At 50.2% G+C, this 58,499-nt stretch overlaps 6 protein-coding genes and 1 pseudogene across 9 annotated transcripts; 2 read left to right on the top strand and 5 right to left on the bottom strand.

Annotated features, from left to right (window-relative positions):
• Positions 1-824: 824 nt before the first annotated feature.
• LOC120653671 lies at positions 825-1,308 on the bottom strand (annotated as a pseudogene).
• A 1,618-nt stretch (positions 1,309-2,926) lies between these two features.
• On the bottom strand, positions 2,927-11,860 carry LOC120656666 (probable enoyl-CoA hydratase 2, mitochondrial). Of its 4 annotated transcripts, none has more exons than XM_039934832.1 (9): positions 11,641-11,860; positions 11,334-11,518; positions 10,370-10,378; positions 10,073-10,138; positions 9,441-9,531; positions 9,286-9,337; positions 3,773-3,876; positions 3,621-3,697; positions 2,927-3,231 (listed from the first exon to the last, which is right to left on the bottom strand). In XM_039934832.1, exons 1-9 carry the CDS (start codon positions 11,810-11,812, stop codon positions 3,052-3,054), a joined length of 936 nt encoding a protein of 311 aa, XP_039790766.1. In that variant the 5' UTR covers positions 11,813-11,860; the 3' UTR covers positions 2,927-3,051. The 4 variants fall into 4 exon arrangements, with proteins under 4 accessions (XP_039790766.1, XP_039790767.1, XP_039790768.1 ...); XM_039934833.1 differs by having other exon boundaries at positions 2,943-3,231; positions 11,349-11,518; XM_039934834.1 differs by lacking the exons at positions 10,073-10,138; positions 10,370-10,378 and having other exon boundaries at positions 2,943-3,231.
• A 506-nt stretch (positions 11,861-12,366) lies between these two features.
• LOC120656664 (phospholipase A1-Ibeta2, chloroplastic-like) lies at positions 12,367-14,524 on the bottom strand. The gene has a single exon (XM_039934830.1). It carries the CDS (start codon positions 14,222-14,224, stop codon positions 12,599-12,601), a length of 1,626 nt encoding a protein of 541 aa, XP_039790764.1. The 5' UTR covers positions 14,225-14,524; the 3' UTR covers positions 12,367-12,598.
• Positions 14,525-18,600: 4,076 nt separating this feature from the next.
• On the bottom strand, positions 18,601-22,072 carry LOC120656665 (GTP-binding protein YPTM2). The gene is made up of 8 exons (XM_039934831.1): positions 21,804-22,072; positions 20,826-20,898; positions 20,458-20,505; positions 20,301-20,348; positions 19,591-19,662; positions 19,346-19,501; positions 19,131-19,234; positions 18,601-19,040 (listed from the first exon to the last, which is right to left on the bottom strand). The coding sequence occupies exons 1-8, from the start codon at positions 21,815-21,817 to the stop codon at positions 18,944-18,946; spliced, it is 612 nt and encodes a 203-aa protein (XP_039790765.1). The 5' UTR covers positions 21,818-22,072; the 3' UTR covers positions 18,601-18,943.
• A 9,361-nt stretch (positions 22,073-31,433) lies between these two features.
• LOC120656662 (hydroxycinnamoyltransferase 2-like) lies at positions 31,434-34,235 on the top strand. The gene is made up of 2 exons (XM_039934828.1): positions 31,434-32,011; positions 33,176-34,235. The coding sequence occupies exons 1-2, from the start codon at positions 31,562-31,564 to the stop codon at positions 33,818-33,820; spliced, it is 1,095 nt and encodes a 364-aa protein (XP_039790762.1). The 5' UTR covers positions 31,434-31,561; the 3' UTR covers positions 33,821-34,235.
• A 1,361-nt stretch (positions 34,236-35,596) lies between these two features.
• On the top strand, positions 35,597-36,579 carry LOC120656663 (mavicyanin-like). The gene is made up of 2 exons (XM_039934829.1): positions 35,597-35,826; positions 35,991-36,579. The coding sequence occupies exons 1-2, from the start codon at positions 35,664-35,666 to the stop codon at positions 36,398-36,400; spliced, it is 573 nt and encodes a 190-aa protein (XP_039790763.1). The 5' UTR covers positions 35,597-35,663; the 3' UTR covers positions 36,401-36,579.
• A 14,522-nt stretch (positions 36,580-51,101) lies between these two features.
• LOC120653670 (translation initiation factor IF-2-like) lies at positions 51,102-52,421 on the bottom strand. Its single transcript, XM_039931361.1, has 2 exons — positions 52,373-52,421; positions 51,102-52,282 (listed from the first exon to the last, which is right to left on the bottom strand). The coding sequence occupies exons 1-2, from the start codon at positions 52,419-52,421 to the stop codon at positions 51,336-51,338; spliced, it is 996 nt and encodes a 331-aa protein (XP_039787295.1). The 3' UTR covers positions 51,102-51,335.
• Between the last annotated feature and the right edge of the window lie 6,078 nt (positions 52,422-58,499).

Raw genomic sequence — 58,499 nt, 5'->3', positions numbered from 1 at the left:
GAGGGGCCCCCGGCCGGCACAAGGGGGCACGGCGGCGTCGAGCTGAGCGCTCGGCGTGCAGCGCGTGGGGGAAAAAGGAGGGAGAAGGAAGAAAGGGAAGGTGGGAGAAAAAATGAAAAGAGAAAAGGAAAAAAAAGAAAGAGGAAAAGGGAAAAAGAAAAAATGGAGAGAGAGAGAGAAAGAGAGAGATGTCGGCGGGATTTGCGGCGGCGGTCGACGCACGCGCACGGCAGCTTCAGTCGGAAGCGACTCGCACGCGGAAAGAGGAAAAGGGGAACACAAGGATGGGGATTGAATTCGGGTGTCGGAACTGCGGATCATCGGAAAAAGATTTTGGGGAATCAGGAGCTCGGACAGGAAAGAATTTGGAATGATTTGAGCTCAGCGACGAAAAAGATTTTGAAAAATAATATTTTTAGCGGGTAATTTATTTAGACATATTTTTGGGATGTTACAGGTGGATGGTAAGTAAATAAAATACCGTCCACCCTGAAGTCCCTCGCTGCCGTTGGATCGAACTCGTGTAGCTATGATTTAAATATTCACCGCTTCAAAGTGGATGATTCGCAGTCGCAGATGCTATTGGCGGTAGTCGATCCCCCCGACGAGAGCAACGATTCAGCCGTGGAGCGCCGGCAGCCCGGCACGGCGGACTGCAGCGGCACCGCCGAGCACGAGCGCTCCCAAGCGTTCGCCACGTTCAGGAGCACCTCCACCGTGAGCCAGCTGCCGCGACCCGTTCCCTGCCGCGCGTCCGCGTCCTACCTCAATCTTCCCACGACCACCAGACGCGTGGCCAGTGCCCTGTTCCGTGGCTGTAGGCTTCACGAGTCGCAACATAGATCTCGCGTGTTCTTACTTGCACGTTGCACGGTCCACGGAGCAACACAGATGGGCACGTGCTTGATCGTTGTCGATATCTGCGCATAGATGGACACCATGGTCGCGGGCACACAGCAAACTAAACACCGTTCCGAGCGTAGGTGTAGCAGCCAAGATCTCCTGACCCCATCTAGAGCAGGTTGGCCAATGGCCATCAGCCGGAACTCCTCGATGGTGATGGCGCCGCTGCCGTCGCCGTCGACGTGCAGACACTCCGCACTTGACGATGGCCGTGCAGTCCTCGGCGCTGGCGGCGCCCGCGACGCTGAGCTCTCTGGAGAGCTCGTCCGCACCGACTAGCGCGCACGGCCTCCCCCGGCGGCCAGCGGCCTCGAGCGCGGGCGGCGCCGACTGCAGCATCGCGCCGAGCGCGCCCAGCCCGAGCTCCCCAGCGTTCATCCAGTCCAGGAGCAGCTCGACGGTGAGCCGGCCGGCAGCGCATCGCCCTTATCGGACGGAAAGGGTGGTCATGAGCGCGGGCACAGCGGACTGCAGCGACGGCGCACCTGGCGAGACACCGACCCTTGTCATTGGTGGGGTGACGATAAATGAAATACCGTCCACCCGAGATCCCCACGGCCGTTGGATTGGACTCGTGCAGTCAGGATTTGCATGTGGACTACTCCAATGGCACAAACATTATTGACTGTAGTCAACTCCCCGACGAGCAGGTGCCCGACGTTCGGTCAAATGGGTTGGGCAGTTGGGCTCCTCCGGCTACTTCGAGCCGTGGAGCGCCGGCATGGCGAATGGCGAACTGCAGCAGCGCGCCGGGCACGAGCTCCCAGGCGATCATCACGTCCTGGAGCACCTGCACCTCCACCGTGAGCCGGCAGCTGCGACCAATTCCGTCCCCTGCCGTGCGGCCCGTGCCATACCTCCAGGCTTCAGCTTCCAACCACCACCAGACGACGACAGACGTGGCCACTGCTCTGTTCCATGGCTGTAGGCTTCACGAGTTGCAAGCGTCGTGTGTTCTTCTTGCACGTTTCATGGTCCATGGAGCCATGGAGGAACCTGGATGAAAACAGACGCTTGGTTATTGTCGATCTCAGTACACCACGGGCACACAGCAAACTCAACACCGTGTTCCACGCGTAGGTGTAGCAGCCATGAGCCTCGATCTAGATCAGGTCGGCCATGAGCCTGAACTCCTCAACGGTGATGGCGCCGTCGCCGTCCAGGCATGGCCGCGTAGTTGGCGCAGGCGAGCTCATCCCCGCCGACGAGCGAGCCCCCATCAGCCTCGAGCACGGGTAGCAGGCTGCAGCATCGCGCCGTGAGCTCCCCGGCGTTCATCCAGTTCAGGAACTGCTCGACGCTGAGCCAGCCCGTCGGCGCGTCGCCCTCACCAGACGGGAAGGATGGTCACGAGCGCGGGCACGGCGGATTGCAGCGGCCGCGAGCCTGACGAGGTACCGACCCTGCTTATCGCCGGGTCGGGAACTCGTGAAACGAAAAAAACGTCCGGGGGTGGACGGTAAATAAAATACCGTCCACCCTGGAGTCCCTCGCAGCCGTTTGATCGGAATTGTGCGGTTAAGATATGCATATGCGGCGTTAGGAGGGGATTAATCTGCGGAAGTTATTGACCGTTTTCAACTCTCGGGCAAGGAGCCTCACATAGTGATGTTGGATCCGAACTGTGGAGCCCGGCGGCAACCTCGAGCAGTCGAGCCGTGGAGCGCCAGCACCGCGGTTGGGCTGCAGCACCGCTCTGAGAAGCGCGCCACTGGCGGCGGGGACGACGGCCGCGCAGTCCTCGACGCTGGCGATGCCCACGACGCCGAGTGCCCCGGCGAACTCGTCCACGGCCGCGCAGTCCTCGACGCTGGCGATGCCCACGATCCCGAGTGCCCCGGCGAGCTCGTCCGCGCCCCCGGCGGCCCGGCGGCGGCCTGGAGCGCGGGCAGCGCCGCGCCCAGCGCGAGCTCCCCGGCGTTCATCACGTCCAGCAGGCAGCAGCTCCTCGACGCTGAGCCGGCCGTCGCGGCCAACGTCGGCACGCGACGGCAAGCTCATGCAGAAGCACAGGTCCTTCATCTGGCATCTAGCCTCCATATACAATCCAGGGCCCGTTCAACGTTTCTCCTGATCTTTTACAGTTTACACACATTCCAGTCCACCAGGACAGGAGCCCCAACGGTCTAACAGCAACGTGACATGACACTACTTTCCCGTGTAGACAGGCTTCCTTTTCTCCGCAAACGCAGCCAGGCCCTCAAGGCGATCCTGCGTGTGCAGCAGCTGCTCGTAGCACTCCCCTTCAACAGCCAATGCCGAGGACATGGCGGCGACCTCCATCCCCTGGTTTATAGCCTTCTTCGCCATTCTTATCCCCAGGGGACCCTGCAAGAAAGACAACCAAGGACAGAGTGGTTACAGTACAGGGCGCTGGATTACTGATCCCAATCATTTTTTTCAAGAAACAGGAGGGGATTAGGACCCCCTACTGAATATACTATAAATATATAAAAAGGAACAGTGTTTTACAACAGGCTACCTAAGAAACAAAGAAAGAAGATCCTAATCAAATTACTCCTGCAGTTTTCATTTACTGTATCTTTGATGAATTTGTTCACGCAAGTTTCTAATATATAGAGCCAAGTAATTGCTTAATCAGAACTTCAGAAGTGTGAACTGAAGAACTTCCTGTGCTCAGACTTCAGAAGTCACAATAAGACTGATCCATACTTTTTGAGTTTGACTTCAGTAGTCACAATAAGACTGATTCTTACCTTTTGAGTTATCTCGCGGGCAATATCAAGAGCTTTTTGATAAGCCTCTCCTGCTGGAACGCAATAGTTTGCAAGTCCTGCAATGCAAACACATTTAAGAATCGTTCCAATAAGTAAGCAGGCAAAAAAAAGGTAGCAAAGCTTAGCCTTACCCATCATTACAGCTTCAGCTGCATCACATCTACGGCCAGTGAATATCAGTTCCTTTGCCCTGGAACTCCCCACGATCCTAGGAAGGCGCTGTGTGCCTCCAGCTCTGATTGTTCAGCAAATGGAGGTTATTTTCACCAAGATGATTTATTTGGTCGTGTTGGACGCCCACTCCTCCACGGCGCTGTCCACCCTGGACGCAGATGCCGCCGCCGCTGCGCGCAAGCGTGCGGCCGCCCGGAAGACCGCCCGCGCGGACGCCCTAGCGCGCGCGACGGCCGCCGAGCAGGAAGCCCTGGCCGCCGCCCAGGAGCGCGACGCCGCTGCGGCGCGCGCCCAGGACACCCTAGCCCGCGCCAAGCAGGCGCGCGCTGCTGCCGATGGTGCGCCTGTTGGCGACGACGTCGCCGACGGCGACCTCTCCGACGCCGGCTCCGACCTCTCCGAGTCTCCTGACCTCCAGGAGGCCCTCCTTCACGAGGCCGCCGCCATCGCCAATCTGCACGCTCAGGCTGTTGCTGTGCAGAACGTCTGCGCGCTGATCCCGATGGTCCTCGATGTCAACGCCGGCAACTTCTCCCGCGGGCGCGATCAGTTCCTCCTCACCCTCGGGAAGTACTCGCTGCAGAATCATATTCTGCGGGACAAATCAGCGCCTTCCTACCCCGATTGGCAGCACATGGATTGCGTCGTCAAGTCGTGGATCCTCGGCACCATCTCTGATGACCTCGCCGAGACGATCTCGGGCCAACACTCCACTGCCCACAGCTAGCATCTGGTGCGCCGTGGAGTCGCAGTTCTTCAACAACCGCGAGACGCGCACGCTCCTCCTCGACACCAAGCTCCGTATCTTTGTTCAAGGTGATCTATCCATCACTGATTATTGCAAGGAGCTGAAGAAGATGGCGGAGCAACTCGGCGCCTTGGGCGAGGTCGTCCCCGACCGCACTCTCGTCTTCCACGTCATTCGCAGCTTGAACGAGCGGTTCAAGAACGTCGGCATGCATCTCCGGCGCGGGTGCCCCTTCCCCACCTTTCTCGAGGCCAAGGCGGATCTCCTCTTGGAGGAGATGACGATGGACCCCCAGGCGCCCTCTCAGGCCACGGCGCTGGCGGCCTCCGGCTCGACGCCTACTGCACCCTCCCAGTCGGTGCGCCCAGGTGGCACCGACTCCGGGGGCGGCCCTGCCTCTTCTTCGTCCAAGAGCCGCCGCGCTGCGGCGGCTCCGGACAACAGCAGCAGCAGCATGGCGGGCAGTCCTCTAGCGGCCAGCCCGCCGGCCAGAAGACCGGCTACGGGGTGCCCCGTGGCCCTCCTACTACAACCCTTGGACCGGGTCCATTCAGATGTGGCCCGGGACAAGGCCTCCGCTCGCTGCGCTTCCACCGCGCCCTCACCAGCAGGCGCCACAGCAGGCGCTCCTGGTGCAGCCGCCTCTCCAGCAGCCTGCCCCGACGGTCACCGCCTCGGAACATGCTGGCCAGTGGGCTGGCCCTCCTCCTGGATTCTATAATCCACTCGCCAGGCTGCCTTCCTGGGATCAGCAGTCCCTTGCGTCGTCCTTCAGCACCATGGCCCTGCAGCAACCTCAGCAGCCCACTGATTGGTACTTCGACTCAGGTGCCACTTCCCACATGACCTCTCGTTTTGACTCCCTCTCTCACTTTACTTCCCCGCGGTATCCTACTCCTACTTCAATTGTTGTCGGTAACGGTTCCTTACTTCCCGTTACATCCACTGGCACCACAGTTATTCATCCTTCTTTATGTCTTAATAATGTTTTGGTTTCTCCTCAACTTATTAAGAATCTGATTTCTGTACGCCAGTTTACCATTGATAACAATTGTTCAGTTGAGTTTGACCCCACCGGTTGTTCTGTGAAGGATCTTCTGTCTCAGAACGTGATTGTCAGGTGCAATAGCTCCGGGCCGTTGTACCCTCTTCGCCTTCCAGCTGAGCAATCCTTGGTTGCTGCCTCCGGGTCTTCACTCTGGCACCGTCGTCTCGGCCATCCTGGGCGCGAGGTCCTCTCCACGCTTGCGTCGTCTGGCTTGCCCGACTATAGTCATGATCATAGCTCCACCCTTTGTCATGCATGTCAGTTAGGGTACCATGTGCGTCTGCCTTTTCAGTTGTCATCATCTAGAGCGTCAAATAATTTTGATATTATACATTGTGATCTTTGGACATCTCCAGTTCTTAGTGTAGCGGGCTACAAGTATTATTTGGTCGTTCTTGATGATTGCTCACATTACTTGTGGACTTTTCCTTTGAAGCTGAAATCTGACGCTTTCTCGACACTCGCTCACTTCTTTGCCTACGTGCACACTCAGTTTGGCGTGACCGTGAAGGCCGTCCAGTGCGACAATGGCCGGGAGTTTGACAACTCCACCTCCTGCACGTTCTTTCTCACCCACGGTATTCACCTCCGCATGTCCTGCCCCTACACCTCTCCCCAAAACGGTAAGGCTGAGCGCATCATTCGTTCCATCAACAATGTTGTGCGTTCCCTTCTATTCCAGGCATCCCTCCCGCCGTCCTTTTGGGTTGAGGCGTTGCAGACAGCCACCTACCTCATCAACATTTTGCCCACCAAGACGCTGCAGAAATCCACCCCACACCTCGCCCTCTTTGGTAAGGCGCCTTCCTATGATCACTTGCGTGTCTTTGGTTGCAAATGCTACCCAAACCTGTCTGCAACTGCTCCACATAAACTCTCTCCTCGGTCTACACTGTGTGTTTTCCTAGGATACTCCCCCATCATAAAGGATACCGCTGCCTTGATCTCTCTTCCAACAGATTGATCATCTCTCGTCATGTCATTTTTGACGAGTCATCCTTTCCCTATGCTGAGCATGGTTCCTCTCCCTCTACGGTGGATTTTGAGTTTTTGGATGCTACTGACTTTGAGCCAGCGCCTATTGGTGTTGTGCCCAAGTTTCCCGCTGCAGGTTCCTCCTCCGCACGGCCACGTGCGGCTGCGCCTGATGGTGATTCAGCTGGTTCAGCAGTGCATGATGCGCTCCCAGCTGATTCCTCGCCCGCGGACGCGCCCTCGCCCGTGCTGGGCGTCCTCTCCTCGCCCGCACAGCCACGTGCGGCCCCCAGGACGGACCTCGTCTCTGCACAGCCACGTGCGGCACCGGCTTCTTCACCTGGCGACGTGCCGGGCTCTCCAGCCATCTCGCGCGGCCCTCCGCCTGGCTTCCCGCCGCTGCCCCAGCAGCCGGCGCCTGCTGCCTGGGCGCCTCCGGAGTGCGCCATCACCCAGGTCTACACGCGCCGGCCTCGACCTGCTGCGGCATCGACCTCGGCCACCTCCACGGTGCCCCCGGTCCGTGCTGCGCCCGTGCCCCTGCCGAAGGGTGCTGTTGATGTGCCCCCCCCCCGTGACCAACCAGCACCCAATGGCCACACGGGCTAAGTCGGGCTTCCGCGTCCCTTCGACATATCACGCCGCTCCGCTGTCTCCGATCCCGAAGACCTTCCGTAGTGCACTGGCCGATCCCAATTGGCGTGCTGCTATGGAGGAAGAACATGCTGCTCTCATGAAGAACCACACCTGGGAGCTCGTTCCACGGCCTTCACAGGCTAACGTGGTGACGGACAAGTGGGTCTTCAAGCACAAGTTCACCGCCGACGGGTCCCTGGAGAGGTATAAGGCTCGCTGAGTTCTTCGGGGTTTCACCCAGTGGCCTGGCGTGGATTTCGATGAGATTTTCAGCCGGGTTGTGAAGCCCGCTACTGTGCGGACAGTCCTCTCTTTGGCTCTCTCTCGTCGTTGGCCTATTCATTAGCTTGATGTGAAGAATGCCTTTCTTCACGGCACCTTGGAGGAGACAGTCTATTGTGTACAGCCGTCTGGTTTTGAGGATTCCACCCATCCAGAGTTTATTTGCCATCTCAACAAGTCTCTCTACAGGTTGAAGCAGGCTCCTCATGCTTGGTACAGTCGGTTCGCTACACACTTGCTCTCTCTCGGATTTGTGGAAGCCAAGTCGGATACGTCGCTCTTTGTCTATCAGCACGGCTCAGACACAGCTTATCTGCTTCTATATGTTGATATTGTGCTCACAGCCTCATCACCGGGTTTTCTTCGGCGGATTATTTCGGCCCTCCAGCAGGAATTCTCTATGAAGGACCTTGGGGAACTGCATCACTTTCTGGGTATGCGAGTTCAGCGGTGTGGCCAGGGCCTTCTTCTTTCCCAGCGGCAATTCATGCTGGAAATTCTGGAGCGTGCCAAGATGACAGAGTGCAAGCCGTGTTCCACTCCAGTCGACACAAATCTGAAGGTTGCTGCTGGAGGTGTGCTAGTGGCTGATGCCTCGGATTACCGGAGTCTTGCTGGTGCCTTGCAGTACCTGACGTTCACTCGGCCAGATATTGCTTATGCTGTCCAGCAGGTCTGTCTGCACATGCATTATCCATGAGAGCCTCACTTGGTGGCTCTGAAGCGCATCCTGCGCTATCTCCAGGGCACTCTTGATTTGGGCCTCTTGCTGCGACCATCCACCTCTTCGGATCTTATTGTCTACACTGATGCTGATTGGGCCGGTTGTCTAGATACGCGCAAGTCCACATCGGGCTATGCTGTGTTTCTTGGTGACAACCTCATCTCCTGGTCCTCTAAGCGCCAGTCGACTGTCTCGAGGTCCAGTGCGGAGGCTGAGTATCACGCTGTGGCCAATGGAGTTGCTGAGGCTACTTGGCTGCGCCAGCTCCTTCAGGAGCTTCGTGCCCCTCTTCGCCGCGCTACACTGGTATATTGTGATAATATCAGTGCTGTCTACATGACCTCCAACCCTGTTCAGCATCAGCGCACGAAACACATCGAGATTGATCTTCACTTCGTTTGGGAGCGGGTTGCAGTTGGTGATCTCCGAGTTCTTCATGTTCCGACTTCGTTGCAGTACGCGGATATCTTCACCAAAAGCCTGCCTTCTTCTTTATTCACGGAGTTCAGGTCCAGTCTGAACGTGTGCAGTGGCTGACGATCAGACTACGGGGGCGTGTTAGATTGTATTTGTAGTAGGCCTAGTTGGGCTAGGCGCGTGGGCTTAGCAGCCCAGGAGCCGTCAGGTTGTATGGTAGATGATATCCATGATAGGCAAGGATCTCCTTGATTGGGTGCTGATTCTATAAACCCTAGGACCTCCTTGCCTATATATATTGTACACCCTTGTACCTTGGTTGATCAATCTACCATTCTACCGAGCCATACTTTCTCTCATTAACTACAAGGTCAGTCTTTATGTATAATGGTGGCCTAGTCGAAATCAGCAATCACATTCCATTGCAGGATCGGAAGCGATCAGTTGCCCCCATATGAGCTCAGCAGTTCAATTTTGATAAAATAACATTCACTGATGGGGTTAAATTTACTACTTCACGATCAAGCATAAAAAACTGGGAATCCCAAAGTCAGTGCATTTTGTTTCAGAACATCTTGCTAGGTTGTTCAACCATTTGTTTTAGAAAGTAATGCTCTATGTAGGTTACATCATTACGTACCCAGGTATAATGGCAAGGCCTGTTTCTGGCATTCCAAGTTCTGCATTTTCCCCTGCACATAAGAGTGTAGGTATGCATTTAAATATTCGAAAACTAGGAAATAGTTATCCCACAAGAAGGTCGGAATTTGGTAATGCTCCAGATAAAGGCAACACCACATATGCGGAGATCACATGAAAGAGCCAATTCTAGGCCACCACCCAAAGCAGCTCCTTCAATAACAGCAATCGTTGGAATAGGGAGTGCCTGCTCAAACAAAATGTAATTTGTAAGCCCTGCAAGAACAGCATATGAATATTGAACAAGTATGGCCAATGATAAGAAAAATAATAAATTCTGAGCGGAATGTGTATAGATATGTTGTGTAAAAAAAGTGTATAAATATGTAGTATACATTAATACGTTTCACATTGCTCATTTTGCTGGGAATAATTTTTAGTCCATGTCACATTGGATGTTTGGATGCCAATTAGAAGGACTAAACATGATCTAACTATAAAACTAATCGCATAAATGGAGACTAATTCATGAGATGAATCTATTAAGCCTGACAAATCCATAATTAGCATATGTTTACTGTAGCAAACATTGTCAAATCATGGGAATTAGGCTTAATTTGTCTCGCAAATTAACCTCCATTTATACAATTGGTTTTGTAATTAGCCTGTATTTAATACACATAATTGGTTTCAAACATCCGATGTGCCGGGTAAGTTTAGACCCCGAATCCAAACAGTTAAGTTATGGATGCAAAAGGGCATGTCAAATTTCAGTTCCCCGTACAAACCTCAAAAGACGAGAATATAGACCTCAAGGATCTAGCATTCTCTCCAACTTCAGAAGAGCTCATTAGGGGTGTGTTTAGTTCGCGAAAAAGTTGCTGTAGCACGTTTCGATTTTATTTGGCAACTATTGTCCAACTATGGAGTAATTAGTCTTAAAAGATTCGTCTCGTCATTTACAACCAAACTGTGCAATTAGTTATATTTTTTAACTATATTTAATACTCTATGCATGTATCGTAAGATTCGATGTGATGTGCGTCAGTTAAAATTTTTGGGAATTTTTCGCGGAACTAAACTAGCTTCCTTTCCTGTTAACAATAGTATTGCTATGAGATGCGGCCCGCATGATTTCATTATTCACTATACACGATAGTGATGTTCTTTTAATTCTTGAACTGAGCTAAAGGTCAAAAACAATGGATAGGGGCAAGGAGGCAAGTGTTCCTTTATTAATTATGATGTCAAACAAATTGGTTGAGAAGTTAATGTCATCACAGGATATGCGAACATGATATTTTAACAGCATTCTGATGTCTATTACATTATAAAGGCTTATGGCAATCATTAATAGCTGCTATGAGGAAAGAAAAATATAACAGAAATTCTTAAAGAACTACAGACCCTAGAGTTTCTAGAATTGTCATTCAACACATTCTTTTTGGAAAGTTGTCTTTGAGAACACTCATCTCCTTTGTGGCTTTGTCTCATATAGTTAGACGCTAATCAAGAAACCGACTCCCCTATATGCTGTCTACCCATGAGTCTTTCTTTTCCCCACTCCACTCCACTCCAGCCATTCCTTTTCTTTTTAACAATTAATCTAGCAACACACACAATTATTGCTAAGGGTGTGTTTAGTTGGTGAAAAAGTTTGGGTTTTTGTACCGTAGCACATTTCGTTGTTACCTGACAAATAATGTTTAATTATAAACTAATTAGGCTTAAAAGATTTAGCTCGTGGTAATCAGTTAGACTGTGTAATTAGTTATTTTTTCAACTACATTTAATGCTCCATGCATGTGTCCGAAGATTCGATGTGACGGTTACTGTAGGAATTTTTTTTGAACTAAACGCCCCCTAAACATCAATGTCAGCATAACGCAAAGCTCATCTGTCAAATCCGATGACAGCATTTTGCAACTACTACTCTTTAATCATCTATAACTCGCACATGCACCTACACCACTTTCGCTTGTCTTCTATTCTAACAGAAACTCCTGTTCAAATTGTGTTCCAATGTCCAAGCGAATAAACCCAGCTCACCGAGGAACTCCAGACCTTGAGATCGGCGCCTGCGCAGAAAGCCCCTGGGACTGAGCTCGCAACCAGGACAACCTTCGCCATCGAATCGGTCTGAACCTTCTCTATGGCACTCCGCAGCCTCCTCAGCACATCCCAATTGATGGCGTTCTTGACCTCCGGCCGCTCAAGCCTGAGCTCTAGGATCCCTGGTCCGGGACACGGGTCAAAATTCAAGAATAATCAAAAGAAGGAATTTTATAACAACTCTGAAAAATAAGCGGAGCTTTTAGGAGGAGACAGTGACAGATAAGGTGTCGAGGTCACAGACCGGAGTCGGGTGCCGAGAGCTCCTGGAGGCGGACGGGCTCCGGCTGGGCTAGGATTTGGAAGGCGCGGGCAAAGAAGAAGGAGTGGTGACCGGCGTTGGATAAGGAAGCCGCCGGAGCATGGCGGCCGTCAAGATAGCCGGAGATGGCGAGGAGGCCCCGCGGGCTGCGCATTCGGGAAGTGGGCTGGGGACAGTTGGGAGAGGCGTGTTTGGTGCTACACTGTGATGTGGGAAAAGTTAAAATATTAAAAATATGCTGCTCGTGACCGATTCCACCAGCTACTAGTCGACGTCTCGCATAGGTCCAATAATAAGACACGTGGGAATCTAGCTCCTACTGCGATGAGAACTTGCTCGATCGGTTCGTCGAAAAAAAAACGAACTTGCTCGATCAACTTTTACTGTCAAAGCCAAATACTAGTACTGAAAGACCGCAACAGCTTTGCTCAATCAGCAAGAGTGTTGCAACTCGCAACTAGAAACGTGAATTACAGGACAGTAGCAGCTCGATGGTCACAACTTGCACAAGCATGATGCATCCGAGGATTTTAAAACATTTTGGTCTTGCTGATGCTTTGATGTTGATATTAACCGTCAGTTTTCGCACGCCATCTACGGGTTGAAAATTTCCAAGTTACCTACGACTACGAGCTTTCGGGTACAGAGGAGAGGAGCCGATCTCTCTCAGAAAGAAAAACTGAACCAATGAGAAATTGACATCGGTAAGAGGCAAAGAAAACATCAAGGTCACGTTTTCACTGGATTGATTGATCTGCGCACTTGCGCTTGCTTAGTCTTTCCTGTACCTGCATGGTAATTGGTAATCGAAAAAAAGAGAGCGGAAAATGAGAGATATTTCCCCGCTCGCAACGGCCACTAACGAAAGAATTCTTCTTCCTCCTACAAAATTTACATTTTACAAGACGGCCCACTGAAGCAGACGGGTAATTTGATCCCGTCACGAGGGGCTCGCGATGGCGCAGTTGCCGTACGCCATGCTCCGGCCGACGTCCGCCGGCGCGGCGGGGTCGACGCCGAGCTCGCGCGCGCGGTTCACGTACTCCTTCTTGACGTTTCCCCTCTGCAGCTGCAGCAGCCGGATGACGCTGCGGCGGGCGTCGTGCCGGAAGGGCCGCCCCGTCCCCGTGAACCCGTCGATGAGGTGCAGGTACGCCTCCAGGTCGTGCCGGCAGGCGGGTCCCGCGTCCGGGCGGAGGCACGGCGAGTTCTTGCTGTCGATCCGGAGCTCCGCGCCGACGTGCTGGTACTGCTCCTTCTTGTGCGGCAGCCGCGGCGCCACCCCGGGCACCTTGGTGACCACGTCGCCCGCGTTCACGATGCGCAGGACGTTGACCTTGCCGCTGCTGCTGAGCCTGTCCACGAACGCGCCGTTGCCCACCTTGGGCCCGCCGAAGGAGACCACGGCGACGGGCGGCGCGTCGGGGATGGAGGTGGCGACCTCGTCGGCGACGAGGAGCGCCAGGGCGGCGCCGAGGCTGTGGCCGACGACCGTGATGCTGAGCTCCTCGCCCTTGTACTTCTCCATGAGGCGCCGGACCTCGTCCATGACCTCCTCGGACAGGCTCTTGACCTTCTCCCCGGCCGTCTTGTAGAGGCTGAGGAAGCCCCGCGCCACCTTGGGCTCCTCCGCTCCGGTGTCCGCGCCGTCGCTGCTCTCGCCGTCGAGGGGCACCAGCGAGGCGCGGAGGTTCTCCGCCCACTCGAGGCAGGTGGCGGTGCCGCGCAGCACGATGGCGATGTCGCGGCGGCCCATGCGGGCGACCTCCCGCTCGGACTCGCACACGGCGACGTAGCCGATCCAGTTGGACTGCTGCGTGAGCCACTCGGGCGTGTTGGGGCGCTTGGCCCACGGCGGCATGGACAGCGCGGAGGTGGCGAAGAGGCTGCGCGTGGGGCGGTAGGAGCGGTCGGGGAGCATGAGCCCGCGGTGCCTCGCCGACGCCGTGGGCAGCGAGTGGAAGGCCTGGTAGGCCGCCTGCACGAAGTCGCCGTAGCGGAGGAGCTCGCGGCGGAGGTCGGAGTCGAGCGGGTCGAGGAGCCCCGCCCAGCCGCCTTCCCCGTGGAGGCTCCGCCAGCGCGGCGCGATGGTGGACCTCGGGGACGCGCGCGGGGAGTCGGCGGAGAGCAGCTGCTGCATGTGCATGAGGCTGCGCGGCGACATGTGCTCGTCGGCGGCCGTGCGCGCCCGCATCCCGGGCATGGGCACGAAGAAGGAGAGGTTGAGCGCGTTGAGCAGGCCGTGGCGGACGCTGAGCGGCTCCTGCTCCTGCTCCTGCTCCTGCTCCTGCCTGGCCGCCGCGGCGGCGTGGCTCGCGGGCCTCGGCGGCTTCCCGAGCACCTTGTCGAGGTTGGCGATGTGAGCCCTGGCTCCGTCCGCCGCCGCCGCCGAGGACGAGGGGGGCGCGGAGCTCGCCGAGCGGAGCGCCTGCGCCGGCGTGTTCGGGTTCAGCGGCGACGGGTCCCGGCGCGGCGGCGCGCGCGGCTGGACCGCGGGCGCGGCGTGGCGCGGCGCGGCGTGCACTGGCGCGGTCGTGGGCGCGGTCACCGCCGCTGCGATTGTCATCGGGTCCGTCTGCCTCCTTCCGAGATCCTCCTAATCGAAGCGCTGCGCTGCGATGTGCTGGTATTGTATACCCTGTAGACTTTGCTCACCAGGTCGCCCCCGAGCTTTGCTAGTAGCTAGCTACCGAAATGTGAGGTGACACGGTGGGCGACGGGGTTTTTATAAGCGGGGCTGCGGGGGGCGGGGCGGGGCGAGAATTGTTAATGGAGTGGTTGCCACTTGCGACTCAGAGGGACGTCGCGATTCCGTAGCCCCGAGGACGCGACAAAGTCAGCCGCGGGCGTACGCGCCCGCAGCCCGCTGCGCAGGGCAGGTGCGGGGACGGAACGGACTGACCACCGATCCGATTTGCCACCGCGCGCGGCAACTGCCGCCGAGCCGAGCCGAGCGCCTACCGACTAGTCCGCGCTCGCGACAGCGTTGCCACGCCGGCGGGACGCTGCGTGGTTTACGCGGTGCGTTGGACTTCGCTGCCGCCGCCTTGACCCGGCGAGTCCCTGTCTGCCTGTCAGCTCCTCCGGGCGCCCCGGGCATCGCTGGGCAAGGATCGCTCGGCGACGTCGTGGCGTGGCGCGTTCCTGGTTTGGTCCGGTCCTCGTGGCGTGGGCGGGGCGTGCCGAGGAGCGAGCGCGTGCCCACATGCCGCGCGCGGCTCCAGGTCCGGTCCTGGTAAAATGTTTCGAATCGATGGCAGGGCGAGCAGCACGCGACCGCGCGTGGGGCCTGGATTCACATACGGCCCCGGCCGGGTGAGTGACGCAGGGCTCGCCGACGCAAGCGGTGTTGACTGTCGAATTGCAGGAACAGACGCCAGCTACGATCTTGCAGTTGTGTTGTGTTAGCAGGAGGGTTTCAGAAAAAAGAAAGAAACAGGTTTGGTCTGTCAGGTCAAACACCGTGTTTGCATCCGCGCTGCCCCCCGGCTCTCTGCTGGAATTCAACTCTTTTTTTTTTCTTTCTGAAATGTGGAATTCAACTCTTGCCTCCCGTTCTGTCGCCGGACACGATGGCCCGATCGATCCAGCTCGCCCATTAGCAGACATGTCCGGCGATGTTTAAGCATCGATGCCGATCATTTTGCGGACTAAACAAACCGTGTTCGCGACATGCCGGCGAGCTGGGTCGCTTGGCCATCGAGGCATAGAGGAATGTCAAAGGTTGCACAAGGAATTCTGAAAAGGTCGGTAGGAACTTTTTCCATATGAACGTACGGGTACGGACTGGAGACTGCAGTCGTTGGCCGAAAAATGTTTGAAACGGAACTGAATTTTGAACTGGAACAAGGGTGGTCAGATTCAAGACGGGCTCGCTAATCATTCCGTAATGCGCATGTGGGGACCCGCTCCAATGGTCTAATCTAATCGTCACCTCCGGTTTGGTCTCTGCGTTCCGTTGACAGGGTCCTTTTCCTTTCATCCATCAACAGTTCACCAATCACAGCAGGCTCCATTTCTCTGTCTACAGCGGCTCGTCTGCGTTCCTTGTCCTCCCGACGCCGCTAGTGAAAGCCGTTTTCTGACGAAAGTCCTTTTTCGTGTTATTTTCGCTTCTTTAAATCTCCCTTTTTCCTCTTCTTTTGCAAAAGTACCCTTTTTTTAAAATAAAAAAGCTCTTTGAAGTTAGGCGACATATCAACACCGCAGTACTGTGCCCTGAACAAGATCCGCTACGAAAACACACTGAGTTACGTTCATCTCTTAAAAACCGCTAGGACGAGCGCACGCCGGGGGCAAGTTGATGCACGCCAAAATCTCAGTGGACAGAAACTCCATTAGCAGTAGGCAGCGAGAGGACAAGGTGCTCGAGGCCTTTTTTCAGGTGTGCCGAAATGGTTCCGGTGGCCAATCCACAACCGGCATGGTGGATTGTTAGTCTGGTGGTGGAAGAGCATGGTGGACGGGGACGATAAAAATAAGAGGATAATTGTCAATTCGCGTCGTGAACACAGCTTTGACGTGAGGAACGTGACGGAAAGGGTTGGGGTCAGCTGGGAGCGGTGGCGCGGCCCTCCCGTCCCGGGAGATGGATGAAAGCGCGGGTGAGTTGGCCACGTACGCTAAACACCACACGGACACGGCTGGGGCACTAGTGGGCGTCGCGTTCGTCTCGGGCCAAGTTGTTTAGTTGGCCCCCGGGGGGCCCACTGGCTTGGCCACTAAATTATGATGGCTTTCTTGCTTGAGTAGTATGCTAGGACCAGCTTGCGCACAAAAAAAGAAGGAACTGCTGCTTCTCCGTCCAAAATTTTTATTATTTCTGAAAAAGAAATCCTTATACGGGCGTTGACAAAGTGCCTAGTACTGAAGCATGGTGTAAAGTGTTTGAGTTTTTTTTTATAAAAAAAATCGCTCTCGGATCATGGAGCTTCTCGGATCCAAGAAAGATTACAAACTCCATCTGGCCAGACAAATCGGTGTACCACACCCACACGGGTACATAGTACATGGTACAGCTCGGCAGTCCAAAGTTTGGTGGTTCTTGCGTCGTGCCGTCTTCTTCTTCATCCACGCCGATACGGTCGCGGCGTCTTCTCCGATCGCAACATTTTTCCGGCGATCTACTGCTTGTCTCCTTCCCGCACTCGCAGGAATTCTCGGGCCACACGCCCACGCGGGAGCAGCCACGAAGTCCGGATCCAGTTTCCGATCTCCTCCCCTCCCGCGTGCAGAAACCCCCGCGCGCACTGTGCGTGATCCTCGTGCTGAATTGGTATCCCCGCTCCGCACGAGAGCGCCGGGCTTTTCCGGGCGAATCATGCGGGCGGGTGGCGCCGGCGAGATGGGCACGGCCACTAGTCGCCTTTCCGTAAAGCGGGCGCAAGAGGGAATCGCCACGTTGTCGTGGCGCTGGGTTGTGGTTGGGGCTTCAGGACAAGAAGATCTCGCGGACGGACGCGCTCCCTCCGTCCCTCGTGTTGGGCTCTGGTGCTCTGGAGCGGCAGCGCCGGCGGTGTGCATCAATCTGTGGGGACAGGGCAATGCATCGGGGAGCACCACGGCTCGTCGTGGTTCATCCAGGTCCCACACAGGACGTGAATACGTGATAGGAGACGGCATGTAGATGCTCCGTGGGGGTGGGGCCACGGTAGACCTCCGCGACAATCAAGCAGGAGAAAAGCAGATTTCTTATAGGGCGCGCGTCGTCGCCGCCGCCGAGCTGGAGCTAGGGTTTGGGGGGAGGGGAGAGGGGGCGGCCATGGAGGGTGGGAGGTAGGCGGAGCAACCTTCATGAATCGGGTTGCTGGGGGTGGGGGGCGGCTCGCCGGCTCCCATGGCCACCGGCCATAGAGGAAGGGGCCGGGGGTGGCGGCGGCCCGGCGGTGGAGGCGGGTTGTCCGGCGGAGGGCGCGGCGGCGCGGGAGCGCCGCCGGCCAGGCGGTGCCGGACAACCGGTGGGCGGTGGCCGGCGGCGGGGGCGACGGGACGGCGCGGTGGCGTGCTCGGTTAGTGCGGCGGCGGTGGAGAGCTGCGGCAGGGGCGGTGGAGGCCGCCGGAGCCGGGGGAGGTGGTCGCCGGCGGGGGCGACGGTAGGAATAGAGAAGGAAGAAGAAAGAAGAAAGGAGGAGGGAGGAGGAAGAAAAACAGTAGGAGGAAGAAGATGTACCGTTCGCCGCGACGCTGTGGCGGCGCGCGAGCGCTGTCCAGCGCCCCCAGGAGAAAGAGATCCCAACAATGGCAGAGCGGGAGCACGGCCTTCCTCTGCCCTGTAAACCTTTTCTTAATACAGTGATGCAGTGCTGTAAACTCTTCAAGCATCTCCAGATTTTTTTTGAAAGACCGAGCATCTTCTTCATATAATACCATGAGTTATGGTCCTGCCCCAGCATCCCTAGCTGCCATGGTCAGAGATTCTCTATCCAAAATTTTATTTGTCTTTTATAAAAGTCGGTAGTTTCCTCGATAAAAAAATAATGGACCTGCTCCTACCCCCGCGTGTTCGGGTAAAAAACTGTTGCCAGCCTTTGTGAGATATCTGTGATGACTGATGACTCGAGAGATTTTATGTGAATTTTCTGGAAGCGACCGAAGATTTATGATAAGGACCTTATATTAATACAATAATAGTAGAATATTCAAGGAAAAATCGAGAAGATCACAATTTCTCAGTGTCCCGACAGAAGAATATCGCTTCACTTGTCAAACTTTATTATCTGATGCTAACATGGGACACCACAGCACAGGACGCAGCATTTGGCGGTGGTGGCGGGGCCTGCGGCAGGTCATGGTCCTCTGTTCTGCACGGCAACGCACTGCATATTCGAGCAGGAAAAGGTGCATCACATCCACTGATCCACTAATCAGTGCGAGACCACAAGGGCCTGTCATGAGACACAATGATTGCAGATGAACTTGACCACCCAACTAAGGAGAAACATGTTGCCCACACAGGAATTTCAACTCACTATGAATATGCAACTAGAGATTACAATAGCTGTTCACAAATGCAACGCGTGATTTATAAACAGTGTGGTTGTAAGGTAGAAAAGAATGAAGGTAATGAAATTGCTGCTGTTTGCTCCTTAGGTTGAGAGAGAACTGCAGGTCCTCTCTCTACAACGGTGTTCTTACACATCTGCAGCTCTCTAATCATCTGACCAACGAACAGATGCTATCAGCAAGGGCGTTTGCTGAACAAATAATGCAAATACATTTTTCGCGAAATGCGCGAACGGTAAGTAATAGCGTGTCGTTTACAGGGAACCAAAAAAATCAGGTGATCTTAGGACGAGCAGCATGACGTCTTCTGGTTGACAGGCTGCCCGCGAATCTGCACGGTCGCTGGCCTTGCGTTTGACGCGGCTGGTTGGCTGGCCATCCTGAGAACAGCAGCAAGCAGGATTCAAATTAGAACAATAGAATCTAAATATAACAATGGAATATTGACCAGTTAGAAATGTTGGCTATACCTGTCCTTGATGGATGCGGCCATAGCCATGAAAGCCTGCTCGACATTGATGGCGTTTTTTGCACTCGTCTCCATGAATGGGATGCCCATCTCGTCAGCAAACGCCTGAATGGTGTTGTTAATCAATTTTAAATGTCTGAACAAGCCCTAGGGTGTGGTGAACATGAAGAATTGCAGATGACGTCATGATCTATTCATGAAATCTGGAGAACTTACCTTCGCTGTCTCAGTTGCCACAACTTTGTTGGCAGTTAGATCACTCTTGTTCCCAACAAGAAGCTTGTTAACATTGTCGCTTGCATAACGGTCAATTTCGTTCAACCACTGCTTCACGTTGTTGAAGCTATCTTGGTCTGTAACATCATATACAATCTGCAACCAATCAAAAGATACAAATGGTATAATCAAATGATCAAGATGGTTAAGAAGTTTCAGAAAGACAGTTCAGACGGTCAACTTACAATGATTCCATGAGCTCCTCGGTAGTAACTGCTAGTGATTGTCCTGAAACGCTCTTGCCCAGCAGTATCCCACTGCAACAATTACAAAACCATGTCAGTTGAAGAACTGCACAGTAGTTATATCATAAATGTGTTGGTAGAAAAAATCTGGACTGTTGTTTGTTGCTATGTGAATTAGTCTATGGCGTTCTCTCAACATTGATGCATAGTTCTGTAAGTTTGTTACCACTCAAATTACAGTTCTAGATTACATAATTTTAACAAAACCAATCTGTGGAAGATGTATTGTCACTACTACATATTCAACAACAAAATCTGACTCATCTATAGATTAAAAATTCTCCTTCAAATCAATATCATGTCAGCTTGCAAAACAGTAACAAATGTTCAACACCCTCAAATAACAAGGACAGACCAAGAACATCCCTATTCCCTACAGAAGTTACGATCATGCTAGTTGCTTGAGATAGATAATTAGTCATTTGTGCAATTGTACTAATGAAGCAACCTCGAATCAATATGCAATAGGGTATATGAACAGTAGAGATATCATTTCCAGTTGGAGAACATTGGTTCATCTGCTAATTAGTGTGAGGACCTATGCTAAATCACATTCAAACTTATTTCCTACACGATTAGCCAACATATATCTATTTTACTACAATGGCTACGATGAAAAGGTATAACTGAGTATAGCACAGTAGTCTTACGATTTGAAGCTTTATGGTCTTCCCATCTTGCTCTACTGTCCGAATTTTCTGTAAAAATGTAAAAAAAGAAAAACTTATTGCTAGGCCACATGCAAAACTTAACTAAAAAATATGAATTATTTTCAGAAGTATGTAAATGAATTTGATATGCACTTACAAAATCAACTCCGATTGTGCTGATGTAGCTGTCCAGATATGAATCATCCTAATCATAAACAAATGGTGTATCAGTAACATCCACATTCTAAGCAAGAAAATATTCAGTACATTAAGCTTCAACGATGACATGTTAATATAAGTAACTATTGTCCTGCATTAGGAAACTTCGAAAGAACCTCTCCATGATGCCGACACTTATAAGTTATAACCAATATTTGTTTGGCTGCAGTTGTAAGGTTAAGTCAAACAGTGGATATTTTTTTCCAATGTACATTTATTTATATTTCAAAAACTACACTGGAGAAATCCACCATTGCAGCATAGAAGTATCAACAAGTAATCATGAGAAGGGATAGGAGTTCTCACCGCAAATCTGAGAAGCAAGCAAGACTTCCCAACACCAGAATCACCAATAAGCAAAAGCTTGAAAAGGTAGTCACTGAAATTGCAGAAAGGAAAACAGGATTAAGTAGTGCATTACATTAACAGGATGCATTGCTAGCAGACCACGGTGGCTTCCATCACTTCACCAACAAGATAGAATGATCAGTATCACAACAAGAACATGCTCATCTAGTCCTATTCAGAATCGTCTAGTCCAAAATTTCAGTGTTTCGTCCAAAGAAGGTTTTGAAGTATGCATGTCAAGAAGGAGACCAATCTACCATGTGTTGTGCACAAATGACATACATTTCTAGTTTAGATTCCGTTAGTAGTGAAGTTATTAGTCTATCTGATGGTGGTTCAGCAATGCTACTGTCAAGATATTGGAAACAAGGTAATACTTCAATATTTGCCTACTCAACAATTTAGACATGTACTCGTTCCATATTGGGCATATATTGAGAGAAAAATTCTTCTGTGACTAAAACAAAATAACTCTAGTGCTGTTTACATAAGTGCAACATATGCAAACCTTCGACAAATGAAGGATTTTTCAGCATGTGTTCATGCAGAAAAAGAGGCCACCGCAAAATACAAACAAAAATTATATATAAAGCAATCATGATTGAGTTCCCATTTAATTCTCCCCAGCTCCATATTTTTTTAACCCACTAAACATATGCCTAACACAAGATTGCATTCTGGCCACGCAATACAAATCAAAGCATAACTTAAACCGAGTAAACACGCCATCCTCAAGCTAAACAACATTTTTTTTTCCATGAAATCCTAATTTGGAACGCAGATCCCCAGATCCAGATCCAATACTGCCGAGGCCTACCAGCGCGCACCTGATTAGAACCCCGTAAAAGTTACAACCGCATCCACAGCAGGGGAGCGAAAATCCAACAAATTACGGGAGCGAGAGATTAAGGGGGAGAGGAGGATCGGAGGCCTTACTACTCGGGATTCATTGTCGACTCAAATCTGGCGGAATCGGTTGCCGGCGGCGGTCTCGAACGGAGATGGAGGGATGTCGGTCCGAACGAATGATCTGGGTTGGGGGCCGAAGGAAGAGACGCAGGGAGGCAGGTGGTTGGAGAGGGAATTCAGTGCCTTTGGGCACGTCTTACCTTTAGCTTCGTCTCGAGTGTCCATTCCGCGTCCAATGGAACGCGTCCATGGTTTGCGCGTTTGCTTCGGTGCGACCGAGCCCGGGCACACGGGCGGCCGGGCGGGGCGGCCGTGCTGGCCAGACAACGTGTTCGGTTTGACCTCCGTGGTTCCGTGCGTCGGTGCCCGGCACGAGTTTGCTGGTAGTACTTCATCGCTGGTGATTATATTTTTTTTAGAGAATCAATATATTTCAAATTTAATCAAATTCATACAATAAATTACTAATATTTATAATACTAGATAAGTATTATTGGATTCATACTTTACTATTCACTGCTATAAATCTTTACAATTATTTTATAATTTCGACCAAATTTAAACGTAGTTTGACTCTCTGAAAGAGTTGGAATAACTTACAATTTAAAATAGAGGGAGTAATTGCTAGTATGGCAAATCTAATAAACTCGCGTGAAGCGCAAGACGTGCGGCTAGGGGTGCTAAAGGGCTGTCAAATTTAACCTAGACAATCTAAAGACTGGGTTCTAAAAGAGCCGGACTCTGATCATATATAATTTTGAGCTAAAAAAGTAAATGCTAAGTTGGGCTATGAAATGATGACTAGGGCCATGACCCATTACTATCCTATGTGCGGCACGATTTGCATGATAATATGATCGGACGGTTGAAATACCTATTCGTATCCTGGCTGCAAAATAGAGACCCGACGAACAGCTAGCGCTCTCATGTTGACGAGTACATTCTCCGTCTATAAAAATGCAATTAGGGGATCCATGCTGATCAAATTATTTCAAATTTAACTAAATTTATAGTAAATAGTATTAGTGCTCATATCTCCAAATAAATTTATTATAAAAAATATATTTTATAACTAATCTAATGGTACTTATTTTATCTATCTATACTATAAAGACTAAATATTCAAAACAACTGAAATTCTTTTTACCAAGATTAATATAACAATACCCCTCATGGTGACCCAACAATTGCATGCATGAATCGAGAAGGGCCCATGGTGAACCTATCAAAATTGCTAGATGCAAAATGAATCTACCGTTTTTTTTGTTTTGACTTGGATGGCTTCTTGCTTGATTCGGCTTCATGACTTGTGTTGATACTGTGTTGGCTTGTTATCCAAGTGACTTGGCAATATCTTTCTCCACTTGGACTTGATGCAGGGAATATATCATGTGCAAATCAACTTCTTCATGCAAACCGTGCAAATTTCAATCTGGGCCACCGGATCAACATCTAAGAAGTATTAGAGGATTGGATAATTTTATAATTAACCGACTGCCTCTAATCACACTTTGCAATCCCCATTCCACTCCCCCTACGCGCCCGCCGCGGCCTACTCGCTCGCCTTCGTGCTGAAGCGGAGAGCCTGGCGGCAGATTTGTGGATGGAGTCACGTGGGGAAAGTGTCACGCCACAGGTTAACCTTATCCACCCATCAGGTCAACAGATTTCAGTTCTAAATGGACCGTTTCTCATTTGTCCAGCTCTAAATGGACCGTTTCTCATTTGTCCAGCTCTAAATCGTCTGTTTCTCATTTGAAACAGACCCGGTGGCCCATTAACCTTACTATTGTGGGTCGGGCCAGAAAGCCAGCGAGTCGACCCAGCCCATTCTCATTTTGAGACGACTCCAGCGGTAACGGCACAAGTATGCCGAGGCAGAGGTGCACCTCCCGACAATCTGTTTATTCGTGCATTGTGGGGGAAGGACCGAAGGAGGACGTTCGGCTTGGCAACGCTGAAGAATAGAGGAAGCTAGAGGACGTGCAGGCCGGCGTGCCTACCTCTCCACCGAGGCGGGCTGGAGGCCACTGGCAGTCTGGCACCCATGCGTGTGGCCGCTGCCATGGTGGAGGAGGTGGACGCTCTGTGAGTCGACAGTCAAGGAGCGCCCGTTCGCCGTCGACTTCCTCGGGCGCCACCTGTACCAGATGCAGCGCCAAATCAAGGACGTCACGTGCGTCTGCCTCATCCTCTACGAAAACATGACGCCTTTCGATCCTCTTTCCTGCAAGTGTCTTGCTTCAGTTGCTTGTGATCTGTGAATTTGGCCTTCTTCACATGTTGCTTCCTGGATCACTTGCGACCTTTGCTGCTCTTTCTGGATGTGCTTGGAAAGCTCCATGGGTAACTCTATGCCTGTCTCTAGGAATGCTCTTTGTCAGAAGAGAAACGACAAGTTTGTCTTGCTACACTCCCTCAAACGCATTTGTGGTTGCTTCAACTGTATACAGCCATGTGAAATGTGTATGATAATTGATAAGTCAACATTTCAGCAAATCCATGGTTGTTGGAATATTGGGATTACATACACGAATTGAACTTTATTATGCTGCATCAGATTTTCCTGTCTAACCTATTATTGCTTTATGTCTAGAATGTACTCTGCAATAGGTATTCCCTCACTGATTGTAAGTCTTATCCTACGTTCCTAGGTTTAAACATCAGTGCAGAAGGCATCTCCTTTTTTCTTTGAAGAAAAAAAAGGCATATCCCATTTTAAGGGCCAAGTTCCCCCTACTTCACTGCTTGCCTCCTTGCTTGACCGTGGAGAGCTCCCCCGCTGCCAACTTGTCTTCGGTACTCGCATCTGTGGTTACTGTAGCACTCCTGTAAAGTCTTATACTCTGATGTCGATGCGCTATCGAGATTGAGCTGCGATTAAATTTCCTGGTAAAATTTCTAAACTCCAAACAGAACTCATACTAGCTAGTATCTAGTAGTAGCTATCAGGATCAAGATGTAGAAAGGAGAATAATCAACAAGCTAATGCTTAACATGGGGCATTTGTTTGGTGGTGTTAGGTCAGGGACTCAGGGCACCCATTGAATATCACGGATCCAATAACTCCCTCGAGACTTCAGCACAGATGTAGCAATCTAGCAAAGTGATGTGCGTTGGATACATGGTTGAACATGGGGAGCACTAAACCCTTAAACAAGTTACCATGGAGGAAGAGTTAAACCTATCAACCCGAATAGTTAACAGGAGCATATGAGGCAAAAAAAGGTTTAATTGTACATAACAATAAATTCTGCTAAGCTAGAACTTCTAGACAACATTTTGTAGGAATAGACTATCCTTCGGTTTCACCATCATCAAACTCAGTTGTAGAACCAACCGCTCCAAAAAACTGAATTTTCAGTAGTAGCAAGATGATTTGTTGCACATGCATCAGCATCTGCTATTTTTTGACAAGAATCTCAAAAAATCATAACTCCTCAATCCTCAACCTCCTATATCCTAACAGTATCATCTGAACTTGTAGAGGCAAATTTTCCCTATTTCTGCAATTAGTAGTAATCAGAATAGGGAACTAAAAAATGCCTAAAAATATTGCATATTTCTTTTTTATACTTTACCAGTAGATGTCATTTTATGTGATTAATAGCCCCCTTGTGGACTCTGACCTCTTCAGCAACAGTTTGACATCTTGCAGTTTCAGTGAGATAATGGCGTCTATCATTTGGATCAACCTACATAACACAATATTGTTAATTATAAATAAAAACAAGAAAGATTGCGCTTGTCCAAACACCAAACAGATCTTTTAGAAAAAACAACAAAGAGAAACTTACTGAGATGTCACCCACTTGCTATAAAATTCCCAACCTGTCCTGATTGGCATCTAAAACAACACAAAGACTTTGCATATGCTTCATCCACAAAAAACAAAAACTAATAAAAGGAAAACCAAATGTCATTTGGGTTGTTGAGAGGGAGTATAGGAGTGCATGTTTAGTGTCCTTGAGCATATGCAATCTTCTTTAATTATATTTGTACTGACAAAAGCAAATATGCGTCATTGTTTGATTGCACCAGAGTACATGAATTACACCATATGGAATGCATGTATAGTGAATGCCATAAAAGTTTATATCTTACCATATAATATAGTAATTCGTGGGAAAGCATGCAAATGCATAATGAGATCTCATAATGCTAAATATGATATGTGAGTCCAACATGATATCAAATTAAGAATTATATTATATATCTTAGATTGCCAAAAAATTCTCACCTTGATGAGTCGGTGCATAAAACTATTGTATCATGGTTCTTTACGATCTTGAGTGACCTGAGATAAAAATTGTCATATATATGACAAGCTATTTTTTGTAAAGACACATATGTTTGAAGAATGCAAAGCAAACTTCTAGAGTATTCCCTACAAGGCAATAAGAAGATATTTCATGGAGTACTCTAGAATTACTAATAAATAAATTAGAAAACCTTATAATATTTAGGAATTCTCTAGAAGGGGGGACATATTTCATCACCCTATGATCCGCCTTGGTCTATAAATAGAGGACCCCCTCCTTGCTATGACATCTATCTAAGAGCATGGTAGATGAGAAGGGTGAGTGCTAGGATAGCCACAAAGAGAGAGTGTGTTGTGTACTCTTGTGTAATAATATTGTGTTGTAATAAAGCAAGTGTTTTGTAATTGTTAGTCTCCCAGTTTCTAAGTACTTATTGTATAAGTTGTCATCAATCGTTGGCTGGCTCTACCACTTGGGATCACAAAAAAGGGTCTTGGATTCATCGTAGGAAGTCTCTGCCTCCCGGATGCCAGCTTCATCTAGCTCTGCCACCCGGAAGCGAGAAAGCGGCTGTGCCGTCGAAAGAACATTATACACTAAGTAGCTAGAAATTGAAAAAACTAACAAAATCTAGAGTGAGTTGGTGTGTCTTAGGTGTATGTCCTCAGCATAGTGGGTATTAGAGACATCTCGTTTCCCAACAACATATATGAAGTAAAAAATATTACAAGCATACTTATTTAGAATCATACTTTCGCAGGAATCATAACATCCTTTTATTTGCGTTTAGAATTATCTTTCACAAGCCAAAACATTGTAGTGCAATCAGCGCCCACATATACTATTGTATCATCAGAGGTATATGTAATACCTTGTACAGAACCACTGTGATAAGTTCTGCAATGCGAATACATAAAATTAGAGCAGATTTTCAGTGGTCATTTTTTTTCAAGTGATGAATTATATTGATTATGCATTGTTGTAGGGATTAGGATAAATGGTTTATAGAGGATTTGTGCAGCAGGTAGAAGTAGGGGTTACGCTACATGATTTCACAAAAAAGTAAGCAGAGGAGGGAGGGAGAGTGAAAAATTCATTTGCCTTTAATAAATTCCAATCAGACAATGCTTAAGCAAAATATGCTTGCACTCACGGGTCAATGGAACTAATTGTGTGAGAAATAGTTGTTTGCACATCCTCGTATTTCATATCTACATCATAAATCTATTTTAAAGAAGTAAAAGAGTCAGAATTGAAGTAAAAGAGTCAGAACCTTCTAATTTGATTCTTGGGGTAGGGTGGATGAGGGTTTGAGTAGAGATGTGGGCATAGCCTCCAAAAATGAACTGACTTTTGGAAGAGTGCCATGAAGCACACTATATAGATGCATTGTCAAAGTTCTTCAATGTTGAATACATTTCAAATTTATCATTTTTTATAATAAAAATGTATCCATTGCGAGTGCAAGCTACTAGTAGTAGCTGTCCTTCTGTGCTCCATGAAAGAGCCCTTATTTCTTCACTCCTGGGAGCCTGTTATCACAGTAAAAATTAAGATAAGATACAAATTTGAAATTTATAATTTTATTTAGTGTGGCATCCATGAGATATATGACATTCTTTGTGGAACTCCATTTTGTTAAAATCCTGGCAATATTTTCACAAAGTGATATTTGAGTCATAACCTCCTGCTGCAAGTCTTAACCCATCTGGTGCCAATCACAACACCTTATAGTAAGCCCCCCCCCCCCCCCAATGAGGTCCAGCTCATCGATGATTATGCATGTACATAAATATGCTCTGCTCTTGGCATTTTATGCTTTGAATCCCTCACCCTGCATGGTTAGTATTTACCCATGAAACATCTGAACAATAGTATTTTGATTTTATTTCAGTAAAGTGCCTTTGCATGTGTTAGATTGCGATAGGCTCATACTTTGATTGTTTTATACTAGTTATTATCTAACACTGGCTAAACATGAGGAGTATAGTTTAGGGATGATTGTCTTATCGATGCATGTTATGATGGTTCAATCTCTGTCCCTGCTATTCAGTTTTCAGTGTCTTTGTTTCTGCATTTGTTTCAGACTTTTGCATTCAGTCTGACAAGTATACCAGGTTTTGACGACACACACATATCCTTATTTAGCTTACCTAGTTGCCAACCCCTCACATTGCTCAAGCCTTCTACAAGCTGCCTTTCAATCACAAAATGAACTGGATTGTCTTTTCCATCGTGAGAAGTTTCCTGGCTGCTAAACATTGAGTTGTGGTTTGGGCTGACATTTTTTTTTCTTTTGCTAAACAATGTACTGTTTAGGGTGTTTGGTTGCCCTTCTACAAGTTGCCATTTTTTTCATCTCCCGAAACAGGGACCATCCCATCCCATGTTGACTCCCAACCAAACACATCCTTAATGTTTGGTTGCCCTTTAATAGCATAGTTTCTCAGTATCTCTATATGAAGAACTGAGATAAAAACTAACGACATTAAATTACAACTTACTGCAAAAGATTTGGCAGAATTTCCTTCAGTTAGAATTAGTGTGCAATCTAGAGATGCCTCCCCACCTACCAGCTTGGCATCAATTAAACCGGCATTCATCGCTTGTGTGCTCGTTACATTGCGTTGCTTTTCTGTTCAGAACGTGGATCGGATGAACTGCAAACTAAATAGTTGGATAGGTGACAAACAAAGACATGCGAAAGTATATATGCCACACTTGAGCCTTCTTATGTTGGTAAGCAAACCTAACGCAAGATGCAATGATCTAAGAAAATAAGACGCTGACCATGAATTAGATGCTGCGGAGAACAAATAACAATTTTGGACTGATTCCCCTAGATTGTGCATAGGTCAACCTGCCAAACAATTAACTGTGTCAAATATCTGAATTTATAGCATAGAATCTTATAATACTGGCATGGGTGATATATTTGGGTGAAGTTAGCATAACATTAATATCATTTCCTGCAACAAAGACAAGATGATTCCATTTCCATCATAAATGTGTTTTGTTTTTTTGCCCGTGCTCGTTACATTCAGGGCCGGCTTAAGGGGAGGGCAGGCAGGACGGCGGCATGGGGCCCACGGAGGAGGGGGCCCAAAATCTAGTATGCCGTAGATAGTAGTATTTGGCCCAACTCACAGTATACGAATAGACAGTAAGGCACACAGGTCTTTCGGCAAATATTAGGGTCGCGCGTGTAATTGGGAGTCAAACTATTACACATGATGGAACATTTTTTTTATGTTAGAACAATAATTGTTCAAGTATAAAAAAATATTCCATCTCTTAAGTGTTTCAATTATTTTTATATTTATCACGAACTAATATATTGAGCCAACCTAACTTCTTACTTGCAGCCTATCTAAGAAGAAAATAGCTCATCATACCTTCTTTGACATATCCACTAGAGGTCTGAGTAGCGCCCGGACTTCCGCCCTTCCACGCCGCAATCACGACTCGGGGTTTGGCATTTCGTTTTCATCTGCTTTCGTCCGGGTTGGCGTCGGGTGTTCTCTTTCTCCAGATGACCAGACACCAACACTGAAGACCGGAGTCCAACGCACTGACGCACACGCAGGCCAACCGGCGCGGCGGCACTGCGGCCTGTGCGAGAATCTGCTGCCTAGACGCTAGCACTAGCGCTCTATTAGGTTGCGGGTAATTTTAGTTTTATGTTTATGTCATTTTCGTTTGTAATATTGGCATTATTATTCATGAATTACATATATTATTAGAATTTCTATCTTCTTTTTAATTACCATCACAAATGAAAAATAGTTAGCCTAAAGAGCCCATAGTGTCCAACTCGCCCCTGGGGCCCTTGAAAACCATGAGCCGCCCTGGTTACATTGCGTTGCCTTTTCTGTTCGGGACGTGGACCAGATGAACCCAGGAATTTTTGGCACAATCGCACAACGCAAAAACCGACACTGCAAACTAAATGGTTCGATAGGTGATAGAAACAGAGACATGCGAAAGTATGCGTGCCACACTTAAGCCTTCTTATGTTGGTAAGCAAACCTTCAATCACGCAAGATGCAATAATAGAAAATGAGTTTGTTTAAGCAAAAACATGGCCATTTAGCACGGCACTAATTGGCAGTTGGCGCTCCTACCTACTAAAGTTCAGTTTGTGAGGAAATAAGCTTCAGGCTAGCTGATCTGGCTTCGTCATTTCGAAATTAGTCTAGGTTCGCACATAAAGACTTCAGAGATGGTGATTGATGATTGTGCCTGGTAGTTCAAAGCTCAACACAGATCAGGAGTACCCGACAGATGCCAGGGCTGATGACACAAGTTGGTTGCTACTGTACCTTTTCTGGCGATGAGTGAAGAATGAGCCCATGCGGCCATGCTGCTGCAACCTGCAAGCTTAATGGCACCGAAAGACTTTGAATGGAAACGGTTACCTGACGTGATCGTGGTACCAGCAAAGCAAGCTTGCGCTCCAGGCGACCAGACACTGGTTCGATCGTACTTCCGCTGCACTTTCCGTTTAACTTGTACTGCTACTTTCCCCCATCTTTAGCCATGAAAACAACACTTTTAGAAGGACCTATTTCTGAATTTCTGACGTGGAATTCCATAGTTTCAATCCATTTGTCACCAGCAGTAGGTCAAGCTGCTAGAGAAAGGTGGAGATCTGCAAGCAGTGCAGGAGCGTACGGGTGGTGGTACTTTTAATTGCTATGCGCTACTGATGGCTAAAACAATGAGCAGATCTAATAGAGAAGGTAACCGCTTGACGGTATTAATGTCCCAAACCAAATCAAACTGTTTTTCTTGTGAAACCAAACTAATGCCCTGTTTAGATCCCAAAACGTAAAATATAAATTTTTTATAAATCGCTTACATGATGTACTAAATGTAGTCGAAAAATAAATCGCATTATACAAATGGACTGTAAATCGCGAGACGAATCTAATGAGTCTAATTAGGATGTGATTAGACATTAAATTGCTACATTAATGTTACAGTAAACATGCTCTAATGATGGATTAATTAGGCTCATTAGATTCATCTCGTAGTTTACAGACGAGATCTGTAATTAGTCTACATTTAATACTTCAAATGTTGAAAATTTCCTTCCAAAAATACAAAAATGCAAAATGCAAAATGATCTAAACACACCCCAAACCGGATTCATTGCTAAAGCAACTATTTACCACTAAAATTGAAGTAGAGTTAGTACAAAATCCAAATCGCTGCAACCTGTTTTTTTTTTCAAACCATTAGAAGCTTGAGCGGTAGGGGGAGTCGTCTCCGTACAGGCTGTACACCACGGTTGAGTGGATGGCGGCATTCATTCGTCCGGCAATCAAAACACAGCCCAGACAAGCAAGCCGAGCCCCGCACAGTATAAATTAGCGCCACGGCGGAAGGGCCATCTCGCCTACAACGCGCTGCCGCTGGCCTACCCGCGCGGCCACCCTCCCACCGCTCTCGGCCTCCGCGCAGCCACCCACCCGCCCGCCACCGGCAATCGCCGCCGCACCGAGAGGGAAGCCGGCGCACATGGCGTCCGCGCGGCACGTCCACATCGAGGGCCTGCAGACGGCGCTACCAACGCGCAAGGTGGAGCCGGGGCGGGCGCGCCCCGTGTCCGTGGCCGCGCCCCCGCTCCCGGCCGCCGCGCTGCAGCGCCGCGCCCGCGTCGTGCTCTACTACCGCGCGGATGCGGATGGCGCGGCGGCGCCGTGGGGCCCGGAGGAGGCGCTCCTGGCGAAGGAGTCCCTGAGCGAGGCCGTGGCCGACCACCCGGAGATGGCCGGCCGGCTCCGGCGCCGCGCCGACGGGTCCTGGGAGGTGAAGCTCAACGACACGGGTGTCAGGCTCGTGCTCGCCACGGCGGAGGCCACCGTGGACGACTTCGTCGGAGCCGGCGCCGGCCGGGAGGCCGCGCTCGCGCCGTGGACCGACGTGGACGCCGAGAACCCCGACATGTGCGCCCTCTGCTTCGTGCAGGTACGAACGATACGACCCTATCCATGATCGATCGATCGGCCGTACACCGCTCGTCGCGCGATCGGATCCGTGGCGGCAATAAAGTCCGCCGATCGCGTGACCTGTTCCAATTTTTCAGGACTCGATCGCGTGCGCGACCTACACCTGCCACTAACAGTAGTAGTAATCTAGGCGCCGTTTGGGATCATCGTTCTAATCGTTTGCTTCATGCGTACTAGCTGATCGAACGCCAGAGATATGTTTGCTTCGAGCCTTCAAACCTTCAAATTCTACCTTTTTTAAAAAAATATATATCAAGTTCTTGTTTAGAATTCAGTGTCTACTAGGAAGCTCGGTCACCTTTTCGAAATGGAAAAGAGATTCTACTAGGAAGCATAATTTTTTTGTGTCCTGACTTTTTGTTGTAACTTTACCTCTTACTTCTTTACTTTTATTTATTATTTCTAATATTAAGTAGGGGATTTTCCCTCTTGTTTCATAAAAAAAAACATCAACGGGACTCATACTAGGAAGTAAAGCAACCCAACTGCCCAACACCACACTAACCAACCGGTCTTATAACTTGTAAGACTGAAAACCGGTGTTGACTGGCAAGTACTTTTATTTGCTTGAAAATAGAACGCCCGATTGTTGAGCAAGATGCATGCCTAAGCAAGAGAAGGAAAAGCTTTGTCGAGCTGTCATCAGAGTAGAGCCCAGAAACGCATAGCATCCGTTGATCCGTATGTGGCTAAATGTAGGGGGACATGGACAGTACGAGCAGGGTTGAGTAAATTCGATCGGGACATACACCGAACCGAGCTGTTCGCTCGTGCCAACAGATCGCGCAACAAACTTGCTGCCTGCAATCAATGTAGCATGTTCAAAGACGGCAAGCGAGAATGCAACACGACCCTGCAATCTTTTTTAAAAATCAACAGTGCCATCTTTTTGTTTAGAGGACCTACGGCAGGCTATAGCCGGCCTGAACATGTATTCAAATATGCAGTGTTTGGCATGCAGGATTTGTGAAAGAGAGTGAAAAGAAAGGGCTCAAGGTCAGCCTATTACATGATCATTTTTTTTGCACCAGCTTTGAAGGGCAGCTTAACAGTGCCATCTTTGCAGAAGCATGGTCGAACAGTTCTGAGTTCTGACGCGTTGCTGTCTCCCTGCTGCGTGCAGCTGACGCGGTTCCAGGGCGACGGGGGCTACGCGGTGGGCATGAGCTGCAGCCTGATGCTGTGCGACCCGGTGTCGCTGGCGCGCTTCCTCCTGTCGTGGGCGCGCACGCACGCCGAGATCAAGGCCCGGAGCAAGGCCGCCCCCATCCCGATGATGCAGTACGCGGGCTACTTCCAGCGCCCGGGCACCATGACCCGCCGCGTCAGGTCCGTCCCGCTCGACGCCGGCGCCGCCGGCGCCGCCGCCGAGACGGTGCTCTTCAGAGCGGCACCTTCCGGGGCGCCCGACCACCGCGCGCTCGCCAGGGCCTGCGTCGACGAGGCCAGCGAGAGGCTCGGCGCGGAGACGAAGGTGCCGCGGTTCTCGCTCGTCGCCGTCGCCAGGGACGGCGTCGGGGACAACCCGCAGGGGATGACCGTGGAGACGTGCGCCGGCGCCGCGGACAGCCTGCCGGTGTCCGGGCACGAGCTCGAGGTTGCGCAGTGGCAGGATCTCGGGCTGGAGGAGTTCGCGCTCAGGGGGAGCAAGCCCGTGCACGTGTCCTACAGCATCGTGACCGGCGGCGACGAAGCGCTCGTGGTCGTGATCCCCGACGGCAAAGGGTTCCTTGTCACGGCGACTGTCCCAAAACAGACAGAGAAATAATCGGTGAAGGATGAATATTACTCTCTCTCCATCTACTTTTGATAGTTATATTTCAAAAACTCAAATATTAAAAATGATAGATATATTTGCAATTGGCATAGGTTATGTCAATAAATAGTATTAGTAATGAAGAGTTTCCAGTTAAAACATTGAAGGACCAACAAAAAAATCTATATTGCATTTATTATATGATAAGTAAGGTTATTTTTCTTGATCATTGTGTCAAAGTGAAATATAGCTATCAAAATTGGATGGAGTAGGTAGTATGCTGATAATTCTGTGTGGGACCGTGTATGTATTTTTATGGGAGTGAGTGATAATGTGTATTGTTGTACCAGAAATAAGTCACTAAAAGTCATTGGTATTTTCCCTTCTTTCAGAAAGAAAAAAAAAATCGTGTTCCAGGTTTATAACATCAACATAAAATTGCCTGTCATCGACTTCTTTCAAGGAAGGACATGATCCACCCTTGCTGCTACAGAATTCAAGCAAAATCGTTAGTTGACGCGCGTTCGCAGCGAATTCTGATGCTTATACATGCTCTGAATTCTGACGCTTCAGACTTCAGGTCATCAACTGAACTAGCGGACAGTTTGACTGGAAATATGTTGTGCTAAACAAGTGTTGCAACTTGCATATGCATGCTGTATGTATTCTCCCTGAAAGTGTTTCAATGGAAAATGTCATGACCTGTCATTCAGAATGACTGTCACCTTACTAACACAGTAACACTGAAACTTCTCTTCTGACCGTTAACACTCAAATGATTGATGCCAAAGCGCGCACATTTTATTATACAGACTTGAGACTACAGAGAGGCGGTAAGCCAATGGGAAGTGTCCATGGTTAGTTGTACAGTGCTAAACCTTGATTACGCAAGCAAAGTTTAAGTGAATATAAGTTAAGCATGTTACATAATTGCCTCCACCGGTCCACCCAAACAGGGCCCCTCAAATCTTGATGAATACTAGTATTAGCATTGCAGATGCTGGCAGCAGATGCAGGGATGGCCCAGCAATCACCGTCTAGCTCACCTGCTTGACAATTGTTTTAACGAAAACCTACTTGACAATGAGAAGCCAATCAATCATCGATGGGATTAGATCAAATTAGGTCCGCAACGTACGAATGCAGACGCTATCAAGTTGGTTTGTTCAACGGCTCAACTAAAACTTGCTTGCTGCAGCTGTACCTTTGATGACTCTTCCGGCCATTTTACTATGTATTTTATCCCAGCAAAATGCAGCATTTCACGCAATATCATATATCGTTTTATCTATACAAGTTGTTAAGAAAACTAGTAATAAAAAACTTTCTATTAGTTCTATGGTAGAGTGTTTTCACCCTTGCTCACGCCGCGGCGAACACCAGTCTTTGTAAAGTTTTAACACCGGTGAGAACACCTGTGATGTTAGCAAAATTGCATCGTTTTTTACTCATCTGCGGTTAGTTAGTTGTTTGGACAGCAAGTGTCTGGGACTAGTAATTATTGGAATCCAAAACAAGCAGACGCCATCCCATCATCTCTTTTTTTTTTTGAAAAGCATCCCATCATCTCTATTAAACTTAAACCCCATAAAATCATCCATAGGCAGCGTAGCTACATATTTGTTGGTTCTTGTCCCTGCATCACCAGAAATCGTCCATGGAATCAGGGGACGCCAGAGCAGGAGAGTTGGTGACCAGCGTAACTAACCCAACTCCACCAAACTTACCAAATCATTTTCAGTTAGCACCTCCATCGCTTCGCTGACCCTATATAGCCGCTGGTCACTCCAGGCCCCAGCACTCATCACTGACCACACCTAAGCCCTCCTGCAACATTGTTCTTGAAGCTGTCATCATGACTGGCGCTGCAGTTATCGCCGGCCTGGTGCTCCTCGCCGCCGCCGCCGCTCCGGCGTTCGCCACGGATCACGTGGTCGGCGACTCGTCCGGGTGGACCAGCGGCGTGGACTACACCACCTGGGCGAAAGGCAAGACCTTCAGTGTTGGGGACAACCTGGGTAAGTTAGTTACCAGTCTCAACCTGGGTAACGTGACCCACATGTCGGCCGCAGCGTGGCTGTGAATTGTGGAAGCGCTTTTATTTTGTTCCCCCACCTTGGCGGTGAGGCTTGGCTGACAAAGTGCACGTGCACGTGCACGGGGTGTGGCGCCGGTGATGCAGTGTTCCAGTACAGCGCGATGCACTCGGTGGCGGAGGTGAGCTCGGCGGACTACAGCGCGTGCTCGGCCAGCAACTCCCTCCAGTCGTACAGCGACCAGAACACCAAGATCCCGCTCACCGCGCCCGGCACGCGCTACTTCATCTGCGGCACCGTGGGCCACTGCAGCAGCGGCATGAAGCTCGCCGTCAAGGTGTCCGCGGCCGCCGCCACCTCCCCGGCGGCGTCGTCCCCGCCCGCCGACGACGGCACTCCCCCGGAGACGACCACGCCTTCCGCGTCGACACCCCCCGCGACGACGGCGGCGCCCACGACCAAGTCCACCTCGAGCAGCACCGCCGGGGAGGCCCCGCTGGCGATGGGCGTACTGGCCGGCGCAGCGGTGCTCGTCAGCCTCGCCCTGATGGCCTAGGCAAGAGGCAGTGCTGTCGTTCCCGTGCCTTTTCCGTTTGGTTGTAGTCGGCTGTTTCACGCGCTCTCCATTCACGTCTCTGCGTCGCGAACGTCTTGGTTCGAGACTCGTGTTGTGTACCTGTACCTGTACGATCATTCTTGATTTAGAGAAACTACTGTTCTCTGATGCTTGGACCCACGTTGCCTGGATGTGTGTTCCGTGTCGCCTGTATCGGAGACGCGCACAGAAGTGACGGAACTGATGCCGAGACCGCCGTGGAGGAGCAACTCGGATAGCAATTGTAGTTTTGGGCCATGAGGCACACTGGCCCAGAACTGAAACTAACCGTTGCCGGATTTTTTTTTATTTTTATATTTTTCAAAATCGTTTTTTACAGAAATATATTTTCGGTTTTATAAATTACAGGCCTGCCGCCCTCCTGCCAGGCGGTAGGAACCTCAATGTAAATAAAATTTGCATTTATTCGCATTTTGGCCCCTGGGGGAGCCCGCCTCCCCCCTGCCGGGCGGCAGGTACCCGCCGCCCACTGGCGGGGCGGTAGGCGGGTACCTGCCGCCCGGCAGGGGGCGGCAGGCTTCCCCCCTCTATATAAGGGCTGAGCTCCCCCTCCCCCGCATTTTCTTTCCACGACATCTAGAGAGGGGGAGGGAGAGAGAGGGAGAGAGGAGGGGTGAGGGAGGGAGTTGCAGCAGCGAAGTCCTGCCGGATTTTGGATCCGAACAGCAGGTAATAAATATTTCTCAACTTTCTTATTCTAAATTTTTTGTATGTTTAATTCTATAATTAGTATATGCAGCAGTAATGATATTTTAGTGATTTAGGTATTGTTTTTATTATAATTTATGTAGAATTTGGATTAGTTTTTACAAAAACCATTTAGGTTTATTGATTGGTTGTTTAATGCGAGAAAAAAATTTAAAAATGCTCAGAAATTGTAGAAAATGCTAGAAAAGTATATGAAAAATTCTGATAAATTGTAGAAAATGCAGAAAAATTGTAGAAAATGATAGACAAATTTATTTATAAAAATTTATTGTACAAAAATTGTAGGAAATGCTAGAAAATGCTAGAAAAGTTTATGAAAATTTCAAATAAATTGTAAAAAAATGTAGAAAACTTATATTTTTTGTGTTAGGTATGGCCGAAGATACGCCAGCTCTACTTGACCGAGTCATAGACTCGTCGCACCGGTCCTTCCTTGCAGTGGTTCAGCGCGTGAAACTTAACGTGCTGCGTCCACGTCCACCAGCGGAGTTGATTCCTATTGACCCACGTTGGGTGCCCAGGTGATATGTCGTCGGATTATGTTTCTGAGAATACGTTTGTTTCGTATACGTTTCCTACATAATGTACTTACCTTTGATCGTTCTACTTGTCAGGTTGAGTGAGGCTGGTCTTCTTACTATAGGCCATCTTGCTGAGAGTGGTTTGGCAAAGCTGGACGATCTAGAAGAGCGTTTTGCAAATATTGACATCGCGATTGATGTAGAGGAGCACCCAAAAGCAACAGGGCCTGCCAAGTCATGGATTCTGCAGTTCCAGGTACATACCTCATTTTGTTATGAGTAATGTTAGAGTTATGCTTTTGACTAGTGCAGATATGGTTTTATTTTATAATTGATCTTGTACTCATAAATATTCATCTTTTCTATGCAGTCCGATAATTTGGCACATGATGCTGATGAGGATAGCGTCACTCGATCCCTTGAGGCATACTTGTTGTGGTTGTTTGGATACATAATGTTCAACAACTCACATGGGGCCTATGTGGATAGGGTGCTTGTGCCTTACGCACAGGAGATCGCAGAGGCAGCTGTGGAGGAAATGCCTCAATACAGTTGGGGTTCAGCGATATTTGCAGCCACGTACCGTGGCCTCTGCAAGGCATCGGTGCAAAATAAGCACAATGCAATTCTTACTGGATGTCCGACTCTGCTACAGTTTTGGTCGTACGAGAGGATAGCAATTGGTCGTCCGATTATCGACCACTCACCGTATGAGCCGGATATGTACGGTGACACCGAGGATGATAGGCCGACCATGGGGACTCTCTGGTACGCTCGTCAGGTACGGAAATGACTGCTACTCGTACTATTCTGTTGGCAATTCTGTTGTTTTGTTTAACCCTCTTTGTATTTCTTATTGGTATATATTATTAATTTCGTGCAGAAGAGTTGGGCCCACGTACAGTCTCGGTGGTCCTATCCTGAGTTTGTAGCTGAGTTTGATTGGTTGACACCTGAAAACGTTGTGTGGGAGCCCTACTCCCAGTTGGCTATAAACACTCGTGCACCGTTCGGGATATCTTCGGTTTGCTCTCAGGACCAGGGCTTTGGATGACAACTACAGCGTTGGTGTACGACGTTTACATTGAGGCCCACTGCCCGGACAGAGTCAGGAGGCAGTTCGGTCAAAGGCAGTTGTATCCTGTGTTGTCAGCATTGGATCGGGTCCAACGTCATGACCACAGGTAACGATTCATATGTCATTTCAGTGATAATGCATTGCTGCTTTAACTAATCAATATTTAGTTTGTTGAGGGCTGGTCAACCCTTCTCGAACATGTGGGTGGCAAGGGTGCAGCCTTGGGTCGATGGCTGGGACCAGGCAGAGGAGAACGTGGTGCTTCCAACCCCTGTACACACTGAGGCTTCGTACAGGGCGTACTTGAGCTGGTACCAGCCTAAGACTCGTTGCCGCTTGATATATGCTGACATGCATCCAGAGCCGCATGTTGCGACCCCCACAGGATGGCTATGCACGACATCGGGATGAGGCATTAGCTGGGCGGTGAGTCAAAGTTATCATTGATTTTCAAATACTTTGGATTAGAGTGTTAATGTCTTTCTTTTTCTTGCATGCAGTTTGAAATGTGTAGGTTGATGGACGTAGATGCCAGGGCGAATTTGATGAGGATTCGAGCGGGATCTATGATGGATAGGAATGAGCAAGAGTCGGCCTGGACCTGAGTTTCACAAAGAGCTCATTCCATGCTTGAAGCCTTTGGTAGCCGGACATCGTACGAGGACTACCACGGTTCGTCTCAAGCCTCGACCTCATTTCCTTGTGGTCCCACACAGCAGTAGCCTTCCCCAGCACTTTATTGGTCTCAGCAGCATTATCCAGGTACGTGAGGATACTTACTGACTTCCTACTTTGATAACAACAATTAATTCTTAGTCCATACAGGTGATGGACACCCACCTTATCAACCTCACGGAGGGACCCAGTTTAGTACCATGGCACCAGTTGCAGGGATGTCATTTCAACCAACACAGGCACCACCACGACCTTTCGGTAAACATATAGTCCATATCTTAATTTCAATTAATTTTGGTACGAAGTCTAATTCCTTTTGCATTTACATATAGGATCACAACACTTATATGATGCGGGACCTTCTTCGTATTACCCTATGGCGACAGCAGAAGGAACGCAAGTTAAATACCTAATCTGTAGCCCGAATTTATCATGTTCTTCTTATTTCTATGAATATTTTAAATAATTTGAACGGTTTACAGGATTGCACCACCAGCTTCCTGATATGGGTAATTCTTCGTATCCACCACCAATAGATACGTATGATGAATATATACCCAAATAGATAATTTATAAGACGATGATTAAGATATCTTAATTGCTACTACATAGGGGCCACACAGGATTCCTTGGAGGCGAACTTCGAAGACTGGAGTCGGTTATTTTCTACACCTAACCAGCAGGCCGATCCTACCTTCCAGACACATGTGGCCACCGGACGTTCAGGTAGAGACGTAGGACCTCCAGACTAACACACCTACCCTACAGACCACGTCCACGTACAGCGTAAAAGAGGTCGACATGGCCGGGGTGGTTAGGAGGTGCTTCTAGTTATTTCTGTATTTTTGTTATGGACATGTCGTCATGTTATACTTATTTCGTTTTTATGCATCACCTATTTCGTTCTCAGTTGCGTATGTGTATGAATTGCTAAGTTATACTTTTCATATTCATCTATTTTACTAACGATTTTTATTTCTATCCAAAATATCTAAAACCACATCTAATGCCGCACTGCACGTTCATTTGTGGGAGGGGCCTGCCGCCCCCCTGCCGGGCGGTAGGAGTACAAAACTGTAATTTATAAAACCGAAAATATATTTCTATAAAAAATAATTTTGAAAAATATAAAAATAAAAAAACGCAACCGTTGCCAGTTCCTCTTCCTACTAATCGCATCGGGCGCCAATAGGCCTAGTAGTAGTACCCGAACAAAACCACAGGGTCCAGCCCAGAGCTAAAATTTCTTTTTTTTTGAAAAGAAAGAGCTAAAATTTCTAGACCATTGGCGCCTCTCGGTTCACGGATTCAGGCGCAGCGCCCGGCACTGAGAGTCTTAGAGACTGACACACAGACACCGCCCGGTAGACGTCCGTCCACGCGCAATGCTGAGTCTACGGTTGACTGCACCCAACTTAAGTCCCGGTCGATCAACCAACATGGTGGACCCCACACCAGTGATTTTTATCTCCTCTTCTCCCCGACCTGGTCTGTCCATCCGTTTCCTTTCCGCCTTATTCTCTTCCCCTTCTCTTTTCTTCTCCGGATCCACCTCCTAGGAGCTCCGCGGCGGGAGACTCGGGGGCGGCGGGGAGGGTAGGGCGTGGTGGGGAGGCCCGGGGGCGACGGGGAGGCGCGCCGCCGCGGGAAGGGCATCGTGCGGCGGCGACGGGGGAGCGGCGCGCGGTGGGGAGGCGCTCCGCTCGATGCCGCCCCCCACGGCGCGAAGATTCCATAGGTGCGTCATCGGCCCCGGCGGAGGCGCGCCCGTGCTTCTCCACGCGACGACGGCCTCGACGGCTTACAACATTGGTGCTTCACCTAGGCCCAGGCCTAGCGCTCGGCGGACAGCGGCCGCGTCCCCCTCCTCCGCGGGGTCGCGCACGAGCTCGACCTGCCACTCGCCGTTCGGGATGCCGTGGACCTCGTGCTCGTCGCGCGCGGTGATGGGGATCTTCGCGCCAGCGCCGTCCGCTAGGAACACGGGCACCGCGACTACCGCCATCCAGCTTCCCCCCGCTGGATCGAATTGAGGCCGAGTCGCTGCCGCCCTCCGCAAGGCCTGCCATCGGTGGCCCTTGCTGCATCCCACCACTGCCGCGAGGAGGGGCAGGGGAGTCGTGGGGGCGGCGGAGGGCCAGGGGAGGGAGGCGGCGTGGATAGAGAGGACGGGCGAGAGAGAACAGGGGGAGGGGAAAGAAAAGGAGAGTGGAAAAAAGAAAGAAAAAGAAAAGAGAAGGAAAAGAAAAAAAAAGAAGAAAAGAGAGATAGAAATTTTTTTATAATCTGAATAAAATTTTTTTCTACCTCCAATTTTTTTGATGTAATTTTTTCAATTGATTTTTTGCACAAATTTTTTCTCGTTAATTTTTTCCTATCTCTTCGGAATTTTTTCCATCTCTCTCAATTTTTTTCTTGAAATTTTTTTATCTATCTAAAATTTTTCTTGAAATTTTTTCTCTCCTCCTAAAATTCCCCTTGAAAATTTTCCTATCTTCCGAAAATGTTTTCTGATTTTTTTTCTAAACCTTTTTTATCACAAAACGACGAAAACTTACTAAAAAAAGAAAAAAACGGTCGGGAGATCGACCGTAGGGAGCCCCTCCCTACGGGGCTCCCTACGGTCGACCGTAAACTAGCGAGACCCCGTCCACGCCGTCAAGGCGTCGTCAACGACACCCGCTGCAACGACAGCGCCGACGTCCAATTCGACCTCGGACAGAACCAGCTATGGCCAGGCCCAAGGCTCGTGACGGACTGACGGGCCTGTTGGCCGGGTGCGCGGGCCGGGCTCGCCGGCATCGCCCTGATGGGCTAGGCCAAGAGATGTGGGACGTGCTCCATTGATTTCTGCAGCATTCCGAACAGCTGTTAAGGTGTAGCCGCAGCACAGCAACTCGTCGCCGTGCTCCCTGCCACTATCTGCAGTGTTGTTTCAGTGTTGCTTCTGGAGTTCAGTGTTGTTTCTGGAATTCAGCGAGAGTCACTCTTCCAAATGTTAGAGCACAACTGTAATATTTTTAATTGGAATGTTCGGGGCCTCAACAATCCTGCAAGAAGGAAGGTTGTTAAAGATTTGGTGCAAGAAACAAGGTCAACAATTGTATCTATCCAAGAGACTAAGCTTCAGGATATCACTCCTGAATTAGTGGTAGAAATCCTGGGTCAGCAATTCGTGCAGAACTTTGCATTTTTGCCAGCTGATGGTACACGAGGGGGTATTCTGTTGGCAACACATGATGAACACTACAGGATACTACAGGCTGAGGTGGGGGTTCACACTGTCACTGCTACAGTAGCTGCTATCTCAGGAGGAGAGCAATGGAGCCTTACAACAGTTTATGGACCACAGGAAGACCAGGCCAAGATTCAGTTCCTTGGGGAATTAAGATGGATTAGCTATGCAGTTCTGGACAAATGGTTGATCATTGGTGACTTCAACATGATACTACATGCTGCTGATAAGAGCAATAATAATCTTGACAGAAGATTAATGGGGATGTTCAGAGATCTGGTGCATGATCTTAGACTAAAGGAACTCAATCTGCGTGGAAGGAAATTCACTTGGACAAATGACAGGACTCACACACGTATTGACAGAGCATTTTGTACAACTGAGTGGAATCTGATGAAACCTAATGTGCTGCTGCAGGCACTTTCTTCCAGGGTCTCTGATCACTGCCCTTTGTTCCTTGTCGGACATGCTACAGTACAGAAACATAGAGGCTTTTGTTTTGAAGCTTTCTGGCCAAGGTTGCAGGGTTTTCAGGATGTGGTTTCGACAGCTTGGCAAAAGGATGTCAGAATTTCTAACCCTTTTCTCAGATTACACATCAAGCTTGAAAGAACCAGCAAAGTACTCAAAAAGTGGTCTAAATCATTTTTGGGCAACAACCGACTGCTCATGTGTGCTGCAAGGATGTTGATTCAGATCCTGGTGGTTGTGCAGGAGTTCAGACAGCTGAGTGCTTTGGAGTTAAATCTCAAACGTGATCTTAAGGTCCAGTTCCTTGGCATGACAGCAGTAGAAAATTTGAGAGCAAAACAGTCTGCTCGTCTCTCGGCAGTTCAGGCAGCAGAAGCAGGTTTCAAATTGTTCTATTTGCAGGCAAATGCTCGCAGGAGGAAAAATTTCATTCAGTCCTTAAAAGTGGGGGCCCAGACTTTTTATTCTCATGAAGAAAAGGCTGCTGTTGTTTACAACCATTTTAGCCAACACTTTGCCACACCTCCTACTAGGGCAGTAACACTGAATTGGGAGGCGTTGGGTTTACAACGCCATAGTCTCACTGACCTTGAAGCTGAATTTACAGAGGAAGAAGTGAAGGTTGTCATTGATGACATTGCTGCAGATAAGGCGCTAGGACCGGATGGCTACATTGGCATTTTTCTGAAGAAAAGTTGATCTATAATCAAACATGACATCATGGCTGCTGCATCCTATTTTTATCAACAACATGATCAGCATTTCTTGCATCTAAACGAAGCACACATGGTTCTTCTACCAAAAAAGGAGGATGCTCAGTCAATCAATGATTTCAGGCCCATCAGTCTGACACTCTATTGCAAAGTTGTTCTCCAAACTGCTTGCTACAAGACTGTCCATACATCTCAACACAATTATCTCAAGATCTCAGAGTGCCTTCATTAAGAGACGAAGCATCCAAGACAACTTCTTGTACACTCAGAACTTCATCAGAGATTTGCATAGAACAAAACAACCTGGCCTCTTTCTCAAGTTGGACATTGCAAAAGCTTTTGATAGTGTACGCTGGGATTTCCTTCTGGAGGTCCTACAACAGTTTGGTTTCCCTCCTCAATGGTGCTCTTGGGTGTCAATGCTCTTGGCAACTAGCTCCACATCAGTCCTCCTCAATGGTTCAAAGGGTTTATGGTTCAAGCATTTTAGGGGCCTTCGGCAGGGGGATCCTCTTTCCCCAATGCTGTTCATATTGGCAATGGAACCTTTGCAGCGTCTCTTTGACATTGCCACAGCTCAAGGTTATCTCTCACCATTGGGGGGACATGTAACTCGGCTTAGGGCAAGCCTGTACGCGGATGATGCAGCAGTGTTCCTCAACCCAGTACATGACGAGGTGCAAGTGGTGGCACAGATCTTGGAAATGTTTGGTGCGGCGTCAGGCCTGTTGGTTAACCTCAACAAATGTGCAGTGTACCCGATCAGCTGTCATGACATAGACTTGTCTGAAGTTATGCAGCCTTTTCCATGCTTGATCAGGGAGTTCCCATGCTCCTACCTGGGATTGCCACTCCATACTCGGCAACTACGTCGAGTTGATATCCAGCCTTTGATCGACAAGATTGCAAATCGTTTACCATCCTGGAAAGCTAATTATATCAACAAAGCTGGCAGGCTCAAATTGGTTAACACAGTGCTGTCTTCCATGCCGGTCTACTTCATGACTATGTTTGAACTCAAAAAGTGGGCGATCAAGAAGATTGATAAACTGCGAAGAGGTTTTCTGTGGAAAGGAAAAGCCGAGGCAAAGGGGATTCACTGTCAGGTTGCTTGGGAAAAAGTCAAATGTCCAAAAAGTTTGGGGGGCTTGGGAGTGCTGGATCTCGAAAGGTTTAGTAGGGTGCTGCGACTGAGGTGGTTGTGGTTTGCCTGGACTGATCCTGACCGACCTTGGGTTGGCTCTGATATCCCTTGCAGTGCTCTTGACTGTCAGCTTTTCAGGTGCAGTACTTCGGTCACAATTGGGGATGGCAGAACGGCTTCGTTTTGGGACTCGTCTTGGGTCCGTGGCCATGCACCCAGGGATGTGGCACCTAACTTGTACAAGCTTGCATGGAGAAAACGCCTCAGTCAGGGAAGAAATTGAAAATCAGACTTGGACACGCGGGTTATGGAGGATGTCAACTGCAACTGAAATGGCCGAGTTCATAGTTCTTTGGGAAGCGGTGCAGCAAGTTTAGTTCTCTAATGCAGCTGACGAAATTGTTTGGAAGTGGACTGCAAATGGTATTTACTCCTCAGCCTCGGCCTACAACATCCAGTTCGCAGGAAGGATCTGCACTTTCAACGCTAGGGACATCTGGAAAGCTAAGACAGAGGGCAAACACCGCTTCTTTACCTGGCTCCTAGTTCAGGAAAGGATTCATACTGCAGATGTTCTGTTGGTGAAGGGAGTTCAGGGTAATCCGGTCTGCATCCTTTGTGATCAAGAGCAGGAAACGGCTGCACATTTATGCCTACATTGTCCTTATGCTCGGGAAGTATGGTGGCACATTCAAGTTCAAACACAAGGGCTCGTTGTAATTCCAGAACCGGGTCTGTCGCTACGAGATTGGTGGAATTCGTCCTTGCTTGTAGCTGGTCATCACAACAGGGGCAGCGTTGCAGCCACTCTCATGTACACGGCTTGGAATATATCTGGAACGAAAGAAACCGCCGCGTCTTCAAGGGTTTGTCAATTCTACCGGCGTCCTTGATGCACTTGATCATGGCAGATATGGAAGTACGGAAGAGGGCTTGTGAGGCCAGAGAAGCCGCTTAGTTAACTATGTCATTTAGTTCGATAAGTGTGTGTTTTATTATTATCTATGTAATCGCAACCTATGTAACCATCCGCATTCTACTTCTTCTTATATGCTGCCTTTAAGTTCAAAAAAAAGAAATGTATTTGCTGCCACTATCATGTCTCGATGTGTAAATCACGCGTACCTTATGAGTGTTCAATTAAAACCAGAACAGTGTTCAGTTCTCTGCAAAATGTTGCTCGTAAGCTGTTGTGATTCGCCGTCGTCGCGCTCGGTTCTTTTGGATCAACCAAATTAGTCGTCGCTCTCACCTTTTTGGTGGGTGACGGCTAGTTGCTAACAGTTTCCTTTACCAATTGAGATATTAGCGTATTGTTCAATTTCTTTATGTCAAATTCATATCTGTTACTCAATGCCAATCGTAAATACTCCATCGTCCAACTTTTTTATGTTTATACAAAAATGTATGTAAATTTTTAATTAAACATCATTAGATGAGTACTGATAAGCCATTTACATGCACATATGACCAGCTACTCAAAACATGTATATAAATACTTGTGGTACTAAATAAATATCGTTAGATGAGTGCTGGGGAATATTCAGTACTGGGCCACTTGCACGCACCGTGCATGCAGAAGAAAGAACCCTGAAACAGAAGGTGGAGCATTGGAGCTTCAATCGGTTGATGGGGCGGTTAAGGAAGGAAAGCTGCTCTGCTCAGATCGACTACTAGGGTTTAGGTGTCTGTCTGGAAACCCACGAACGGCGTAAATCTGCAACGATCGGTCCAGAACATTAATCCTCGCAGGCAAGTTGCGCGCGCGCTGCGTGCTCCTCGCCACGGGCCGGCCCTGGCCTCGCTTGCCCTCTGGTCCACGACCGCATGAGGCATGACTGCGTGCGCGATGGCCCGTCCCCCATATCAAGATCAGAATTGAAGCGAGAAATCAGGGCCGAAAGCGCCTCTCGTCAATCGTCATCGGTGACATGAGATTGACAGGCTAACCCCGATGAACCGCCCGAGAGGCTCATTTTCCGCACGGGCCGCGTCGTTCCGGCTTTAACCGAACCGCCCACGGTCGAGCCAGGAACCTGTGGTGCGGCATGCTGATGAATCTGTGCCGGCCACTGAGCACGAGCCTAGCCGAAAGAGAACTCCAGAACGTACGGATTCCTTGCGTACTGCGCACTCATCCGATGGCAGCAGCCAGCAGGACCCCCACCACGCGCACGCACGCATGGCGTGCTTCCGAAGCGAGAGAGAAGGATGGGCGGCGGCCCGGCGGCGAGGCTAGCGGCCGTACTAGAGAAACGGGGTCGACTGGCGATCATGCCGTGCGTGATCGCCTTCAATTCGCTCGCCGTTATGGCGCGCGCGGCCGGCCCCCTCCGGGCGCCCACCAACCGCAGGCACGTCACGTTGGCCCTGCTCGCCCGCCCCCGCCGGCGTCCTCGATCCCTGGCCCTTTTCCCAGAGGCGTGGCCTGCATCATCAACTTGGAGCAGGGGGGGGGGGGGGGGGGGTACAAGCGTGCCGTGGGCCGTGGCGATTGCTCCGGTGATCGGCTGATCGCTGGTACGACGAACGGTTGTTGGGAAGGATGCACTTATTTTTTTACAGTCAACTTTTTTTTTCTTGCATTTGATGCATTCGGCTTGTGGCTCTACTGGCAATTGTAGCCTGGCGTTGCGGTGGTGAAAAATTTTGTATTTTGGTACCGTAGTACATTTCGTTGTTACTTGATAAATAATATTTAATTATAGACTAATTAGACTTAAAAGATTCAGCTCGTGCTAATCAGTTAGACTATATAATTAATTATTTTTTAAATACATTTAATGCTCCATGCATATGTTCGAAGATTTAACTGTTGATGTAACTAGAATCTGCAGAAGGCCCCTTCAAAAAAAAGAATCTGCAGAAGGGGGGGGGGGCGCAACAGCAGTCGAGTCGAACTCATTCGTCATACGTGATGGTGCCCGATCGATCCAAATATGCAATGGTATGGAAACAACTGCATTTCTCTTCGATTTTGATCGGGGCTGTGTTTAGATCCATGAAATGGTGGTAAAAAGAGTCACATCGGACACTGTAGCACACTGTAACATTTTTCGTTTATTTGTGGTAATTGTTATCCTACCATACCGTAACTAGGCTCAAAAGATTCGTCTCGTCGTGTACATCAAAACTATGTAATTAGTTTTTTTATTTATCTACATTTAATGCTCTATGCATAAGGCAAAAGATTTGATGTAATAAGTGAATAATGAAATTTAGAGAGAGAAATTTTAGAACTAAACACAGCCCGGGTAGATAGCCATATGAACGAAGCTGCAGCTAAATATTACTGACTACCTTGTCTTGAGCTTGAAGGATCTCTTGTACCATTCCTTCTTTTTTTTTCATGCCTGACACCGGACTATTTCAGGCTGCTGGGCACGTTCGTTTAAAAGAAAAAAAAAAGGCCCAACTAAACACTGTCGTCTCTTTTTTTTCTCTTTTTCTCTGAAAATGTCCGTCCCGAGTGAGTGATTGCATAAAGGGGACATCCGCTTTTGTCAGGTTTTTTTTCAATCAGTGCAGCACGTATCATTTGCCGCTTTTCCGCATCCAGATCCAGGCGAGTCGGAGGGGAAAATCGTGATCTAAAAGCGTCCGTGCTTTTTACAGCCACTCACATGAACATGTTCCTAGCTACTACCTCCTACCAGCAAATGCACCGTGGTAATTAATCACTACACACCCAGCTCTGAATAAAGTCCGGACCCAGACAGCGAGACAACGTCCCTTAGGTTCGATTGTCAGTTCGGTTTGAACCGCCACCACAGCACGAATTCAAGTCCGGACATGATCATCGATCAGTTCATCACACGCACATGTTCCTAGCTACTTCGTACTAATCGTACCCGCGATCCCAACGCGGCCGTGGTAATTACAGTGCACCCAACTCGGTCTGAATTCTGAACCAACACAATGAAATCGTCGCAGTCGCAGCAGTCGTCGCTGCGATCTAGCCCAACAGGCCAACACAGTACAGAACCACACGGCTATTTCAGTGCTGGTACCAGTAAAAGTTAGATCAAGGTTGAGATTGCAAGCTCCCTAAAAAGATACAACGTGATTGCCCAAGCCCCCGTCCCCCCGTCGCCTTCCAGGGGCGGCTCGGGCAGAACTCTCGCCTGTGCACCGCCGCCCCTCCCAACCCCGGCTCCCGCGCCTCGCCGCCGCCCGAGTGGCCACCGGAAGTCCGGCCGGTCGTGAGGAAGGCGGCTGCGGGCTTCCAACCTCCCTCCCTCTCTCTTTCCCGCCACCTTGCCCTCTCATGGTGGCAGCCAGATCCACGGCGGCGGCGGCTGTTCTCGGCGGTCCGCGGCCAGTTCGGCGGCGGCGGCGGCCGTTCCCGGTGGCCTGCGGCCTGATCTGGGGCTCGGTGGGGCGGGGAGCGGTGGCGGCGGTGTGGCTCGTGGCCTGGTGCGCCGGTGCGGTGGGCGGCGCTCGCGGCGGGGCGCGGGGCGTGGCCGGGCACCGCTGGGCGCGGCGGTGGTGGCGCTCACGGCCTGGCGTGTCCGGGCGTGCCGGCCGTGGCAACGCCTACTGCGGCTGGCGCTCGGCGGCGTTGCTCCTGCGGCTGCGCAGCGAGGGCACGCGTTGGTGTGTGGGGGAGCGGCGGTCGGCGCAGAGTTGCGGCGGCGGCGGCTTCGGCAAGCACGGGCGGTGCCGGCGACGTCTGGGGCTGCCGCGGGTCGGCGGTTGCGGCGGCCGGTGCGGGGCGCGGGATGGCGGTTGCGGCCGGCGCCGTGGACTCAACGGTGGCTGTGGCCGGGCTGCCGGTTTCTCTGTCGTTCTCGGCCATGACGGCCGGGATTTGGCGGGGCCGGCGGTGAGCAATGCGCGGGCGACGGATGCTAACATGAGAGGATGGTGCTCCCCCTCTCCTTTCCTCGCCGACGATACTGGTCCGGCACCACCATGGTGGTGGGGCTGGGGTCTGGCTGGTGCTTGTTGGTGGCGCCGAGGTGGTGCTTTCGAGTAGCGCCGGGCTTCTTACGGTAGAGGCGGTGCAGAAGCGACGGGGAGCAGTCTACTTCCATGGCCATGTGTGTGCGGCAGACATGGTGCTGAATCGGGAGAAAGCCTTCACTAATGCGTCGTCGGTGGACGTGGTGGCGGCGCCCTTGGGCCGTCGTTTCCCTGCTGGGGGCACCATGGCGAAGCACCATGTTCTCTGCATCGCGGGATTCTCAGGGTGAAAACCCTATCCATCTATGGACGTGCGACGACGGCGCCTTGGCGTGGTGCCCTCGTTGGAGGCGTTGCATCTGGAGACCCGGAACGGCTTGTGGTAGTAGTGGTGGTGGTTTGGTTGGTGGTCTCGCCTGTGTGGTGCAGGTTGTGCGCACGGTCCGTGTTGGTAGGAAGGTGCAGAGGGACTATGGGTGCTGGAGGACTTGAGCTGGCGAGCAAGGTGCAGTGGTGAGCTCGGTGACGGCTGGGCGGAGGTGATGCTCTCTTTGCGGCTTCAGATATCCGAGTCTTTAGCGGAGGAGTGTGAGGCAGTGGGTGAGGTGAGGCCCCCACGCAGAGTGGCCAGGATCAGTGGTGTTCATTGGTGCTGCGACGAGAGTGCTTTGCTGATGCATCGCTGGAGCAGAGGGATCGACGATCTTGTCCGTACGTCTTGAGGGTGATAGTCCCATGGTGGAGGAGTGCGGGTAGCCGCTCGGGCTTGCAGCGGACTGCGGCTTTGACGTGGTACAGCGTTGGTGACGACGGCGTGGTTTTCGACGGCTTGCTTTCAACTCCTCTCCCAAGTGATTGTGGTGTAGCATGTGTGGTGTGCGCTTGTTTGTGTGGTGGTATACGCTTCGACGCATTATGTACGAATGCTTCTTCTTATTAAATGACAGAGCAGTGCTCTTGCTATCTTTTCAAAAAAAATCAAGGTTGAATCAATTTAAGCCATCGCGGTAAGTAATAGTTTAAGTCATCACGGTAAATACGTTGTGTTTGCTTGGCTATCGCTGATGGCTGGTGCTGATTTGTTATGAGAGAACAGTACTGCTGACTGGCTGGTAGCTGGTGGGTGGCGCTAATTTAGTATAAGAGAACATTACTGCTGGCTGGTTGGCCGACAAACCAAGCGAACAAGTAGGTAATAATCCGCATAGAGAATTTATGTAACTGCCACAGAAATATTGCACCAAGAATATACACAAAATCCTCTCTATAGAACCAAAATGTAGTGCGGTAAAAGTACAGTGCGACACCCGCCGCGGAGCAGAACACTAACCACCAATAATCCGCCCGCGGAACCAAAGAAACCAATGCATCACCATCGTCATCATCGTACATCAAGAATCGGTCGGTCCGAGCATGCCGGTAAAATTAAATAACAACACGGTAGAAAAAAGAAAGAAAAAAAGAGAGATGAAATGGAGACGGAGGAGCAGCGTCGTCGTCGACGCACGGGGAGCCGGGGAGGGATGGCAACATCGACAGGATCGGAGGAGGAGGAGGAGATCTACTACTCAAAGCAGGAGGGCGAGGCCCGCGCCCGCCAACGCCACGACCGTGGCGAAGCCGGCCGCGCGTGCGCTTGCACCCGAGTCTTCGGTCGGCGGCGTGCCAGCAGGCGAGAGCGCGGGCGCCGGGGACGTCTCGGCGGCGGGGCTCGGGGTCTTGGGGCTCTTCGGGGACGCGGCCGGTGTCACCATGGGCGGGAGCGTCGGGGCGGTGCTGGGAGCCGGCGTGGGCGCGGCCGGAGGCGGGGTGGCGGGGGGAGGAGGCGTGGCCGGAGGCGGCGCCATGGGCGGGGACGGGGGCGGGGTGGCGGGAGCGGGTGGCGGGGTCGCCGGGGGAGACGGCGGCGGGGTGGTGGGAGCGGGCGGGGGAGAGGCCGGCGGCGACGGCGGCGGCGTGGTGGGGGCTGGCGGGGGAGTCACCGGGGCGGGGGGCGGCGTGGTGGGTGCCGGAGGAGGGGTGGTCGGAGCCGGGGGCGGCGTGGTCGGAGCCGGAGGAGGGGTGGTGGGTGCGGGAGGCGGGTTGCCGGCCGGAGGTGCCTGGGGAGCCGGCGGTGGGTTCCCTGCTGGAGGCGCCTGGGGAGCCGGAGGCGCCTGCGGCGGGGCGTTCGGCGTCTGCGGGGGCTGCGCCGGCGGCGCCTGCTGCGCGGCGCAGGACGCGACCAGGAGCGCGAGGACGAGCGGGCGAAGGAGAGGCGCCATGATCCCGCGTGCTTTCTTGAGAGCTGGAGCTCGCTCGAGCAGTGGGACGGAAGCGAGAGGGAGAGGGACGGTTATATAGCGCTGCGGCAATCGAGCTTAGCCTCCAGCCAGCTCACTGATGCCCGCACTGCCACTGGTTTATGAAGCAGCCAGCTAGCTAAGCTCGCGCGCAATCAAGGTGGCGGCCGTTGAGCACGTTACCCAGGGAGGAGTACGGCCACGGCATGAACTGTTTGCTAAGTACTCGCATAGTCGCATTACGAACGTAATTACGTAATCTCTGTACTTAGCAGCGTATCTCGCGTGCACCTGTACACAGGCCCTGTTTATCTATAAAGTCAAAATACAAAAATTTTGTAAATCGCTTACATGGTGTACTAAATATAGTCGAAAAATAAATCGCATTGGACTGTAAATCGCGAGACGAATCTAATGAGTCTAATTAGGACGCGATTAGATACCAAATTACTACAGTAATACTACAGTAAATATGCTCTAATGATGAATTAATTAGACTCATCAGATTCGTCTCGTAGTTTACAGACAATATCTGTAATTAATTTTGTGATTAATCTACATTTAATACTTAAAATGTTAAAAATTCTCTTCTAAAAATCCAAAATACAAAGTGATCTAAATAAGACCACAATTTCATATCGTTGTATCTGGAGAATGAAGGGTACATGCAGTACGGCTACGTAGCTGTGTACGTAGGCGAGTGCATGGGTGGTGACTGGTGATGGGGCCCGGCCCGGCCCGGCCCGGCCCTTGTGGCTTGTCCTTGTATCGGTTGGTGCAAATGCCAGCTGCCCAGCCTTTCACTGTGCTGTGCTGCCTTTTTGCTCCCGATAGTGATGGTTGTTCCATGGAGGTTGAACAATTAATTTGTCTGCGTGTCCTTTAGCAAAGTGGCCGAGGGCCAGCTATGACTATGATATTGTAATCGCGTTATATATTTTCGTTAGTGCATGAGAAGGAAAAGTAGCAACCAACCCAGCCAAAGAAAAACACCACCTTCAAGTGCGTCACGTTATAGCAAACATTCACGGACAAAGTTTTAAGTAGTAACAAGCATTGATCCATGTGGCATTAGGGGATGATTAACTGCCGCTGTCCTATTCCTTATTAATGACATTTCCCTATAGGTTGTAATTAGTAATAATGTCATCATTTCCTCACATGCCACTGTGACATCATCTAATTTAGGATAAGTAGAACATCATGTCCTAATTCATTCGCTCCCTTCCTGTTCAGTCTTAATTACCATTTGCTAAGTAAACAAAAACCGCACCCGGATGAGCTAGACTGGCTGGTTGGCTGGGCTGATCATGCATTCCGGTCCCAGCAGCTTCCAGCATGTACAGTGATTTCATCAGTGGGTACAGTGATTTTCAGCCGGTACAGTGTTCCAGCCAGCTCCAGCCCAGGCATCCGAACAGGGCGAGCTCAGATCTTTCCATAATAAACTTATAGTAGCATCATTAATTCTAGGCTGTCAAAGGCTAACGCAACGACAGCATTACAACAATAATAAGGAGCATGTCACTCCTGCCGCCTCAGATCAATGATTAAAGAAACAAAAGGCCAAGGGAGCTACTAACTAAAGGCAAAGGCAAAGCAACCAGCTTTTTCAGGCCATTATTCTAGGACGTTTCAGGATTACATTGCATATATTTTGGCAAATTGAGGTAGGGCTTGTGTTGCATGCATGGCACCCACGCACACCCATTATCACACTGTACAGATTCATCATGCATGCATGCCTTCTCGTTGTCATGGCATGTCATCTCATCTCCAACTCTCCATCCACCCATCCGTCTCTCATCTGATGGTCTGAGAGGCGCGCGGCATCAGCTAGCTGCCAGTTTCGGAGAACTGCACCGGCAGGCCGGCGGGGTGAGCCTTGCGTGAGTCGGGAGAGGCTACCGCGTCGTGCCAATAAACTAGCGGCACCGGTTGGCGAGAGAACAGCGTTGGTGATTTGAAGCGCCAACGAATAGCTCCCGCACCGACGAAAAAAGAGAGAGGAGGAAATGGAAACATGTGTAGGAGCATCCGTTGCTGCTTGGAAATTCAGAGACCTCTCCCTTCGTCTGGTCAAGACCGATGACAACGACCTGGTTGGTGCGCAACTCTGAAGCAAGTCTCCAGCTGGCGCCGGCGCCCGGCTCAGATCTCTGAAGTCTGAATGAAGCATCCGGGCTCACTCTTCTTCTGAGCTCTGAATTCTGATCAGTGTCCGTGCGTGCAGCCAGCCACCGTTCCCCCATTATCAGGTACCAGGTTCAGTTCCAACAGAGAGCAAAGTGTAACTACAGCTCCTGGCCTGTCCAGTCTGCAGACACCAGGTTGAGTGCGAACAGGGAGCTGCAAAGTGTAGCTACAGACAATACGATAAGTTAGGTGGCTTTCAGACGACTGCAAACGACCAGATGCCCACACGTACGTACCGGTACCATGCATCGTACTGCACTACTGCAGCGGATCACTCGCCCACATCTCTCAGGCACATCTCGGCAGCAGCTAGCGATGCTCTCCAATCGGCAGACGATGGCAATGTCTCGCCCACACACGCACATTGTTTTCACGAAGGTCCGTATCGTCCTACCAACCAGCCGTCCCTTCACTACTCACTGCTCGATGGATCGATGGCCGGAATTGTATAAGCACCCGACGGCGACCCGCAAACCAACCGGATCCTGGCCCATGGCCACGAGGCCTTGTCGTGCACCAACAGCCTGGACCTCCCCCTCGATCGACATCGCGAGGCCGCCGGCCTGCCGCCCTCGCGCGGTCTCGAGTCCGGGCAGTACAATCATGAGGCGCGCACTGCTGGCCGCGCGCGCCACCACGACATGGAGCTGGTCGGAAATATTTGCCTGGTTCCCCCGCTGGTGATCCCCGGCGGTGACGGTGACGTGGCGGGAGTGATGGCGGGTTGGGTGGGGTGGGGTACATTGCAAGGGAAGCAAAGCGACCATCCAACCTTCCGCCCGTCCCCTTTTCCGAGATCCACCACCCGTCGCCGTCGCTCGTCTTCCGATCCTCCCAACCACCGTAGCTGCGTGGCCATTCATCGGGGTCGCGCGCCATGCGCTGCGGTGTGATCGTAGCTGATGCGTTGTGTGCTCACTGTAGAGGCTTGGGCGGAGGATCTCGATCGATCCAGGGCGGCGTTGATGGTTGGCTTGGTTGGTCTCGGTCGGCTCGTGGTGAGCGGCGGCCGTGGGTGGGTTAGGTCATTACGTGCGGGGAAGGTTGTGGTGAGATGTATGCGTTGCTGTACTGCAAAGATAAAGAGAGAGGGACGGAGAGGTGAAAGGCTTTCTCCCCTTTCCGTAGTGTTGGAATTATTGGCGGCCAGTTAACTGGAGTTTTACTCGGCTCCTACTGATTGATGAGCTGAATCAAAGCCTCTTCCTCTCTGTCGTAGTTGCACGGTGCCACGGTGTGGCTAGATGCCTAGGCTTCACTGGGCACTGGCCGACCTCGCCTGGCGGATCGGAGCAGCTGGGCCGGGACAGGGATGCTGGGAGGACGCGGCCGGGCCGGGCAGACTTTCCGTGATCCAAGCATTGACGATGAGGGGGTGTTTAGTTCCCAAAATTTTTTTGCACAGTATCTATCACATTGAATCTTTGGACATATGCATAGAACACTAAATGCAATAGAAAAATAATTAATTATACAATTTAACTGATTCATACGAGACGAACCTTTTAAACCTAATTAGTTTGTGATTAGACATTAATTGTCAAATAACAACAAAATATACTACATTGCCACAACCCAAACTTTTTCACCACCTAAACACCCTCTGAGTGGAGAGCTAGCTCACTCGGGTGAAGCCGAGATTGATGTGGGGAGCCTGGGATAGGACAAAAGCCGGTGGCAATGGATAGAGCATCTTCAGAAGACTAGGTAAATGGAGATGGATATGTAGAAATAGAAAAGAGCCGGTAAAATCGCCATCCAACAAAATCGCTATCTTCCTCGGTTCGCTTTCTCACTCGCCATCATGTCTCCCTCGCTAGCTTTCTTTGCCGATCGTTTCCCACACACAGTCCCTTCTCCCCGCGCGAGTTCCTCCCCTTCCTGCATGCTTGCCCGTCGCCGTCCCACGCACCCTCCCTAGTGTTGCGCCCGAGCACCACAATCACCATCTCTGCCCGCCATTACCGCTGGCGCCCGAACCTCCACGCCGGCGCCCTCCTCCTGGCCACCTTTTGTCCGATCTGAGCTTCTGAACCGACTTCCCATGGCCTCCTGAAGCTCCCTGACTCGTCCCTGCCGCACCCTTGATGGACCTTCGCCGAAGCTTCGACCACCGTTGCGCCCCTACCCCAGCCATCCCCGACCCCACAAAAACCCACCAAAAGGTAGTTCTTAGACTCCTCTTCCTCCCCCCCCCACCTTGCCCTCGCGGCCGGCGAGCGAGCTCGCTGGATTTCGGCTGGACAGACCCTTCCCCACCATGAACAGCGACCAGGAACCCAATTGCTTTGATTGCAAAACTTCTAGGGTGCTTACTGCTAGATCCAGGGACCTATCTGCGAGAACTCGAGTTAACTTTTGTTTTCAAAAGTTGTCACTTGTAAAATGGCGAGTCAATATTTGGAGAGTATGTTGGTTTCCTCACCCTATAGAAAGTCTTCTATTTTTTTACGGAGCTTGTAAAACTCTAAATTTAGCTACACTACTACAAAAAATCATTAACAGATGCCTTTTGAAAACCCATCTGAGGTAGGCATAGAAAATACCCGCCTCAGTTAATGTCCGTCATTAACAGAGGCAGTCATCTTTTATTAATTGAGCCGGTTAAAGAAACCGTCTCTCAAAATCGATTAACAGAAGTGGTCAACCTTAAAGTGACCGCATGTGTTAATACTACTATTTTCAGAGTGAGATTTGCTCTGTGATTTCATTTACATGGCACTTATGCTATGAGTGATATGTTGCTGGATTTGATGAATAAAAGTTGGAGCTCATATGGTTGCGCTTTGAGAGTGCTTATTCTAAAATGGTTCCATGTCGTGGGTTTTAAGAATAAGTGAGTCATTATAGACTGATCAACGATCCTCCCGAATAGCAGCAGAGGCAGTTGACAGGCACTCGATGATTGGACATGGCGCTTATTACTCCTTACAGTTCCATCTAATATCCCATCAACACTACTACACTATCATTGGTGTGAACATATTTGCTGGTCTCGCATAGTAACGAGCACCAATATTTATACTCACACACCTGAATCGTCAAAAACGAGAAATTGCCACGATAGATTCAGTTCGTGGAAATGCATGCAGGATGTAAGGACCCCAGGGATCACTCACGCATTCACGTTCAGAACGCGGTGCGGTTCGTGACTTGCTAGCACATCGGATGTGAGTCCAGCATTCAAATCATATGCAGACTGCAGAGTAATCGACACGACTCAGTGTCTGGTCATGCAGCTTGTGCGTATCGCGGCGCAGATGTATGGATCACGCGAAGTGCGATGCAGCTCGCGAGCACATCGATGTGGAAGGTCGTGTCGGTCGAGAGCATATCTGCCTTCCTCGGCCGATATCAACCGCCCATCGAGTCGTGCTTCAGAGCTTTTTAGTGGGGGAAAAAATCAAGGTATGAACAGTAATTGATATATACTGTCTGTCCTGCTGCGTCAGGCCAACCCTCCGAACAGTCATGCAACTCTTTCACTTAGTCAACTCTTAGTTTTTTTAGAATCACACAGTAGAACGAAGAACTGAGCTGGCCTCTGAGAATCACACAGTACACGAAAACGCCCACAACACGCACGCACACTCACCCATAGATTCAGTTCGTGGAAATGCATGCAGGATGTAAGGACCCCAGGGATCACTCACGCATTCACGTTCAGAACGCGGTGCGGTTCGTGACTTGCTAGCACATCGGATGTGAGTCCAGCATTCAAATCATATGCAGACTGCAGAGTAATCGACACGACTCAGTGTCTGGTCATGCAGCTTGTGCGTATCGCGGCGCAGATGTATGGATCACGCGAAGTGCGATGCAGCTCGCGAGCACATCGATGTGGAAGGTCGTGTCGGTCGAGAGCATATCTGCCTTCCTCGGCCGATATCAACCGCCCATCGAGTCGTGCTTCAGAGCTTTTTAGTGGGGGAAAAAATCAAGGTATGAACAGTAATTGATATATACTGTCTGTCCTGCTGCGTCAGGCCAACCCTCCGAACAGTCATGCAACTCTTTCACTTAGTCAACTCTTAGTTTTTTTAGAATCACACAGTACAACGAAGAACTGAGCTGGCCTCTGAGAATCACACAGTACACGAAGACGCCCACAACA

Source organism: Panicum virgatum, chromosome 1N (assembly GCF_016808335.1).
Source record: "Panicum virgatum strain AP13 chromosome 1N, P.virgatum_v5, whole genome shotgun sequence".
Classification (NCBI taxonomy): domain Eukaryota; kingdom Viridiplantae; phylum Streptophyta; class Magnoliopsida; order Poales; family Poaceae; genus Panicum; species Panicum virgatum.
This window is presented reverse-complemented; position numbering and strand designations above follow the sequence as displayed.

What these genes read in the sequence shown, in the direction of transcription:
- LOC120656666 (XM_039934832.1), bottom strand. Translation starts at nt 11,812, where the DNA reads ATGCGCAGCCCGCGGGGCCTCCTCGCCATCTCCGGCTATCTTGACGGC. An exon ending in ATGTGATCTCCGCATATGTG is followed by an intron (nt 9,338 to 9,440) that starts GTGTTGCCTTTA and finishes TCTTATGTGCAG; the next exon opens with GGGAAAATGCAGAACTTGGA. An exon ending in GGCCTTGCCATTATACCTGG is followed by an intron (nt 3,877 to 9,285) that starts GTACGTAATGAT and finishes CTGAACAATCAG; the next exon opens with AGCTGGAGGCACACAGCGCC.
- LOC120656664 (XM_039934830.1), bottom strand. Translation starts at nt 14,224, where the DNA reads ATGACAATCGCAGCGGCGGTGACCGCGCCCACGACCGCGCCAGTGCAC.
- LOC120656665 (XM_039934831.1), bottom strand. An exon ending in GCTTGCTTCTCAGATTTGCG is followed by an intron (nt 20,506 to 20,825) that starts GTGAGAACTCCT and finishes GTTTATGATTAG; the next exon opens with GATGATTCATATCTGGACAG. An exon ending in GAGGAGCTCATGGAATCATT is followed by an intron (nt 19,502 to 19,590) that starts GTAAGTTGACCG and finishes GATTGGTTGCAG; the next exon opens with ATTGTATATGATGTTACAGA.
- LOC120656662 (XM_039934828.1), top strand. Translation starts at nt 31,562, where the DNA reads ATGGCGTCCGCGCGGCACGTCCACATCGAGGGCCTGCAGACGGCGCTA. An exon ending in GCGCCCTCTGCTTCGTGCAG is followed by an intron (nt 32,012 to 33,175) that starts GTACGAACGATA and finishes TGCTGCGTGCAG; the next exon opens with CTGACGCGGTTCCAGGGCGA.
- LOC120656663 (XM_039934829.1), top strand. Translation starts at nt 35,664, where the DNA reads ATGACTGGCGCTGCAGTTATCGCCGGCCTGGTGCTCCTCGCCGCCGCC. An exon ending in CAGTGTTGGGGACAACCTGG is followed by an intron (nt 35,827 to 35,990) that starts GTAAGTTAGTTA and finishes CCGGTGATGCAG; the next exon opens with TGTTCCAGTACAGCGCGATG.
- LOC120653670 (XM_039931361.1), bottom strand. Translation starts at nt 52,421, where the DNA reads ATGCGAGTACTTAGCAAACAGTTCATGCCGTGGCCGTACTCCTCCCTG. An exon ending in GTGGCCGTACTCCTCCCTGG is followed by an intron (nt 52,283 to 52,372) that starts GTAACGTGCTCA and finishes GGCATCAGTGAG; the next exon opens with CTGGCTGGAGGCTAAGCTCG.